Source organism: Salmo trutta, chromosome 15 (assembly GCF_901001165.1).
Source record: "Salmo trutta chromosome 15, fSalTru1.1, whole genome shotgun sequence".
Lineage (NCBI taxonomy): Eukaryota > Metazoa > Chordata > Actinopteri > Salmoniformes > Salmonidae > Salmo > Salmo trutta.
Genome location: NC_042971.1, coordinates 53806799 through 53878077, shown reverse-complemented (window position 1 = coordinate 53878077; position 71279 = coordinate 53806799). Strand labels below are relative to the sequence as shown.

General features: G+C 42.7%; 3 protein-coding genes and 4 long non-coding RNA genes across 8 annotated transcripts; 5 read left to right on the top strand and 2 right to left on the bottom strand.

Moving 5' to 3' along the window:
- Positions 1 to 5411: 5411 nt before the first annotated feature.
- LOC115149355 (cathepsin L1) lies at positions 5412 to 9630 on the top strand. The gene is made up of 8 exons (XM_029692153.1): positions 5412 to 5555; positions 6501 to 6639; positions 6852 to 6974; positions 7424 to 7576; positions 7819 to 8043; positions 8406 to 8574; positions 8841 to 8958; positions 9194 to 9630. Exons 2-8 carry the CDS (start codon positions 6511 to 6513, stop codon positions 9291 to 9293), a joined length of 1017 nt encoding a protein of 338 aa, XP_029548013.1. The 5' UTR covers positions 5412 to 5555; positions 6501 to 6510; the 3' UTR covers positions 9294 to 9630.
- A 933-nt stretch (positions 9631 to 10563) lies between these two features.
- Positions 10564 to 12088, top strand: LOC115148261 (uncharacterized). 2 transcript variants are annotated; one of them, XR_003866619.1, is made up of 3 exons: positions 10564 to 11334; positions 11734 to 11829; positions 11929 to 12088. It is a non-coding gene; the product is annotated as an uncharacterized LOC115148261 (long non-coding RNA). The 2 variants fall into 2 exon arrangements; XR_003866618.1 differs by having other exon boundaries at positions 10564 to 11829.
- A 4737-nt stretch (positions 12089 to 16825) lies between these two features.
- LOC115149354 (uncharacterized) lies at positions 16826 to 21503 on the top strand. Its single transcript, XR_003866853.1, has 2 exons — positions 16826 to 16866; positions 21222 to 21503. It is a non-coding gene; the product is annotated as an uncharacterized LOC115149354 (long non-coding RNA).
- Positions 21504 to 21780: 277 nt separating this feature from the next.
- Positions 21781 to 39415, bottom strand: LOC115149348 (fructose-1,6-bisphosphatase 1). Its single transcript, XM_029692145.1, has 7 exons — positions 39147 to 39415; positions 37339 to 37501; positions 37158 to 37250; positions 23664 to 23804; positions 23107 to 23244; positions 22810 to 22929; positions 21781 to 22572 (listed from the first exon to the last, which is right to left on the bottom strand). The coding sequence occupies exons 1-7, from the start codon at positions 39314 to 39316 to the stop codon at positions 22384 to 22386; spliced, it is 1014 nt and encodes a 337-aa protein (XP_029548005.1). The 5' UTR covers positions 39317 to 39415; the 3' UTR covers positions 21781 to 22383.
- A 92-nt stretch (positions 39416 to 39507) lies between these two features.
- On the top strand, positions 39508 to 42726 carry LOC115149352 (uncharacterized). The gene is made up of 3 exons (XR_003866851.1): positions 39508 to 39620; positions 40636 to 40684; positions 42644 to 42726. It is a non-coding gene; the product is annotated as an uncharacterized LOC115149352 (long non-coding RNA).
- LOC115149345 (thrombospondin-4-B-like) lies at positions 41340 to 57966 on the bottom strand. The gene is made up of 22 exons (XM_029692141.1): positions 57639 to 57966; positions 51790 to 51987; positions 51117 to 51364; positions 50229 to 50328; positions 49852 to 49934; positions 49697 to 49748; positions 49307 to 49458; positions 49057 to 49194; positions 48572 to 48649; positions 48037 to 48189; positions 47768 to 47872; positions 47499 to 47606; positions 46817 to 46976; positions 45540 to 45658; positions 45331 to 45383; positions 44786 to 44979; positions 43893 to 44071; positions 43742 to 43790; positions 43444 to 43640; positions 42653 to 42825; positions 42399 to 42538; positions 41340 to 42188 (listed from the first exon to the last, which is right to left on the bottom strand). The coding sequence occupies exons 1-22, from the start codon at positions 57715 to 57717 to the stop codon at positions 42127 to 42129; spliced, it is 2820 nt and encodes a 939-aa protein (XP_029548001.1). The 5' UTR covers positions 57718 to 57966; the 3' UTR covers positions 41340 to 42126.
- On the top strand, positions 42786 to 51229 carry LOC115149353 (uncharacterized). Its single transcript, XR_003866852.1, has 3 exons — positions 42786 to 42890; positions 49079 to 49225; positions 51144 to 51229. It is a non-coding gene; the product is annotated as an uncharacterized LOC115149353 (long non-coding RNA).
- Positions 57967 to 71279: the final 13313 nt, after the last annotated feature.

Sequence of the window (71279 nt, the reverse complement as noted above, 5' to 3'; positions counted from 1 at the left end):
AAGTTGCATGGATGAGGTAATGGTCAGTACTCCATTGTTATCAAATAATTTCTTTTGATAAGATTAATCAATTTTAATCATTTTCAATCAACCCCACTTTCTCGACTGCCTCATTATACTGCAAAGGATAATTGTGATAATGAATGCTTCACTGATTGTATTAAGAGAGAGAAACTCCTCAGGAATGGGAATGTGATTTCCCTCTGTTTCTGTACACACCATTACCAATCAAGTAGTCCTATTAACCTCCACATATCTGCCGTGTGTGTGTGTGTGTGTGTGTCCATCCTCTCAGAAACCACATATCTACAGGTAGATTCAGCAGCTGCCAAAAAATAAAAACAATCCGTCCTGTTCTTCCTGTGTGGTAGTGTCTTCCCAGTTGGCTCAGAGACCAGTGTGTCCTATACAAAGTCAGAGACAAACAATCCTTCAGTTAATTCAGATAAAATGTGCTTCCGCTTCGACTGTAACTGTTGGAGGGTTTTGATAACAATTCTCTTTCACTCTGTTTCGATTTCATGAAGTAACTTTTCCAATGCGGTCATTTACTGTAATTATTCCTTTACGCTATATCTCAAATAAAATTTTATTTGTCACATACACATGGTTAGCAGATGTTAATGCGAGTGTAGTGAAATGCTTGTGCTTCTAGTTCTGACCATGCAGTAATATCTAACAAGTAATCTAACAATTTCACAACAAATACCTTATACACACACAAGTGTAAAGGAATGAATAAGAATATGTACATAAAAATATATATGGACGAGCGATGGCCGAACGTCATAAGCAAGATGCAGTAGATGGTATAGAGTACAGTATATACATATGAGATGAGTAGTGTAGGGTATGTAAACATTATATAAAGTGGCATAGTTTAAAGTGACTAGTAATGCATTTATTACATCCATTTTTTTTATTATTAAAGTGGCTAGAGATTGAGTCTGTATGTTGGCAGCAGCCACTCAATGTTAGTGATGGTGGTTTAACAGGCTGATGGCCTTGAGATAGAAGCTGTTTTTCAGTCTCTCGGTCCCAGCTTTGATGCACCTGTACTGACCTCGCCTTCTGGATGATAGCGGGGTGAACAGGCAGTGGCTCGGGTGGTTGTTGTCCTTGTCCTTTTTGGCCTTCCTGTGACATCGGGTGGTGAGGTGTCCTGGAGAGCAGGTAGTTTGCCCCCGGTGATGCATTGTGCAGACCTCACTACCCTCTGGAGAGCCTTACAGTTGTGGGCGGAGCAGTTGCCGTACCAGGTGGTGATACAGCCCGACAGGATGCTCTCGATTGTGCATCTGTAAAGGTTTGTGAGTGTTTTTGGTGACAAGCGGAATTTCTTCATCCTCCTGAGGTTGAAAAAGCGCTGTTGCGCCTTCTTCACGACGGTGTCTGTGTGGGTGGACCATTTCAGTTTGTCCGTGATGTGTACGCCGAGGAACTTAAAACTTTCCACCTTCTCCACTACTGTCCTGTCGATGTGGATAGGGGGGTGCTCCCTTTGCTGTTTCCTGAAGTCCACGATTATATCCTTTGTTTTGTTGACGTTGAGTGTGAATATGTCCGTAAACACACCAGCCAGCTGGTCTGCGCATGCTCTGAGGACGCGGCTAGGGATGCCAATTGTCAAACACCCATTTACACCCATACCCCCAAATCATGCTCACCTCCCCTGCTAACCTCTAACCATTAACAGGGGAGGTTAGCATGAGTTGGGGGTATGATCTTTTACCCCCTTTAACTTTCTCAATCATCATAATTCATGATTCATTCGGGATTATCACTAATCATGGTAGCATCCACATTAATGTAGAAGTGTTTAGAAACATATTATATTCTTATTTACAACAAAATGGACTCCAACATGACACAACACATGATTCCCCATTAATTTCTATTGGGCAAGAAATAATGTGAAACACAACCAAAACGAACTGCAAATGCATCCAACACGTTTGTAGAGTCACAAGCTTGATGTAGTCCATGCGTGCTAGGAATATGGGACCAAATATAAAACTTTTGACTACTTTATTTATAAAAAGCTTTAGGGGTGTCAATTTTTACCCCTTGCCTTTTTGAGAAAATAAAGTATTACTTGTTTAACAACATCTCTTTCTCTGAACAATTGTATTAGTATAAACTAATATAATCTCCCACTTTGTTGGTGCAAACAATATAGCTCAGTATTTGAATTCTTTATTTTATACAGTCATTATTGCTCATGTTTATCAAGGGTGTCAATAATTTTCAACCCCACTGTTGGTCAGTTGTCAGAGTAAATATAATTTTACTTCTAGGTAACTGAGATTAAGGAAACAGTGATTGGGGTTTCTTGGTGGATGAGAGAAACTTGACTTCAATGTCGGTAGGCTGATTTTTTTTTGTGGATGGTTTGTCCTCGGGGTTTCGCCTGCCATATCAGTTCTGTTATACTCACAGACATTATTTTAACAGTTTTAGAAACTTTAGAGTGTTTTCTATCCAAATCTACCAATTATATGCATATCCTAGCTTCTGGGCCTGAGAAACAGTCAGTTTACTTTGGGCATGCTTTTCATCCAGATGTCAAAATACTGCCCCCTAGCCCAAAGAGGTTATCAAACTATAGTTTTGGCAAGTCGGTTAGGACATCTACTTTGTGCATGACACAAGTAATTTTTCCAACAATTGTTTACAGACAGATTATTTCACTGTATCACAATTCCAGTGGGTCGGAAGTTTACATACACTAAGTTGATTGTGCGTTTAAACAGCTTGGAAAATTCCAGAAAATTATGTCATGGCTTTAGAAGCTTCTGATAGGCTAATTGACATCATTTAAGTCAATTGGAGGTGTACTTGCAGATGTATTTCAAGGCCTACCTTCAAACTCAGTGCCTCTTTGCTTGACATCATGGGAAAATCAAAACAAATCAGCCAAGACCTCAGAAAAAAATTGCAGACCTCCACAAGTCTGGTTCATCCTTAGGAGCAATTTCCAAATGCCTGAAGGTACCACGTTCATCTGTACAAACAATAGTACACAAGTATAAACACCATAGGACCACTCAGCTATCATACCGCTTAGGAAGGAGATGTGTTCTGTCTCCTAGAGATGAGCGTACTTTGGTGCGAAAAGTGCAAATCAATCCCAGAACAACAGCAAAGGACGTTGTGAAGATGCTGGAGGAAACGGGTACAAAAGTATCTATATCCACAGTAAAACGAGTCCTATATCGACATTACCTGAAAGGCTGTTCATCAAGGAAGAAGCCACTGCTCCAAAACCGCCATTAAAAAAGCCAGACTACGGTTTGCAACTGCACATGGGGAAAAAGACTTTTTGGAGAAATGTCCTCTGGTCTGAAGAAACAAAAATATAACTATTTGGCCATAATGACCATTGTTATGTTTGGAGGAAAAAGGGGGAGGCTTGCAAGCCGAAGAACACCATCCCAACCGTGAAGCACGGGGGTGGCAGCATCATGTTGTGGGGGTGTTTTGCTGCAGGAGGGACTGGTGCACTTCACAAAATAGATGGCATCATGAGGCAGGAAAATTGTGTGGATATATTGAAGCAACATCTCAAGACATCCGTCAGGAAGTTAAAGCTTGGTCGCAAATGGATCTTCCAAATGGACAATGATCCCAAGCATACTTCCAAAGTTGTGAAAAAATGGCTTAAGGACAACAAAGTCAAGGTATTGGAGTGGCCATCACAAAGCCCTGACCTCAATCCTATAGAAAATTTGTGGGCAGAACTGAAAACGCATGTGCGAGCAAGGAGGCCTACAAACCTGACTCAGTTGCAGAAGCTCTGTCAGGAGGAAGGGGCCAAATTTCACCCAACTTATTGTGGGAAGCTTGTGGAAGGCTACCCAAAATGTTTGACCCAAGTTAAACAATTTAAACGCAATTCTACCAAATACTAATTGAGTGTATGTAAACTTCTGACCCACTGGGAATGTGATGAAAGAAATAAAATCTGAAATATATCATTCTCTCTACTATTATTCTGACATTTCACATTCTTAAAATAAAGTGGTGATCCTAACTGACCTAAGACTGGGAATTTTTACTTGGATTAAATGTCAGGAATTGTGAAAAACTGAGTTTAAATGTATTTGGCTAAGGTGTATGTAAACTTCTGACTTCAACTGTATATTTTTTTAAATCATATCAGCCCACGGTTGATCAAACACTGAATGTACTTCACAGAGAAGAAAGATATCATTTTCACCATGTGTGAGCTTTGTCTGAAAAAAAGTATTAGACTGGCTTTGACGTCCAATCAGCGGTGTGGTGTTTGTTGCTGCCCACTCAGTTTTAGGTAGTAGGCCTAGTCTAGGCCAATTGCGCGTTGGCAGAAGTGTCTGGTGAACGAGTTTGCGGAACAAATATTTTCAGGCCTACCTGTTTTTTGCACTGGTGTAACATACTTAAGTAAAAAAAATACTTTAACGTACTACTTAAGTCGTTTTTTGGGGTTATCGGTACTTTACTATTCATATTTTTGACAACTTTTACTTCACTACATTCGTAAAGAAAATAATATACTTTTTACTCCATACCTTTTCCATGACACCCAAAAGTACTCCTCACATTTTGACAGGAAAATGGTCCAATTCACATAATTATCAAGAGAACATCCCTGGTCATTTTTTGTGTGTTACAAAACATTTGTCTAGGGCCCAAGACTAACATTAAGGTGTGTCTCACGTGAGTGCGGTGTTATTGATCATATGACTACCATTTCTTCCTTAATGCATGTCATCCTTGTGTTCTGAACATGTCAATACTTTTTTTTCTGACAATTTCTTTGTATTTTCTGAATCCATTTACATTTAACATTTAAGTCATTTAGCAGACGCTCTTATCCAGAGCGACTTACAAATTGGTGCATTCACCTTAAGATATCCAGTGGAACAACCACTTTACAATAGTGCATCTAAATCTTTCGGGGGGGGGGGGGGTAGAAGGATTACTTAATCCTATCCCAGGTATTCCTTAAAGAGGTGGGGTTTCAGGTGTCTCCGGAAGGTGGTGATTGACTCCGCTGTCCTGGCGTCGTGAGGGAGCTTGTTCCACCATTGGGGTGCCAGAGCAGCGAACAGTTTTGACTGGGCTGAGCGGGAACTGTGCTTCCTCAGAGGTAGGGAGGCGAGCAGGCCAGAGGTGGATGAACGCAGTGCCCTTGTTTGGGTGTAGGGCCTGAATCCATGGGAGAACTGTTACAAAGTAGACTATCTGAAAAGTAAAGACTGTTGAGGGAAAATGACGTACTGTTACTTTGTAACATGCCAGCAGTTCCGCTGCGGGATAAGACGGTCACGTGGGCAGGAATCACATGCTGGGATCTTTACTCGGGGCGGGACCTGCGTGTTATAAAGTCCCATTTCAGCCAATCCTAGCCCCTCCTGTGTGACATATGTTCCCCATTCAACCAATCACAGGCCCTCCTACTGTACAACAAAATCTGTCTGTATAAAGTGGTGTGTCTACACAATATTTATCCATTGATCGACACGCAACAGCAGGGACCTCCACACTTCTACTGCAAATTGACAATACATTAAGTAAGTATTTCTCTAGGGCTTGCGTTGTTTGTACAGTATTAGGCCTGTCTATTTACGCCTGCTACGTTAGGTAAGTCTACTTGGGTTATGGACTTTACCCCGGACATTTGCTCTTGTTTCTTATGTTTTTGATACCTGCTGTTACCTAACATTCCCTCGACTAGTTTCGTTGATATCAACATTACAGTACTTGATATAATTTGAAAAGGTATAGCAGTAAAACGGTCCTTATAAAACGTTATCTTTCTTCCCCCCTCCATGAGTCGAGTGCTTTTGTGTAGCGCTTAGAGGGCTTTGTTTTGTTCTCACAAAGGGAACATTGTGTTCAAATGTATCAGTCGCGAATGTTGTCGTTTTATAGGTTGCTATATATTATAGCGAACCGTAACATTTTTGGAAATGGTGATGTGGGAGATTCGATTTCCTTTTCTATTTTCCTTGGGCTTTGTCCACGTTCAGAGAATGATTCAGCGGCTTTGGATCCGCCCGCGTCTTGTGATCAGGATCAAGCCAAACTAGAGAAAAACAGGAATGATGCAACCAACCAAGTCCCACTTTGCGCAGACTCCCTTTCAGTGTTTGCATACACAGCATTCTAACCAGAACGTCGGTTCAGACAGCTGCAGACTGCCATTTGCATAGACTTCAATTAAGGAAATTAGCCAGTTGGTTTATTATGAGTTGTTATATGACTTCTGATTCAGGCATTATGCTCAACTCTCATCCTCACAGAGCAGAATCCATAGCCCTTGTTTTTCCTGTTCTGTTGGTACTAGATAAATGCAACACACACTTAACATGTCAGTCAACCAAACTGCCTGTGGCAATAATCTGAAGGCAATAACAATCTATATATATATATATATATATATATATATATAAATGTAACTGCTTCACACTGTGAAATACAAGGCTGACTGATAGCTCTTCTTGCTCCCTTCACAGCTGTTTGGCCATGACAGCACTGTACTTGGCAGTGTTGGTGCTCTGTGTGAGTGCTGTGTGTGCGGCTCCTAGGTTTGACTCTCAGTTGGAGGACCATTGGCACCTGTGGAAAAACTGGCACAGCAAGACCTACCATGAGGTGGGTGTTATTGAAGTACAAGTAAGGCACCATAGCGCCTCAAGGTCTTAGTGAGTCTCAAATGTATTATTTGGTGCCTTGACAAACTGTACATTTCATGTAGGTCTGTATTATTGCAAAATGTAGTGACTTATTTTTCCCTGGATTTTGTTTGTAGTTCTGGGACTATGATTTGTATGTCCATTCTCTGACCAAGTACACTAATTTCTCAGAGTGAGGAGGGCTGGAGGAGGATGGTTTGGGAGAAAAACCTGAAGAAGATTGAGATGCACAACCTCGAACACACCATGGGAAAACACTCCTACCGTCTGGGCATGAACCACTTTGGTGACATGGTAAGAACAAGCTCCTTGCTGAGACATTTTACTGTGGGGCAGAAGATGCATGTCAGCAGCCTTGTCCCATAGTGTTTGCTGTAGCTGAATCCTTTTGTTGTCATGCCCTACGTGGTCTATGACACAGTACAGAATGAGGAAATATTTCACAGGCACTATGAAAACATAGCCACAGGTGTCAGTGTTGGCAATGAAAGCAGGAATGTATTCAGACTCACAGGTTGGGTTTCTCCCACTAGCACGTACTGAAGAAACAGGAACAGAATAGTGATCCTGAGAAGGGAACTGAAACTTACTCATCTTTATGCATAAGTAAAAAAAAAAGTTTTTAAAAGTCCTTAGACATTGGAAACCCCTCAATATTCTATTCAGATAGGAACTTTAAAAAGCACACCTGGCCAGGAATGACATACATTTCAACATGCCCTTACTGATTCCTTCCTCCCTAGACCAATGAAGAGTTCAGGCAGACGATGAACGGCTACAAGCAGACGACTGAGAGGAAGTTCAAGGGCTCTTTGTTCATGGAACCCAACTACCTGCAGGCACCTAAAGCTGTTGATTGGAGGGAGAAGGGCTACGTCACTCCCGTCAAGGACCAGGTGAGACCTCAGTCACTCATGAGCCATGACTCATTCTTAACCATACACAGCTGTGTCTCTCTGAATAAAACAAGACTTTGAGGTTTGCCGTTAACCCATTCCAAGTTGCCACAAGTTGTGTACACAGGATATTTATAGTTGCAGTAAATGCATTGCTTACACCCTTACTTTGCAATTGCTTAATTATTGTCACTTTCTTTGTTATACACATGCTAGCTATTCACAATCTCCGCCTCCCTCAGGGATCATGTGGGTCTTGCTGGGCGTTCAGCACCACCGGGGCCATGGAGGGCCAGCAGTTCAGGAAGACTGGCAAGCTGGTGTCTCTGAGTGAACAGAACCTGGTGGACTGCTCCAGACCGGAGGGCAATGAGGGCTGTAACGGTGGGCTCATGGACCAGGCCTTCCAGTACATCCAGGACAACGCCGGCCTGGACACAGAGGAGTCCTACCCCTACGTCGGCACTGTAAGACCCATTTCTGTTATTTTAGCCTGGTCTCCTTTTCAAGCTGAATAACCAACTCCTATGGTTGTAGTCATGTTTGGCATGACAATAGGATTTGGCAAGACTGGGCCATAAATGTTTAGAAATCAGGATTTATTGTTGCGTGAGGTGCTGACAGAAAATCCCATACGTTCGGTAAAAATAAAGGAAGGTTTCTGCTCTTAATTGCATTGAAATTTAGGCCATTTCAACCAGTATTGCTTGATTCATTGGATTATTATTATTATTATTATTATTATTATTATTATTTTTATTTTTTATTAAAAAAAATTCTTAACTAATAATATATATATATATTTACTATTGATCCTCTATTTCCCCAGGATGAGGACCCTTGTCACTACAAGCCAGAGTTCAGTGGTGCCAACGAGACTGGCTTTGTGGACATTCCCAGTGGCAAGGAGCATGCTATGATGAAGGCTGTGGCTGCAGTCGGTCCGGTCTCTGTTGCCATCGATGCCGGCCACGAGTCCTTTCAGTTCTATGAGTCTGGTTAGTAGCAAAAAGGCAACGCAACATATGTTACATCAACTTTATTTGGAGTCCATACATTCTATTTTTGAGTAGCAGTGAGCTTCACTGGTCCACTGTCCTGTTCACACTGTAGCTAATAATGGTTCTCTTTCAAAGCCATTAAGTAAAGTGTTACCAAAGTTTTGTCACTTTGCCCACTAGCAGCTTTAGCATTGATCAGATGGTTGTACGCTGAGGTAAACCCATTTTAGCCCAACTAATGTAACTATATGCCCTCGCTCTAGGGATCTATTATGAGAAGGAGTGCAGCAGTGAGGAGTTGGACCATGGTGTTCTAGTGGTGGGGTATGGTTTTGAAGGAGAGGATGTGGATGGCAAGAAATACTGGATTGTCAAGAACAGGTACAGAGGTTTTTCCTGGAATGTTTTTGTTTGTGACCAGTTTCCACCACAGGAATGGTTAATTTCTCCGTCAGGGAATATACCTCTACAATACCATTGCCTTTATTTGAATATGGTGTTGGTCTGGTACTATGGTTTAAGTCATGAATTTCTCTAAAGTGGCAATACATCAAGTTTTGTATAATTTCCCAACTAACTCCAAAAGAGAAGCTAACATTGTTTGTATTTTCCTCAGCTGGAGCGAGAAATGGGGAGACAAAGGCTATATCTACATGGCCAAAGACAGGAAGAACCACTGTGGTATCGCCACGGCATCCAGCTACCCACTGGTCTAGTGTTTTAGAACCTGGACACGTTCTAGAGTTTTATTTTTTTTATGTTTGAAAAACGTTCATAAAGGGCAATGATGACGACAGTGCTGCCTTATTAAGTCTGTGAAAGGCACTAGTGAATCCTGCTGCATGGGTTTTAAAGAAACACAGTTTTAGGGAATCTATGAAATTCTACCTAGTTTGTTTTTATACTTGATTTATTGTATGTCTATAAACATATAGTTGAGTCAAGTACATGTTACAGGTGTGACCTCTGTGTACATTCCTAGTTTACTGCTTTTACACCTGTTCTGTAAAAATGTTGTACATATGAGCAAAATAAACCTCTTTTTAAAATGGATTTGTTGTTTACATGGCAAACTACAAAATTGGTAATAGTCATCCTATCCAGACTGTGTAAACTTTGCCAATAGTGTTTTTGTGCCCTTTGGTCAATGTCACTGTTTGAGTTAGTCCTAGTCATTTAACTTAGCTTACTGCACACGGCTGTTCCGTATTGCCAGTATTAGAAGCCATATTGCCCCCACCACTTAGGTACACACACAAAACAGTCTGTATTCCAGATAGGTCAGGAAAAACCTTGACGGTATTAACATTTTATACCTACAATACAGCAAGAGTTTGTGTGTGTCTCAGAGCAGATAAGATGAACAGCCTCTCCCTTTAGAGGAGCAAGGTCCTCATGGCTCAGATAAGACCAGTTTTAGCCTGGTGGGATCCAAAACAACTAACTGGTTAACTCTAGCCATAGATCCAGTAACCTTTGTCATAGAAAAAGAACACTGTGTCCATGGTCATGTCAGATTGTGGCTTGACTGGTAGTTGTTTGTTAGTGACATTTGTGTGTACTGTATTGGGTATGTGTAGCAGCTCACAATTTAAAGGGAATGCAGTTATTTCCCAGATATAATGGTCTTAGTTACCAAAAATTGATTTTATCATCTGACTATCAGTGAGGCTGTATGCTTGGATTGGTGTAAGGAGCAATATTGTGTTTAGATTGGGCCATAAGCAAACAAGAACATGCTAATCCAAAAGCGTCAAGGCTGGTGATTTTAATGCAGGAAAACTGAAATCAGTTTTACCTAATTTCTATGAGCATGTCACCTGTGCAACTAGAGGTGAAAAAAAAAATCACTTTCACTCCTCACAAAGAAGCAAATCTGACCATAACTCTATTCTCCTGATTCCTGCTTACTAGCAAACACTCAAACAGGAAGTACCAGTGATGTAGTCCAATGAAGCAGATGCTAAACTACAGGACTGTTTCGCTAGCACAGACAGGAATATGTTCCGGGATTCATCCGATAGGATTGAGGTTACCACATCAGTCACCAGCATTAATAAGCGCATCGACAATGTCGTCCCCACAGTGACCGTATGTACATATTCCAACCAGAAGCCATGAATTACAGGCAACAGCCACACTGAACTAAAGGCTTGAGCTGACGCTTTCAAGGAGCGGGACACTAATCTGGACGCTTATAAGAAATCCTGCTACGCCCTCCAATGAACCATCAAATAGGCAAATTAACCACAAGAAGCCAAAACAGATCATTTCAAACCTTGCTTACATTTATATACGATCACGTGTTTCTATTATACGTGGGAATACTTGGGAACAGATTTCTTAAATTAAAATCACTTGGAGCTGATTTCCTGGTGTTTTTACAGTATTTTATGTCCAACAATGAAAATAAAAAGAATAAAAGTTGTTTTGTTTTATTGCTCAGAAAACTCTGCAGTGGTTGCTGGCACTGCCAAACTAGCCCACCGGCACTGCTGCAGAAAACCTTTGCTATATGGAACTCCCTAATGTGCGTTTATTATGCAATATTATACACTATTATTGATTTCATGTGAAATCGATGTCATTATTAACTGAGTGGCCTATTAAATGTATACTTTTTCCACAGGTTACCAGAAGGTGCAACAAGTTCCTCCGACGTCCCCAATTACTTGATTAATATTTGTTTAGAAATAATATGCCTCAAGTCATTTTCTCAAGACAAAGGTGATGGCTGGGTATGATTGTGCACATACAGTACGTAAATAAATATGTATATTATTTTTGTTGTCATTAACCGAACAAACAGAGCTATTTTTGGATCTATTGTTTTCCATGATGCAGTATAACATTCAGAAATGTGTATTGCTGGGGTCTTGAGACGTGCAATTGAGTCGTCTCAAGACACTCAACACTGTCTTGAGACATTTTATGTGTGTCTTCAAGACATGTCTCAAGACACTAATGCCATGTCTTAAAGACATGCAAAATAATGTGACATTAAGGCTGTCAGACATGCTGTTTAATTATTTATTTAATTTACTGCAATAATTGAAAGTAAATATGCAGTAAAGTGTGTTTAATGTAATGTCTGTGATTCTACATGTAATCACAGAAAGGTCACTTTCTCTAATCAGCTGTCTTTGAATCACACAGGCTCGTTCTATTTTCAGACTGGACATACAATAAAGCTGGGGTCCTACCTGGTGTCAAACGTTTAGCCCTCACGAACGATAGGGCTTTCTGCTTCAGGTGAGCTATTCATAAGTACAAGAAAATAGCATGGTAAATGTGATATTGTTATTGCTGTATTTATGATAGGATACCTAATGGCATTTTATTTCCGAAAAGATTGAGGAGCAGCTCTGAGATCCCCAAACAAGCGATTACTATCTGGCTGTAAAGACTCAAAGATGGCCGTTGTTTGGAGCTCTATACCGCCTTTACCACAAGTTATTTTGTTGCATCATTCTAAAATTGTTATTTGGTCAATAAATCTTGATTACTTTGATTTGGTGTGCAGTACAATTTCTGCTATGAATGTGCATGAGAGTTCTAGAGTGAATAAGTAGTATTAATAACTAATAAAACAACAATAAATTATAAAATGTCTTAAGACGGATGTCTCAAGACATTGGTGTGTCTAAGACATGTCTTAAGAGGTCTCAAGACATGGTGATGGCTGGGTTATGACATATATACAAATATACAGTTGATTTGTATATGGTGTCTGTTTAGCCAACATTCCACTCCTTGAACTCTGTGTCATTGCAAAACATAATTGAAACATGACACAGAGTACAAGTAGTGGAATGTTAGCTTAACAGACTGGTAGCCAGGCTAGGAGTATGAATGTTTTGGGGGGAAACGTATCTCCCCGTGCCCCCTTGGCTGTTGCTGATACTTTAGCATTGGCTCAGTTGTTCTCTTCTGGTGTTACTAGCAGAGATGGAAAAGGAAGTGACACATACAAATGTTTTCTGTTTCAATGGAGGTCAAATGAGCTAAGTAGACCAGACCCAGCTGCTATCGCATTGGTGTCTATGGGAGAGACACCACCTTGAGTAGACCAGAACTGACCACTGACATACTGGCAGCTTATGTAGCAGGAGAAGGCTGCACAGTCAGTTGACCAGAGTTTGTTGACCAGAGTGTATACCAGAGGCTGAGGAGAGGTAGCCACCAACACAAAGACGCTCAGCATCACTTGTGTGCATCAAACACGCTCAGCATTTGTGTGCATCACTTCTCAATTAATAATCTTGGTCATAAACAGATGTTTAAAGATGGATCAATTAGTCAGTGCATTGGAAACTTACATACGCCATCTCTTCCGGTGACTATGGTGCAAGAACCTATAGAGCCCAGAGTCTTCACTTTCACCCTAGATTGCTGAAGGAGGACACAAATCCAGCGATGGCTTCCTCCTTGTCAGGTCTCTCGTATTGGGCACACAAGGGTTCTGGGATGGCGAACTCACACACCTCCTCCACATACAGATCGGGGGTGACTGCATTGAAGATGAGATCCAGCAGTCTATCTAGCCTGTAATGTTTGTGAAAAGGAAGATTGTAGATTAAGTGGTAGTGAATTGTATTTGCTTTACTGTTCTGAGTTACGATGTTAAAGTATTCTATTGTGTCTTTTCTGGAGATGTTGTGTAGTCTACAGGAAATAGGCATATAAAAAAAAGCTCTGTTTATTTTTGGAATGTTTGTGTATCTGAATGATGATCAAACACTTTAAAATATGACAATTACAGTACTTCCTTGCATCATGCTGCTTCCACCATATTACCTAACATTTATAAACGATTTTCCATCCAAATTATGAAAATACCACAACACATCTCTAGTATCATATAGCTAACATTACCATTTATATGACTCAAAGGAGAAGACGTTTTACAGTCTGATTTAGATTGTTTATGCACCGAAAGAAATGCATAGAAATCCAATTGTAAAACGTCTTCTCTTTTGAGTCATAGATTTGACTAAAAGCTAGCTAGCTAAGTTGGCTAACTAGCTCAGTGAAAGCAAGGGTATGGAGGTTCATGTCGGAAATATAACGTTAGTTTATTGACAAATGTATTAGCTAGCTAGCTAATCATCTCTACTATTCTATGTTAGCTACACATTGTGATTCACGCTTGTTGTTGGGACTATCAGTGGCCACTCAAGTATTGGGAATGCATCGGGCTTCAGTATGAGAAGCTTGACATACCCAATATTTTTTTGCAGCAGGTTCTCAAAGCACTCTCCTGCAAAATATGCTCTGCAAATGGCACTCCTTGTCACGGCTGTTCAAAGAATCAGACCAAAATGCAGCGTGTTTGTAGTTCCACATATTTATTTATTCCGTGAAACTAAATGCAATACACTCAATACTTGAAACACAAAAAACAACAAACCGTGACGCAGAGAGGAAAACACGCTACTCAAAAGATAATCACCCACAAACACAGGTGGGACAAACAACATAAATATGACCTCCAATTAGAGGTAAAGAGGATCAGCTGCCTCCAATTGGAGATCAATCCAAACAACACCAACATAGAAATACAAAATTAGAAACTGAACATAGAAATACAAAAACAGACAAACACCCTCTGTCACGCCCTGACCTACTCTACCATAGAAAATAACAACTTACTATGGTCAGGACGTGACAGTACCCCCCCCCCCCCCCCCCCAGAGGTGCGGACTCTGACAGCACCAAAAAAAACAACAACAACAAAACCCCCCACACAACAACCCCCCCCCCAACAACAAAACACAAAGGGAGGGTAGGGTGGGCGACTAATGTCTATGGCGGCTCATATGCAGTACCCAGAACCTTCTTCTCTAGCGCCTCCCCCCATGGAGGCGGCTTGGGTTCGGGGCGTAACCCCCACTCCACCCACTGATCCCTCTGCTTCTTTACCACCTGACCGTGGATCGTCGTCGAAAAAAACGGACTGTAGATCATTGCTAGAGGTTCTGGGCTGTAGGCCGCCGCTGAAGGCTCTGGGCTGCAGACCGCCGTTGAAGACTCTGGGCTGTAGACCGCCGCTGGAGGCTCCGGACTGGGGAGCATCGCTGGAGACTCCAGACTGGGGAGCGTCGCTGGAGGCTCTGGACTAGGGAGCGTTGCTGGAGGCTCCGGAATGAAGAGTGTCGCTAGAGGCTCCGGACTGAAGAGCGTCGCTGGAGGCTCTGAACTGAGGAGTGTCGCTGGAGGCTCCGGATGGAAAAGCGTCGCCGGAGGCTCCGGACTGGGAGGCGTCATCATAGGTTCCGGACTAGTGACCGTTGCTGCTGGCTCCATGCCATGGATCATCTCTACAGGTTCCGTGCCAAGAATCATCATTGGAGGCTTCTTATCATGGATTATCTCTACAGGTGCCGGGCCATGGATTATTCCTACAGGCTTCGTGCCATGTTTTATCCCGACAGGCTCCGGACCATTTATAATCCCTCCTGGCTTTTTGCCAAGGATTATTTCTTCAGGTTCCGGGCAATGGATAATCTCTTCAGGCTTCGTGCCATGGAATATCCCTACAGGCTCCGGGCCATGGATCATCACTAGAGTCTTAGTGCCATGGATCATCTCTACAGGCGTCGGACCATCGATTATCACTGGAGGCTTTGTACGTGGAGCAGGAACCGGTCTCACCGGACTGGGGAGACGCACTGAGGACCGAGTGCTCAAAGCAGGCACCGGCCGTACTGGGTTATGGATGCGCACTGGAGGGAGAGTGCGAAGAACAGGCACAGGACGTACTGGATTCTGGAGGCGCACTGGAGGGAGAGCGCGAGGAGCAGGCACAGGACGTACTGGATTCTGGAGGTGCACTGGAGGGAGAGCGCGAGGAGCAGGCACAGGACGTACAGTGCTATGGAGGCGCACTGGAGAGAGAGTGCGAGAGGCAGGCACATGCTCACCACAAAAACACGGGGAGTTGACTCAAGCCTCACCCCTGGCCCAGCCAAACTACCCGTGTGCCCCCCCAAAAATATTTTTGGGGCTGCCTCTCGTTCTTCCCAGGTAGGCTCCTGTATCTCTCGATTACCGGGCCCCAGGTCCAATTTCTCCTCTCCGTCCACTCACTATGTGACCAGGTGTCCATTTCAGCCCAGGCACGCCACTTGATCCAATCATGGTGGGTAGTTCTGTAACGAGGATCAGCTGCCTCCAATTGGAGATCAACCCAAACAACACCAACATAGAAATACAAAACTAGAAACTGAACATAGAAATACAAAAACAGACAAACACCCCCTGTCACACCCTGACCTACTCTACCATAGAAAATAACAACTTATTATGGTCAGGACGTGACACTCCTTGTGATCAACTTGGGTGCATCCTGAGTTTGGGAAACGTATGTAACCCACAATACTTATTTTTTGGGGAAGATAAATAACTGTAAATTGCTTTTACAGACTAAGACACAGTAAAGATGAGCCATTCTCTTGCTTACCAGTATGTAGAGTCTTGCATCAGGTCAGATACCCACGGTTCACTACAGGTGAGCCACAAAAGAACCAGCTGGCGGGTGGAATGAAAACATTCTTTCAACCCTTGGGTCGACTTGTGGTTCAGAACAATTACATTGCGGCTCAGAAACCTTTTTAATAAAGATATACTTTAAAAAGCCCAGTGGCTTGTTGTGTTGCATTGTGTTGTGTATTCCATTCTGTGAGCGGTGAGGCAGACATAAGGCTACCAGCCACGCACGCATTGAGTCCATTATTTGTGTGGTGCTAAAACGTTCTATTTGTCTATGCGCAGAGTTTATGTTCCCTCTCCCCACATAAAAATACGACACATTGCCAAGTTTATTTTCCCTGCCACGTGAGAATACGACACACTTTCCCTGGATAGCCAAGCTCAAAAGAAAATTGCTAACGTAGGCCTAACCGGAGAAATAGATGACGTTGTACCCATAGTAACTATACGGATGTATCCCAACCAAAAACCATAGATTACAGGCAATATCCGTGCTGGGCTAAAGGCTAGAGCTTCCACTTACAGAAAACAGGACACAGACACAAACAAGAAAGCCCACTACGACCTCCAATGAGACATCAAACATGCAGACGATTACAAAGGGAAACCCGGCTGTGAGATGCGTAGCGACGCATAACTCAAAAACAAGCTAAATGCCTTTTCAACACAAACACATCATAAAGTTTGCTGATGACACGACGTTGGTAGGCCTGATCACCAATGGCGATGAGACAGCCTACAGGGAGGAGGTCAGAGACTTGGGAGTGTTGTGGGACAACAACCTCTCCCTCAACATCGGTAAGACGAAGGAACTGATTTTGGATAAAGAAGGGAGAGCATGCCCACATCTACATTGACAGGGCTGTAGTGGAGCTATACTGTACACTACACTGACACTCACACAAAAAACCCACACACATAAGACACATGCATACACACACACACACACACTTACACACTCATCATGTGCTGTTGCAACTCTGTTCTTTATTTTTACTCATATTATTATCTATCTTGTTGCCTAGCCACTTTACTCTGCCTTTATGTACATATCTACCTCAAATATCTCATATCCCTGCACATTCATCTGGTGCTGATACTCCCTGTATATACTTTAATGCTTGTGTATCTTATTCCTTGTGTTATTACTTGTATTTTATATTATGTTTTAACTATCCATCGTTGGGAAGAGCTCATGAGCAAGCATTTTACGGTAAAGTTTACACCTATTGTATTTGGCGAAATAATGTATAAATGTTATGATAAGGGCATAGGTTACAGTACCATCGTGGAAACATGCTGTGCGAGTGAAATCCCCAGTTTGTAACAACAACCATGCTGTAGATGGTTACACAGCCTGTGTAACAGTGTAGGTTCCGTCCCTCTCTTCGCCCCAACCCGGGCTCGAACCAGGGACCCTTGCACACATCAACAACTGACACCCCACGAAGCAACGTTACCCATCGCGCCACAAAAGCCGCGGGGGGAAACCCTACTTCAAGTCTCAGAGAGAGTGACGTCACCGATTGAAACGCTATTAGCGCGCACCACCGCTAACTAACTAGCCATTTCACATCGGTTACACCTGCACAAAGTGGAAGCAGATAGGCCTATTTATTTTAGATAATTCTTATCGGTAAATTATTACCTTAAATCAGGAATTCGTTCATTAGACCATACGCAGGCCATATAAAGTGTAAACTGGTGCGGCTTGTAAAAGTTTGAGTAGCCTACTAAATAAATGTGGCCTATTTTTGCAGCCAATATTATATTCTGGGAATGGTTAATTTAAGTTTTAATTAGGCCTAAACTATTTGATTATCTAAATAATATTGAATGTAAAGGTATTGTTTTGTTATGTACACTATTGTAACGAGGGTCGTACAAAGGGGACCAAGGCGCGGCGTGTAAAGTGCTCATATTTTACTTGAATGAAAACACTAAATCAAAACAACAAAAACGACCGTCAACAGTTCCGTCAGGTTACAAGGAACAAAACAGAAAACAACTACCCACAAAAAACAAAGGAAAAACAGGCTGCCTACGTATGGCTTCCAATCAGAGACAACGATAGACACCTGCCTCTGATTGGAAACCATACCCGGCCAAAACATAGAACACAAAACATAGAATGCCCACCCACCTATCACACCCTGGCCTAGCTAAACAGATAAAACACAGCTCTCCTAGGTCAGAGCATGACACCTATACAGGCTTTCATTAGGTAAGATGGCTAATTAGAAGGCTCTGTTTCTCAAAGTGATTTGAGTGACAGATAGCCGTCCCCTCTGACTTCAAAATGGCCCGAGTTGCTCCCCTCCTCAAGAAACCAACACTCGACTCATCTGACGTCAAAAACTACAGACCTGTGTATCCCTTCTTTCTTTTTATTTCCCAAAACACTTAAGCACGCTGTCTCTGATCAACTTTCTTGTTATCTCTCTCAGAACGATCTTCTTGACCCTAACCAGTCAGGCTTCAAGACGGGTCACTCAACCAAGACTGCTCTTTTCTGTGTCACAGAGGCTCTCCGCACTGCCAAAGCTGATTCTCTCTCCTCTGTTCTAATCCTCCTAGATCTATCTGTTGCCTTTAACACAGTGAACCATCAGATCCTCCTCTCCACCCTCTCAGGGCTGGGCGTCTAAGGCTATGCACACTCTTGGATTGCATCCTACCTGGCAGGCCGCTCCTACCAGGTGACATGGAGAGGATCTGTGTCTGCACCATGTACTCTCACTACCGGTGTCCCCCAGGGCTCGGTTCTAGGCCCTATCCTCTTCTCTCTAAACACAAAGTCACTTGGCTCTGTCATATCCTCACGTCTCTCCTATCATTGCAATGCGGATGACACTCAACTACTTTTCTCCTTCCCCCCTTCTGACACCCAGGTGGCGACATGCATTTCTGTGTGCCTTGCAGATATCTCAGCTTGGATGTCAGCCCACCACCTCAAGCTCAACCTCGACAAGACGGAACTACTCTTCCTCCCGGGAAAGGCCTGCCACCTCAAAGCCCTCTCCATCCCGGTTGACAACTCCACAGTGTCACCCTCCCAAAGTGCAAAGAACCTTGGCGTGACCCTGGACAACACCTTGTCGTTCTCTGCAAACATCAAAGCAGTGACCCGCTACTGCAGGTTCATGCTCTACAACATCCATAGAGTACGACCCTACCTCACACAGGAAGTGGCGCAGGTCCTAATCCATTAAAAAAACATTTAAAAGGACAAATCTGAGGGGGTACGTGCCCCTGTGCCCCCTATGGGCATGAAGCCTCTCTTACTCACTACATGAGCTTGTGCGACTTTGCTAACACAATCAACAGTATGTTAATTAAGAGACCATCCTTGTCCATCAGCGTTCAGTTTATTTGAAGCTTTACTTAATGAGGTCAAGATCAACAAGACTACATTCTCTGTCACATAAGAAGTCAGTTTGTGCTTACGGTTTGTTTATTTGTTTACAACACTGTTATAGACACATGATACCCATGAGGTAGTCTATTTTTAAATGGAGCCTTATGTGTGAAGCTGAGACCAACAGCCACTGAGAGTGATAAGACATTGAGGAAGACTAGAACTCGAAAACATGAGGTAAAGAAAAAGGGTTTCCTCTGTACTATTCTTTATCTGCAGCTAGTGTTTGTTGAGTAAAGGTGCTGTACGGTCATGCTGGGACAAGAGCCTTCCAATCTAGAGACTTATGCCTCATGGTTGTGGGAGGATTTGTAGGACATTCTGTTTTACGACACATTCTCGCTCTCTTGTTTAACTAATCTTGTGGGGACACAATTAATTCCCATTCCAAATCCTAATTTCCCTAACCCCTAACTCTAAATCTAACCCTAACCCCAAACCTAACCTTTAACCCTAATTCTTACCTTAACAACAAACCCCCTAGAAATAGCCTTTTTCCCTGTGGGGACTAACAAAATATCCCCAGTTGGTCAAATTTGTGTTTGTTTACTATTCTTGTGGGAACCTTTGGTCCCCACAAGTATAGTTAAACACGTCCATACACACACACAGACACACACACACATTTATAATGTTGAGAAAGTCACAAATGTGTAGAAAGGATAATTGAACACTTCATTTTATTTGTTTTTTAATTTGGCTCCAGTACATTATGGATCTAGGGCATTACAGCTAAGAGCCAGAGCAACAGCCTTTGATTAATAACCTGTTTTCTATGCAGGACACTGATACTTATGCGGCCTCTTGTCATACTCACAAAGTAAGCAGCAACCACTCCCCCACGGTCAACTTTGTTACTCAAACAGCTCACCATTCAAGAAGCACCCACAATGTTTCCCATTCAATGTATTCTGGAGCTCCATGGGGACAACACTCCATTCATATGAATGAGAGATTATGCTCTACTATATTTGAACTGAATACATTTAAGAACAAAATAAAGAGTGAAAGAAACTTAAGACTGTAATTCAATCTGTACGGTTTGTTTGGATGTATTTGTAATAGCAAAACAGAACTGGTATTTTGTGGTTTTCGTGATGTTGTGCGATTGACTGACAACGTCTTGTCTAGGGGAAATGAGTAAGGGCAAAAGGCTATGCTACTCTAGGTGTTTTTCTCTTCTTACCTAGTACCAACACTCTCACTCCTTCACCCTCACCATTTACAGACCTTCTTATGCTAGTCTTGCTTGCCAGAGAATGGCACTTGATAAATACTAGCCTTACCTTTGCAACACAAAGAACAACCATGTATTGTAATGTTGTACATGAAAGCACCTGAGAGTAGATAGGATTAGATCTTATCGTCAAGTAGGGTACTAAGTAACTCAGAAACCTAAATTGTATAGCAAGATCAACAACACCTTGGTAACAGGACCCCTATTTGAATACTTTTCCCCTGTCATCACACTTTCATAGGCTGATAATAGGCTTCGATGACTACGATAGGCATTGTCCAGACAGGCCTACTTTCTGCCGGTCTGGCTTTTCAGCAGCGTTGTGATGATTGCTTGTCACAGGGTATTGTTTCTGCTTGTTCAGCTACATGACTAATCACACTAAAAAGAACACGAGAGAGCACATGCTGCCTTACTGAAAGCTGTCTTCCCGCTCTTCTACCGTGTCATAGTTCCTCTTACTTGATTAGAAAAGGTTTTCCTCTTTTACCTTCCCAGATGCAGGGCTGTATGACCACAACCCCCATCACCTAGGCCCCAGGATGACGCGGCTTGGCTTTGATCAGCTGATGGAGCGTGTCGCATAGTAGAGTGATGTGTGTGTTATATTGGGTAATACAGAATCACGTGCTAAGCCTTGTCAAGACAAGAAACATCCACTTTTAGTCATCAGTTTCACTTCTTTAAAAATATATATTTTTGGTTTGTTTAACTTTCCTGAACAAATTGCTGTAAATGTACAAAATAAAACAATTAAACAAATGTACATGATTGACAACATACACAGCTGTGGTATAATTGTTATTACCTGAGTAGGCCTACTTTACATTTTTGGTTCTTTGTAACCTACTGTTTCCTTTTGCAACCACCACAAATTAGTATAGTCTGAGAATGTTTTTGGATTGACAACTGAGCAAAGAATTACCACTACACCACCTGGTGTTGATAATATTAGAAACAGGATTCTCATGGTTTGACACACTAATATGCTGTATGCCTATGAAGGAGTACTACGTCCCCCTGCTAATGGGTCAGCAACACAACATTGACAAGTGGAGAGATTTTAACATTGGGTTTTATTCAAAAACATATTTTAGGTCCACCAGTGCAAATGACACATGGCACAACAACTCTACAATACACTACATAATAAGGCTGAGGTAGGCCTAATATTTGTCCATGAGGGGTCTCAGTTCAGGGATCCAAACAGTAAGACGCTGAAGGGTTGCATCATCAATCATCTAAATTGGATTCCTCTCCTCTCTCCCCTATCCTGTCTTGCTTGATCAGCACAATTCTAGAAGGAGAAACGAATAGGGAAAGAAACTAAACTATTAAGATGTAGGCCCAGGTCATTGAAAGACTCCTCCCTACTCTCTCCCCCTGAAGTATCTCTGGTCCCAGATCTGGTTGGTCAGATGGAGGTAAAATACTACTCGGCTTGTTCAAAAGGATCAGCCGGAGAAAAGCACTGCCCCAATTATCTGATCAACAAATCACCTCAACTTCTAAACAACTGGGCATGATATATATATTCCATGATATATACTGTATATCCACAGCTCCATTCATATGATACAAAGATTACTAGCTCAGGTCAAAGGTCAACCCTTGTGGAGAAGCAGGTCATGGTGGGTCCAGAGAAGACTCCAGCGCAGCCTCACATGCGTGTCTTCTTGTAGATGGCGACATACTCCTGGACGTCTTCAGGGGAGCCCAGGACCACAGGAACTCGCTGGTGGATGTTCTCTGGCTTGATGTCCAGGACATCCATCTCCCCCGTGGTGGCCATGCCTCCAGCCTGCTCGATGATGAAAGACATGGGGTTGCACTCGTACAGTAGCCTCAGCTACACAGGACGGAGTGGAAGAGAGACGATGGTTAGTCACTTCAATATATATATATATATATATATATATATATATATATCGAGAAATGGTCTAGTTCATTCTACCTTTTATCATTGATTGTTTGAGCACAGCCAGCACTCTACTTCTGGTTATTTGTATGTAACCTATAGTTTTTTTTGTTTTTTTTGAAAGTAGATATAACATTTATATGACCTGAAGAGCTCTGTCTCACTCACCTTGCCCTTGGGGCTCTTGACATTGGCAGGGTATAAGAAGATTCCTCCGTACACCAAAGTCCTGTGCACATCAGCCACCATGGAGCCAACATAACGCCCACCATAGGGGGCACTCCCATCCTGGAAACAAAAAGCAATGTATCCAGTGCGACTTACAATAGGTGCATTTAAAAGTAAGTAAGACAACCACAAGGCATATTTCATTAACTGCATTGGTCACTTCATAGTACCTAAAGAGTTAGTTAGTGGTGCAGAATTACAGTTTAAGCCCTTTCAGGTGTATAGTTAGTAAATTACCTCTGGATATTTCTTCTTCTTCAGGTATTCTGTGATGTCTGGGTAGAAGTGCTGAGCATAGCCTTCGTTCAGACTGTAGATCTTCCCCCTCTTCTTGATCTTCACGTCCTTATCTGTCAGGATAAACTCCCCGATAGACTAAAAACATACAGAACAGGGACGTGACTCAGCAACTTCATTGACTTCTTTCCCTACTACATGTGACTGTGCAAACAAACTTCCAGAAGTAATCAAGACAAAGGCTTCGTTTACCATCCAGCATCAACTTATTTTTTGTTCTATAGTAATTCATCACATGACCAAAGAGCACCTCATGGATTAAATATAAATCAATGAAGGGCACCTCTCCTGTGTCTCTTCATTGACTATTGGATTTAGACGTGTTTATATGTTCTTTTACTGCCGTTTCTTATTTGTTTATCGATTCCATTTTATAGTTTTACTGTAGTGTGTTGCTATTTTAAAATGCACTTTTGCATTTTTAAAGTTTGATTTGGATTTTACAGGGTTGAGCATGAAGCAGTTCACCCCTAGGTTTGATTTGATTTAAAACTTACAGGGTCGAGCATGAAGCAGTTGACACCTTGACCTGTGGAGAGCACCATCATGGTGGCGCTGCCGTAGAGGGCATAACCGGCAGCAACGATGTGGCGTCCAGACTGCAGTGCGTCTTTCTCATTGGGCTCATCATCTGTTGTCTGGGAGACAAACACGTGGATAGGTGTTACCAAAAATAACAGAAGAACAGTGAAACAGTAACTAACTACAGTAGAAACTGGCACACTAATCTGACATACTGAAACAAAGTGTCTAAGAACGAAGAATGTGTGGAACTGTTACGGAACGTCAGAATATAGAATGCCTTCAGAAAGTATTCAAACCCCTTTACTTTTTCCACATTTTGTAACGTCACAGCCTTATTCTAAATGGATTAAATTAATAAATCCTCCGCAATCTACAAAGAATAGCCCAATGACAAAGTGAAAACAGGTTTTTAGACATTTTTGCAAACTTGGAGTCCATCTGTGGAAAATTCAATTGTTTATACATGATTTGGAAAGGTACACACGTCTTTATAAAGGTCCCACAGTTGACAGTGCATGTCAGAGCAAAAACCAAGCCATGAGGTCGAAGGAATTGTCCATAAAGCTCGGAGACAGGATTGTGTGGAGGTACAGATTGGGCGAAGGGTACCGAAAACATTCTGCAGCATTGAAGGTCCCCAAGAACACAGTGACCTCCATCAATCTTTAATGGAAGAAGTTTGGAACCACCAAGACTCTTCCTAGAGCTGGCCACCCGGCCAAATTGAGCAATCGGTGGAGAAGGGCCTTGGTCAGGGAGGTCACCAAGAACCCGATGGTCATTCTGACAGGGCTCTAGAGTTCCTCTGTGGAGATGGGATAAACTCTAGAAGGACAACCATCTCTGCAGCACTCCACCAATCATGCCTTTATGGTAGGAGTGGCAATACAGAAGCCTCTCCTCAGTAAAAATACACATGACAGCCCGCTTGGAGTTTGCCAAAAGGCACCTAAAGACTCTCAGACCATGAGAAACAAGATTATCTCGTCCGATGAAACCAAGATTGAACTGTTTGGCCTGAATGCCAAGCGTCACATCTGGAAGAAACCATGCACCATCCCTACGGTGAAGCATGGTGGTGACAGTATCATGCTGTGGGGATGTTTTTCAGTGGCAGGGACTGGGAGACTAGTCAGGATCGAGGCAAAGATGAATGGAGCAAAGTACAGAGAGATCCTTGATGAAATCTTGCTCCAGAGCGCTCAGGACCTCAGACTGGGGCGAAGGTTCACCTTCCAATAGGACAACGTCCCTAAGCACACAGCCAAGACAACGCAGGAGTGGCTTCAGGACAAGTTTCTGAATGTCCTTGAGTGGCCCAGCCAGAGCCCGATCGAACATCTCTGGAGAGACCTGAAAATAGCTGTGCAGCAAAGCTCCCCATCCAACCTGACAGAGCTTGAGAGGATCTGCAGAGAAGAAATGGGAGAAACTCCCCAAATACAGATGTGCCAAGCTTGTAGCATCATACCTAAGACTCAAAGCTGTAATCACTGCCAATATGCTTCAACAAAGTACTGAGTAAAGGGTCTGAATACTTATGTAAATGTAATATTTCAGTATTATACAAAAAAAAAAAAAAATACATTTGCAAACATTTCTAAAAACCTGTCTTTACTTTGTCATTATGGGGTATTGTGTGTAGATTGATGAGGGAAAATAAACAATTTCATCAATTTTAGAATAAGGCTGTAACGTAACAAAATTTGGAAATAGTCAAGGGGTCTGAATACTTTCCGAAGGCACTGCATGTTATGGGCACGGAGGACTACGGAAGCCCTGAAGCCCAAGGCAATTTCTTTTTTAAATAATGTGACTCTTGGAATTCTTGTTTGAACGACTTAGTAAAAAAAAATTGTTCAAACAAGATACTAAGTCGTTCAAACAAGATAAGTCATTCAAACGAGAGTAATTGTTATTGTCTAATTAGGCCTTATTTGTTATACAGATTGTCAGACCGTGTAACGGTTGTTGCAGCCATTCATTCACTGATTCCATCCATTGATAGAACTGTCAATGAACAATCCTTTGATAGCCTAAAATAGGGCTGTGAGTGCCAGAGCATGTACGTGGAGCTTTATACAAAATACATTATCGAAACATTCATACAAATGTTGTTGTCAGTATTGCAAACATAAGCACAACACAGACAGGCAGTCTATCGATTTCATGTTCTTCTTAGCTGTTGAGTTATATGCAGCTATTTCCTCTCGCCACAATATCAGCATATATGGTATCAGGCAATGTAAAATTAACTTGCCCATTTTCAGACTCCTTTTACTGGTCTGGATACATGAACGTTCGGCTGCCCAGAGGTGGAATGCAGCAAGACACAGACACGCAGTCTAATTAGTGATTGAATGTTATGTTTTCATCTTAATTACAAACATTGGCTAAGCTGCACAGGAGACAGACAGGCAGTCAAGTTGTGTTATTTTATCAGGAACTAAGATATGGCAGCAACTATAAAGATTAGCCTACATCACACAAAATGTTCCCAAAGTGTAGTGACTGCATCCTGCTTGTGCAAATGCAATAGACGTTACAGAGAAGGTTGTAGCCTTCATAAGATATAGTGCCCTCAGAAGGTTTTCATATGCTTTGACTTATTCCACATACTGTTGTGTTACAGCCTGAATGAAAAATTGATTAAATTGACAAAATGTACGCAATGAACCCCCTCCCCCCGACAAATCTTCTTCAGGATCTGTGTCCCATCCGCAGGACGGTTCAGCTAATGTGATTAGCATGAGGTTGTAAGAAACAAAACAAAATCCCAGGACATAGACAAATCTGATATGGGCAGAAAGATTAAATTCTTGTTAATCTAACTGCACTGTCCATTTTACAGTAGCTATTACAGTGAAATGCCATGTTATTGTTTGAGGAGAGTGCACAATTATGAACAAACCAATTAGGCACATGTGGTTAGTCTTGATACGTTTTAAATAGATATGTAAGAGTTCACTGGATCACTAACTTTCCACATACAGTGCTTCCATCTAGTGACCAAAGTATAAATTGCGCCTGGGCAAGAATAATTCATTATGCCCTTTCTCTTGCATTTCAAAGACGATGGTACAAAAAAAATACAATATTTTTTTTCTTTGTATTATCTTTTACCAGATCTAATGTGTTAGATTTTCCTACATTCCTTTCACATTTCCACAAACTTCAAAGTGTTTCCTTTCAAATGGTATCAAGAATATGAATATCCTTGCTTCAGGGCCTGAGCTACAGGCAGTTAGATTTGGGTGTGTCATTTTAGGCAGAAATTGAAAAAAAAGGGGTGGATCCTTAAGAGGCAAAAGTGAAAACCTGTTTTTAGAAATGTGCTCAAATGTATTGAAATTTAAATACAGAAAAATACATTTACATAAGTATTCACACTCCTGAGGCAATACATGTTGTACAATATTTTCACATTCTTTTAAATTCTTCATGCTCTGTCAAGTTGGTTGTTGATCATTGCTACACAGCCATTTTCAAGTCTTGCCATAGATTTTCAAGCCAATTTAAGTCTAATGTAACTAGGCCACTCAGGAACATTCAATGTCATCTTGGGGCCTTGTGTTTTAGGTTATTGTGCTGCTGAAAGGTGAGAGTTTGTCTCCAAGTGTCTGTTAGAAAGCAGACTGAACCAGGTTTTCCTCTAGGATTTTGCATGTGCTTAGCTCTATTCCGTTTCATATATATATATCCTTACCGATGACAAGCATACCTGTAACATGATGCAGCCACCACCATGCTTGAAAATATGAAGAGTAGTACTCAGTGATGTGTCGTGTTTGCCTCAAACCTAATGTGTTGTATTCAGGATATAAATAATTTCTTAGCCACATTTTTGGAGTTTCACTTTCTGACTGGGTGTATTGATACACCATCCAAAGTGTAATTCATAACTTCACCACACTCAAAGGGATATTTAATGTTTGCTTTTTCTCCATATTTTTTTTCTTCCCGTCATCTACCAATAGGTGCCCTTGTTTGGGAGGCATTGGAAAACCTCTCTGGTCTTTGTTGTTGAATCTGTGTTTGAAATTCACTTTGACTGAGGGACCTTATAGGTAATTGTATGTGTGGGGTACAGTGATGAGGTAGCATTCAAAAATAATGTTAACACTATTATTGCACACAGAGTCCATGCAACATAGTATGTTACTTGCTAAGCACATTTTTACTCCTGAACTTATTTAGGCTTGCCATAACAAAATAATTTAATACTACTTGACTCAAGACATGTCAGTGTTTCAATTTTAATTAATTTGTACATTTTTACAATCATAATTCCACTTTGACATAATGGGGTATTGTGTGTAGGTCCGTGACACAAAATCTCAATGTAATACATTTTAAATTCAGACTAACAACATGTGGAAAAAGGCAAGGGGTGTGAATACTTTCTGAATGTTCGTTCAAATCGAGGCAGGGTTTTATTTCAGCTGTTCAGAAATACGAGGCAGAGACATACGCTGCCTCACAGTTCAGAATGGGGTGAGTAAAGAGCAAAACATGAAGGGAGCGGGAATGTGAGCAGCAATAACATTAGAAAAACAAATGTATGCATAAAATAACCCATGCGTAGAACGTGATCCGGATCCTTAGCTTTAAGAAAAAGGTTAATGGAGGGGTGGGCTGGGGTGTATTAATTAGCACTATTTGGTTGTAATTATTTAGCCTACCCCACCCAGAGTAGCCTTTATCTACACGGGAAAAAAAAACATGTAAAGTGTTGGTCCCATGAGCTGAAATAATAGATCCCAGAAATGTTCCATATGCACAAAAAGCTTATTTCTATAAAATGTTGTGCGCAAATTTGGTTTACATCCCTGTTAGTGAGCATTTCTCCTTTGCCAAGATAATCCATCCACCTGACAGGTGTGGAATATCAAGAAGCTGATTAAACAGCATGATCATTACATTGGTGCACCTTGTGCTGGGGACAATAAAAGGCCACTAAAAATGTGCAGTTGTATCACACAACACAATGCCACAGATGTCTCAAGTTGAGGGAGCGTGCAATTGGCATGCTGACTGCAGGAATGTCCACCAGAGCTGTTGCCAGAGAATTTAACATTAATTTCTCTACCATAAGCCACCTCCAGTGTCGTTTAAGAAAATTTGGCAGTATGTCCAACCGGCCTCACAACCGCAGAATGGCATTGTGTGGGAGAGCGGTTTGCTGATGTCAACGTTGTGAACAGAGTGCCCCATGGTGGGTTTATAGTATGGGCAGGCATAAGCAACAGACAACGAACACAATTGCATCTTATCAATGGCAATTTGAATGCACAGAGATACCGTGACGCGATCCTGAGGTCCATTTTCATGCCATTCATCTGCCGCCATCACCATGTTTCAGCACGATAATGCACTGCCCCATGTCACAAGGATCTGTACACAATTCCTGGAAGCTGAAACATGACCCAGTTCTTCCATGGCCTGCATACGAATCAAGCCATGGCTGTCACCCATTGAGCACGCTTGGGATGCTCTGCATCAACAGTGTGTTCCAGTTCTCGCCAATATCCAGCAGCGTCGCACAGACATTGAAGAGTGGGACAGCATGACACAATCAACAACCTGATTAACTCTATGCAAAGGAGATATGTTGCGCTGCATGAGGCAAATGGTGGTCACACCAGAGACTGACTGGTTTTCAGATCTGTGACCAACAGATGCATATCTGTATTCCCAGTCATGTAAAATCAATAGATTAGGGCCTAATGAATTTATTTCAATTGACTGATTTCCTTATAGGAATTGTAACTTAGTAAAATCTTTGAAATTGTTGCATGTTGTGTTTATATTCTACTTTCTAACATCAGGATATGCCGTTTATTTTGAAGGACTTAAAATGTATTAACGGATGTTTTAGGTAAGCAATACATAGGCTACTGTAAAATGTATTTTAATAGAAACATAAATCAATTTAACAAAACTATAATAAATACATCTTAAATAATAAAGGCCAGTATCAGCTTCTTTTCATAAATAAAAGGGAATAAATCATCTCAAACTGCAGCGGTCAAATGATTTGTGCACAGAAACAGGCACCAACAAGTTTCACATGTGTATTGAGCGTGGGAAATGCACTGCACAAATTAAATATACTGTTTACAGAAAATATAGAAATACATATATAGGAGCAAATCAGACTGACTCAAGTCACCAAAAGTACAGACATGTTGTATGCACGGAAAGGGTACACCCTCTGGTGGTCGTCGTAATGTAATCCATTTATTATCCATCCACATTTAATGACATTACCTTGAATGCATCCATCAATCTAACTTGCACTCGTTTCCAATGGGCACAATATTTGTGTTTACCGCGCCTGTATGCTTGTTATTTCCGCAATTTTCGCACAGTGAAGTACGACCCAAACCAGACAGACGTATCTGGTTTCAAGTGGCCAAGTCACGTCATGTGATTTAGTGGACGAACTCGAAATCAGACAAGATCATATTACATCCGTGAAAAGGTTACGACTTCAGCTTTTTCCTCATATGTACGTCTATTATTCCTGTAAGACAAAAAAATGTAGTCATGGAACATTGCACAAGCCCTGCGCTTTTAAAATGGCTGTGTTACTATGGGAATTTAACCATGCTTAGAGCGCCACCATTACGTAAAAGATATGCCACCCCCAAAATTCCCTACAACAAAAAATATGATTATTTTTAGAATGGCAATTGGTGACATATGCAGAGTTATTCCAAGAAGGAAAGAAAGGAAGGCTCCCAATCACTTGTGTATCTTACATAGTTATTTTCTCATTTTGCTCTTTTGTAGCTTTGGCAACTATGTGTGTTTTCTATCCCTGCTCGCTCCTCTCCCTGTAGGCTTTACAGACACTCCCCACCCCTTGGCTGCAACCCCTTCTAAATTAGTGTAGCATGTATGCACAACCCATGTGGAATTCTTGTTCTTCAGCAGCGTTTGGAACTGCTGATCTGTGGTCAAGAACCCAGAGTTCATCTCAGCCTATGCTGCCCTTCAGTCCCTTAACTTCTGGCTCTGACATGGATCACCCCAGAGAACACTGCTCCTCCAGCTGCTCTTCACCTGACTATGTTCTCTCATAGTCTGAGAGCATCTGTTCTTTGCCGTGGTGGCACAGTGCTGCCGATTTCTCCTAAATGGAGATTCTCTTCACTCCCTCACCTGTCCTTCTCCTTATTTGAATTCCATGCGGTCACTGTCACTTGTCCACTCAAGCTTAACATTGTTGTCATCTATCACCCACCAGGTTCCCTTGGAGAGTTCATCAATAAGCTTCACACCTTGAAAAGCTGACGTTGGCTCACCGCTCTTCATACTGCCGACGTCTGCCTTCGATTAATTTCTTTCCATTTCTTTCCCTCCTTGCCTCTTTTGACTTCACCCTTTCCACTCACAAGGCAGGCAATACGCATGACCTCATCTTTACTTGAGGCTGTTCGCCTACTAATCTCATGCGCAGTCGCAATCTTCTCTCCTATCATCTCTCCCTTTTGCTAAATCCCTCCCTTCTGGTTCTGCCTCTTCGAGCCTACCATCCTCCCTTTCCACAGCCTATAACTTGCACTGCCCCCTTTCCTTCCAGCCGGCCCTCCCCTCCGTGACTCATTGCAACCTTAAAGAACAGGGCTGCAGTCAGCTGAGGAAAACTAAACTTCGGAAGACCTATCATCCTTCACTCCCTCTCTACCTTTACTTCCTCTGATTGTATCTGCTGCTGAAGCCACTTTCTAAATTTCAAGCTTCTGCCTCTAACCCTAGGAAATTCTTCACCACCTTCTCCTCCATCCTTCCTTAATCATACACCCCCTCCCGCTCTGCGGACAATGACATCCGCTCTTTATTCACTCAGCCTACTGAATCAACTGGTCCCACTCACACATAACTACCCTACGCCTTGACCTCTTTCCTCCCCTCTCACGCCAGATTACATTTTACGACTAGTGAGGTCCGGCTGCCCGACAACCTGCACGCTCGACCAACCCCTCCTTCAGACCATCTCTGGAGACCTTCCATTCCGCACGTCCCTCATCAACTCATCCCTGACTACTGGCTGCATCCCCTCTGAGTCACTCCCCTCCTCAAGAAACAAACACTCAACCCCTCTGATGTCAAACCCCCACACAAAAAATAATTTTGTGAACTAACACTCGCGCTTGACTCTTTTCCCTCTTTCTAGCTCTGACTTCGCTGATAGTTACTTCATTGAGATGAATGCACTATTTATTGAGATGAATGCACTAAGTCACTCTGGATAAGAGCGTCTGATAAATGACTCCAATGTAAATGCATTTGATATTTTAGCTTAATTATTTATTTATATTATGGTGATTCTATTCCAAGGAAAACTCAAATACATTTGACAGTAGCCCATGTAGTGCCTACCAAAAACATCTGTTTATATATTTGAAGTCCTTCAAAATAGAAACTACATATCCTAATGTTAGAAAGTAGAGTATACCGTGCCTTGAGCCCTTGACTTTTTCCAAATTTAAAATTACATTACAGCCTTATTGTAAAATAATAAAATGTATTAAAACTCTGCAATCTACACACACTACCCCATAATGACAAAGCGACATTTTTTTATAAAAACTGAAATACCTTTATTTACATAAGTATTCAGACCCTTTGCTATGAGACAAAAAAAAGAAGCTCGGGTGCATCCTGTTTCCATTGATCATCCTTGAGATGTTTCTACAACTTGGGAGTCCACCTGTGGTAAATTCAATTGATTGGACATGATTTGAAAAGGCACACACACACACACACACCTGTCTATATAAAAAGGTCCCACAGTTGACAGTGCATGTAAGAGCAAAAACCAAGCCATGATGTCAAAGGAATTGTCCGTCATTCTTAAATGGATGAGGTTTGGAACCACCAAGACCCTTCCTAGAGCTGGCCGCCCGGCCAAACTGAGCAATCGGGGGAGAAGGGACTTGGTCAGGGAGGTGACCAAGAACCCACTGGTCACTGACAGGGCTCTAGAGTTCCTCTGTGGAGATGGGAGAACCTTCCAAAAGGACAACCATCTGAGGCACTCCACCAATCAGGCCTTTATGGTAGAGTGGCCAGACGGAAGCCACTCCTCAGTAAAAAAGGTACATGACAGCCCGCTTGGAGTTGCCAAAAGGCAGCTAAAGACTATCAGACAATTAGAAACAAGATTCTCTCGTCCGATGAAACCAAGCTTGAACTCTTTTGACTGAATGCCAAGCATCACATCTGGAGGAAACCTGGCACCATCCCTACGGTGAAGCATGGTGGTGGCAGAATCATGCTGTGGGGATGTTTTTCAGCGGCAGGGACTGGGTGACTAGTCAGGATCGAGGCAAAGATGAACGGAGCAAAATACAGAGAGATCCTTGATGAAAACTTGCTCCAGAGTGCTCAGGACCTCAGACTGGGCCGAAGGTTCACCTTCCAACAGGACAACGACCCTAAGCACAGCCAAGACAACAAGCTTAAGAGGATCTGCAGAGAAGAATGGGAGAAGCTCCCCAAATACAGGTGTGTCAAGCTTGCAGCGTCATACCCAAGACACATTGCTGTAATTGCTGCCAAAGGTGCTTCAAAGTACTGAGTAAAGGGTCTGAATACTTATGTAGCTTCAGTTTTTTGTATTTTTAATAAATTAGCAAACATTTCTAAAAACCTGTTTTGCTTTGTCATTGTGTAGATTGCGGAAAATATTCTAAAATGTCTTAATTTAAGGCCGTAAAGTAACAAAATGTGGAAAAGGTCAAGGGGTCCGATTTACCTTCCGAAGGCACTGTAAACCAGTGGTGGAAAAAGTACCCAATTGTCATACTTGAGTAAATGTAACGATACCTTAATAGAAAATGACTCAAGTAAAAGTCACCCAGCAAAATCTTACTTGAGTAAAAGTCTAAGTATTTGATTTTAAATATACTTAAGTATCGAAAGTAAAAGTATACATCTCAAATTCCTTATATTAAGCAAACCAGACGGCATCATTTTCTTGTATTTTTTTACATTTATTTACGGATAGCCAGGGGCATGCTCCAACACACAATTTACAAACGAAGCATGTCTTTAGTGAGTCCGCCAGATCAGATGCAGTAGGAATGACCAGGGATGTTCTCTTGATAAGTGTGAGAATTAGACAATTTTCCTGTCCTGCTAAGCATTCAAAATGTAACGAGTAAATATATCAAAATATAAATAGGAAAGTAAAGTACAGATACCCCCAAAAACTACTTTAGTACTTTCTACTTAAGTACTTTACACCACTGCTGTAAACTAGATATAGGCTACTGTGGATAGGGTCCCAGTAAGAAGTGAAAAAGGAAACAAAAAACACTAGGCAGAACATGCCCAGACCTTGTGGCTGAGCAGTACCAGAGCAAAATTGGAGCAGGATAGGGATCTGCTCGAATTAGGCTCTGCTCCTCACTCCACACTTAAAAAAGTTATGGCATTCAGAAGCAGCCCTGCTTTAGGTTATCAAAGAACAGTCAATGAATAATCATGGAATCAGTGATGTGTTGTGAAATCTGTTGTGAATGTATTATGTTTTTAAAGTTGTAGAACTGCTAATGGGGCATCCATAATAAATACAAATGAATGGCAGCAGCAACCATTACACGGTCTGACAAGCTGCATAACAAGTTATGCTTAGAGAAAAGACCAATTAAATCAAAGTTTATTTGTCACGTGCGCCGAATACAACAGGTACAGTGAAATGCTTACTTACAGGCTCTAACCAACAGTGCAAAAAAAGGTATTATGTGAACAATAGGTAAGTAAAGAAATAAAAAAGTTAAAGACAGTGAAAAATAACAGTAGCGAGACTATATACAGTAGCGAGGCTATAACAGTAGCGAGGCTGCATACAGGCACCGGTTAGTCGGGCTGATTGAGGTAGCATGTACATATGGTTAAAGTGACTATGCATATATGATGAACAGAGTAGCAGTAGCGTAAAAGAGGGGTTGGCCGGGCCAATTGAGGTAGTATGTACATGAATGTATAGTTAAAGGGACTATGCATATATGATACAGAGAGTAGCAGCAGCGTAAAAGAGGGGTTGGGGGGGGGGGGGCACACAATGCAAATAGTCCGGGTAGCCATTTGATTACCTGTTCAGGAGTTTTATGGCTTGGGGGTAAAAACTGTTGAGAAGCCTTTTTGTCCTAGGCTTAGCACTCCGATACAGCTTGCCATGCGATAGTAGAGAGAACAGTCTATGACTGGGGTGGCTGGGGTCTTTGACAATTTTTAGGGCCTTCTTCTGACACCGCTTGGTGTAGAGGTCCTGGATGGCAGGCAGCTTAGCCCCAGTGATGTACTGGGCCGTACGCACTACCCTCTGTAGTGCCTTGCGGTCGGAGGCCAAGCAATTGCCGTACCAGGCAGTGATGCAACCAGTCAGGATGCTCTCGATGTTGCAGCTGTAGAACCTTTTGAAGATCTGAGGACCCATTCCAAATCTTTTTAGTTCCCTGAGGGGAAATAGGCTTTGTCGTGCCCTCTTCATGACTGTCTTGGTGTGTTTGGACCATTCTAATTTGTTGGTGATGTGGACACCAAGGAACTTGAAGCTCTCAACCTGCTCCACTATAGCCCCGTCGACGAGAATGGGGCGTGCTCGGTCCTCCTTTTTCTGTAGTCCACAATCATCTCCTTAGTCTTGGTTACGTTGAGGGATAGGTTGTTATTCTGGCACCACCTGGCCAGGTCTCTGACCTCTTCCATATAGGCTGTCTCGTCGTTGTCGGTGATCAGGCCTACCACTGTTGTGTCATCTGAAAACTTGGTGTTGGAGTCGTGCCTAGCCATGCAGTTGTGGGTGAACAGGAGAGGACTGAGCACACACCCCTGGGGGGCTCCAGTGTTGAGGATCAGCATGGCAGATGTGTTGCTACCTACCCTCACCACCTGGGAGCGGCCCGTCAGGAAATCCAGGATCCAGTTGCAGAGGGATGTGTTTAGTCCCAGGACCCTTAGCTTAGTGATGAGCTTTGAGGGTACTATGGTGTTGAACGCTGAGCTGTAGTCAATGAATAGCATTCTCACATAGGTGTTCCTTCTGTCCAGGTGGGAAAGGGCAGTGTGGAGTGCAATAGAGATTGCATCATCTGTAGATCTGGTTGGGCGGTATGCAAATTGGAGTGTGTCTAGGGTTTCTGGGATAATGATGTTGATGTGAGCCATTACCAGCCTTTCAAAGCACTTCATGGCTACGGATGTGAGTGCTACGGGCCTGTAGTCATTTAGGCAGGTTGCCTTTGTGTTCTTGGGCACAGGGACTACGGTGGTCTGCTTGAAAACATGTTGGTATTACAGACTCAATCAGGGACATGTTGAAAATGTCAGTGAAGACACCTGCCAGTTGGTCAGCACATGCTCGGAGCACACATCTTGGTAATCCATCTGGCCCTGCAGCCTTGTGAATGTTGACCTGTTTAAAGGACTTACTCACGTTGGCTACGGAGAGCGTGATCACTGTCGTCCGGAACAGCTGATGCTCTCATGCATGCCTCAGTGTTGCTTGCCTCGAAGCAAGCATAGAAGTGATTTAGCTCGTCTGGTAGGCTCGTGTCACTGGGCAGCTCGCGGCTGTGCTTCCCTTTGTAGTCTGTAATAGTTTGCAAGCCCTGCCACACAAGACGAGCGTCGGAGCCAGTGTAGTACGATTCAATCTTAGCCCTGTATTGACGCTTTGCCTGTTTGATGGTTCGTCACAGGGCATAGCAGGATTTCTTATAAGCTTCTGGGTTAGAGTCCCGCACCTTGAAAGCGGCGGCTCTACCCTTTAGCGCAGTGCGAATGTTGCCTGTAATCAATGGCTTCTGTTTGGGGTATGTACGTACAGTCACTGTGGGTACGACGTCCTCAATGCACTTATTGATAAAGCCAGTGACTGATGTGGTGTACTCCTCAATGCCATTGGAAGAATCTAGAAACGTGTTCCAGTCTGATAGCAAAGCAGTCCTGTAGTTTAGCATCTGCTTCATCTGACCACTTTTTTTATAGACCAAGTCACAGGTGCTTCCTGCTTTAATTTTTGCTTGTAAGCAGGAATCAGGAGGATAGAGTTGTGGTTGGATTTACCAAATGGAGGGAGAGCTTTGTACGCGTCTCTGTGTGTGGAATACAGGTGATCTAGAATTTTTTCCCCCTCTGGTTGCACATGAAACATGTTGATGGAAATTAGGTAGAACTGATTTAAATTTCCCTGCATTAAAGTCTCTGGCCACTAGGAGCACCGCCTCTGGGTGAGTGGTTTCCTGTTTGCTTATTTCCTTATACAGCTGAGTTGTTCAAACAAGATCACCTGTTCAAACGACTTAGTAACTTGTTCGAACAACAATATCTCATTTGAACAACTTAGTATTTTTTTATTTTTTTAAGTATTTAATTTTTTTTTGCCTAGGGCCACAGGGCTTCTGTAGAGGAATAATAAAACACCAGCAACAAAAAAAAGAGTCACCAACCTTTCTGTAGATGGCAAAAATGGTTCCAATTGATACAAGACAGTCAATGTTTGACGAGCCATCCAGTGGGTCGAAGCACACAATATATTTTCCCTGTGAAAAAAAAGGACATTGTCGCATTGATGTTACAAGACATACCTCAACTTCAATCTGGACCACACACACACACACACACACCTACCTGTTTCTCTGGCTCCACAATGAGGGCCCTCTCGTTCTCTTCTGACACCAGGACACAGGAGGTGAAAGAGGACTTGATCATGTTGATGACCAAGTCATTGGACAGAACATCCAGCTTCTTCACCTGGTCACCGGTCACATTGGTGCTCCCAGCAATGCCATAGCTGGAGGGGAGGGAGAGAGAAAGAAGGAAGGGAGAGAGAGATGGGCAGGGGGCAGACATGTGAGTAGTAAAATCACCACAGTAGGCCTGAAGGAGGGAGGGACAAGGGTAAAGAGTTTCTATGATGGCTCTGTGACAGTGGGCGTGTAGTCTGGTTCAACTCACAGAGCACAGAGAGTGATACCATCTTTTGGCCTTCATTGACTGTCAGTCATCAAGGAAATTCCTGACAATGGAGGACTATAAAGAAATTCCTGATAAATAGGTAATAGGCCTATACTTCCTCCTAATGAAGACAATGGACATGTCTCAAGAGGAAATAAATGAATGATTTGTGAGTAGCCTATTGCATTACAATAGCTCTGGCTTGCATTTATGAAAACAACATCGAGTCCTAAGAAAGAAACTTATGGACATTGACCCAAGTCGAAGTTGACAACAGTATTACCTCATTAGCTGGACTGTCAGACTCATGTATAATATCCGACTAGGTAAATATTTGATTTAGTCTCCCTACCCGGCATATGGTTGGACGGTCCCTGCTATTGATATAATCATTCACTTATTGCCAGTGCTTTGTGATTATCATATAGCACAGAGGGGATAAGAATCCACAACTCACATTTTCTGCAGCATCACTTTGTTGATCAGACGATCAGTATCGTTTTACTGCGCTCAGTTGATAAATGTGACACATGGTGCGAGAAAAATGATCAATGACTGACCATATCACTAGCTAATTTTCCATCCAATTTGTGACAGATTTTTATGCGAATATTCAAAAAGCGGAGATGTTATTTCCATTAAACCAGACTGTTTAAAATGCTGTGCGTGATGACGTAATGCACATACAAATAACTTTACCTTTAAATTCCCATGTACTTAAAGAAAAATACAAGTTAAACGGATGTCCATCACATTTTAAATTCTACTGATGGTTGTCACAAAAACTGTTGCATTATATAGAAAACGTACCCACTCTGGTCTTGGCCCATGTGCTTTAACCAACAGCTCGCTGATACAGTGCAGGTAGGCTACCTATATTATGAGATTATTATAGATAAGAGCAATATTAATTTTATTTGTCAAACGGCAGCCAAGCACTGACCATCATGCCACCAGAATAAGACCCTGTATTTATTGGAAAGGAGCATGAAGCTCATCCCCTTGTACATTCACCACCCTGTGAAGTTGAATAAACTGCATGCTGTCCCGAGTTGTAGTGGGAGGACCACAACATATCATGTGACTGCAAATGTATTTAGATAGGATGGTTATTATATCAATATTTGCACATTAAGGAGTTTACCACTGTTTTTGCGTAGCCTACATGGCAATTCAATCGCAATATGTATTTTATGTGCACTACGTTATCACGCACAGTCTTTTATCCGCAACAAGTCAATTTGATTGAAACACATTTCTGGTGGAAAAATAAAAATTGTTTTCATGTGGCATTTTAAATATTGTCATGTAAATCTGTCGACATTTTACATTGTCATTTAACGTACATAGATGTTCCTACTTTACCCTGTGGGGACCGAACCAACAACCCTGGGGTTCCACGCGCCATGATCTACCAACTGAGCCACACGGGACCAATTGGATGGACACCAAGACTTTCACATGCATGCACAGAAACTTACAGGTTGGCAATCCCAGCTTTTCTGACAGCGGTGGAGATAGCTTTAACGGCTGTGCAGATAGAGTTGAGGAGGGTGGTCAGTTCTCCCGTTCCCTTCGCCTTCCTTCCCTCCGCCTGCACGAATCTCGTAAGGGTAACGACATTAGTATCGAACGCGCCTCGTTCAGACATGGTGACGACCTGTACTGGTTCTTTGAGCTTGTTTGCCCCGCGACGTATTCCTGCTGATTGGGGGACCGGGACAGGTGAGTTCCTCAAAGCCTCACCCTAAAGTTAAAACAGAACTAAAGAGTCGAGAGGGTGTGCAGGTGTTTGAACCAATCACAGTTGGCCTTTCACCGGGAGGGGCGTGGTTGAGCACTGACTAAGAGGTATAAACAGGTTAGCAAAAATTTTGACCTGGTTCCAAACTGTCCGTTTACTCCACCTCTCCTCTCTCTAACCTGTTTGGGGCATTTCACATCTGAAAGGACTGGTAAGCAATATGTTGATGGCTGCACCTGGCCAATGGCCATTCAATGTTGTTGCTTTCACCTATCCACATTTGTCATTTGACATTTGGCTTTCAGATTAGTAAACAATTAAGTAGTAAAGGGATGATGCTAGCTGAAATGGAACGAGACTTGTCAGCATGATATATAGGCCATAAATAGATAAAATGGAGAATGCAGATAGTGTGCAGTTAGATTCATTTTGAATGAGAGAACTAGTTTTAGTGCAAGCCATGAATTATATTTACGTGGGATTATGTACTGTAGGCCTAGCCTACAATGCAATGGGAGGCTATGAATCCAATACTTGTACGAGTGTTATGAGAGAAACCATTCTGTAGCTGGTTTCAGATATTCAGTGTCTCTGGTGTCTGGTGGGTTCTTAGATGTAATTTAGTGTTGGGAAACCAGTCTGACAAGTGATGAAAGGTACCAGAGACACTCCACAGAAACCGGGTGCAAAATCTGTCATGATGAAATTACGTACAGGTCAGCACATTGGTATAATAGCCTAGATGATCATAAATCATTCATTATTGAAAATATAAATCAATCATTTTCCATACAACTATTTTATGAGCTGCTGGCTATCAGCCCTGTAAGGTAAGCATGCATTCTGTGCATGCTCCTGAGAAAAGCTGAGTCTAAAGTACAGGTCATAGGTCAATCCAATGTGTTCTTTTTGTCGCTGCTCCACTTTTTAAAGATGTTTATCCTTGTGTGTGTGAAATGGTACCCTAATCCCTACATAGTGCTCTACTTTTGAACCATATGGGCCATGATCAAAAGTAGTGCACTATATAGTGAATAGGTTGCCATTTCATTCAGACACAAACCCTGTGTGTGAAAAGCAATAATGAAAGCTAATGACTAACACAGTCAGGTAAGATCAGTTCATTCGGGTAGGGTTACATGGTTTTATTACGCAAGTTTGGACAAAATGTCTGAGAGGGGCTTTCGCAACAAGAGTTTGATTTGAACTTTGTGATGGAGCCGCAGGTGACAGCTGAGAGCCAATAGCGTGCAAGGATCAAAGACCAGATTCTAGGTGAGTATCTTAACTGTTTTGAAACCTCCTTTGTGTTGCTTTTTCTGTTGTTGACAGAGCCTTCAGAAGAAATATATTCTCGTGTAGTTTTGAGTCTCATGAAAAGGGTTGTACAGCCAGAGCAAGAATGTAAGAGCTGCAATGCTGGGGTGAAACGTTTTTTCAATGATAGAAAGTGAATCTATTAAATAAACCTTAAAAATACAATCTTAAATCCATTTTAAACTCTTTCCTGAATAGTCTTTTTAGGATCTTAAGTGACACATTTGGTGAAGGCCTGTCAAAATACGTTCCCACATTAGGCCACATAATGTCACTCAGGACTTTGTCACTGAAGTTCTAGAGCCTAATAACTTGCCATACGTCCCAAACCACCACCTCGTCCCTACCAACTCGCTCGGAGGCATGACCAAAATATGAGGGTGACTATGGAATGAGATTAGATTTGTTTTTTAAAATATATTAGCATACCTTATGGATGCCCGTACCACACGGTCACCGGCAATAATAATAATACTAGGTTAACAGGTCAATATTCTTGTTTCCTCACTGCTCTTTATTCTTTCGGCCACATGAACTGAGAGACTGGCCGATGAAAATCTGGAGAAACACATTCAATAAGGTTGATAAATAAGACCAAAAAAACACAATGCAATACCTCTTATCACATTTTTTATTTGAAATTCTCTTGTCGATAGCATTACACTTATAAAAGAATCAACATGAATTTCAAACTTACAAACACCTAAGTCTAAGACTTAAACCAGGCAGAAGAGTGGAGTTTATTTGGGAATCATTTTCAAATCGCTCTCCATTGGCCTCTAGAGAGTTGTGTTAAGGAGCCGTGATATTCACTGATAACAAAACTCTTGGTCAAGACTAGGCCTCCGGGGAGGCTTGAGGTCACAGGGCCAAGACAGTTGGCCTGGCCCCAGATTTGTTTGTGTTGTCTTTCCAACAGGACAAGACAGCACAAACAGATCTGGTACCAGGGTATAAGACAATGGAATATGCACAGGCATGACCAAGTCCCATTGGTCTGATTCCTCTCCTGTGTTTGCTCTCATGTCCATATTGTGTGGTGACATTGTGTGGGGTGGTATCACACTGGGAATCAAAGCTCTGAGAGAGAGAGAGAAGGGAGCTTATATCAATGGCTGATTCTGTTTGTGGATGTTATTGCAAAATGAGTTCAAATAATGAAATCTTAAGTTTGAAATGTGAATTTTATTTGACTCTAGTAGTCCTAATTTAGACCACTGAGGACACTGATTATAACACTCATGAAGACAAGTTGATTAGATTTTTGGTGGGGAAGTGGGTAGACATGGAAACGGACCACATACATACAGTATTTCCACTGTGTACAAACGCACACACCACATACAGTACATTCCAAACACATCTGGAGAAACTGTCTCTTTCAGTTTTTCTCTGTATGCTTAGAGACCGTCGACGACGCCGTGCTGCATGCTGAACTCCTGGAAGTCCCCAGGGATGGTATCTGTGTAGGTTAGAGGTCAGAGGTTAAGGGTCAAAGTCAAGTACTACCCAGAGTCAGTTAAATTAAGGATGCCACTTTGGTTGATGAATTTGACTAATTTGAGTTCAAAACAATTGTTACATTTTTTTTAAAAATCCAGCACTGAGATGCAGTGCCTAATTCCGGTGCGACACTCATCAGCAAATAGCTCGAATAAAGCATGCTGCTTACCATTGCAGCGGTACTTTAGGTTGGACCAGATTATGTTTTCCTGAGAGAAACAGAACACGCCCAGTCGGCCTCCTCTCATGGTGGTGTCGATGGTCACACCAGAGTCAGCCACCAGCTCTGTCCCCTCATAGAAACGGGCCCTGTCCAAACACCCAACAGACATTAGCCATTGTTGTACACCATTGTGTATTAGATATAGCGATGACATCACACACACTCTCTCTCTATATATATTTTTCTCTCAGCTGTCTCACCTGATGTATCCGACCTGGGGTCGGTGCTGCAGGTACCAACGGTAGGAAACCTTGTCCTTCCAGCCCACGTTCCTGGGGTCCTTCCACAGCAGACGCACCTGGTCGTTGGTGTCCCCTGTGTGCCACAGGGAGTTCCTCAGGTGCTCCCCTGGACCTGACTTAGACTTCACAGCCTGGGGACGGGGAGGGAGAGAGAGATGGAGAGAGGAGATAGCGAGGGAGAGAAGGTAATTAAGAAGTAAGTACAAAGAGACAAAGACAGATTTGCCTTAGGGTGGCTCTCCATCAGTGGAGGCTGCTGAGGGGAGGACGGCTCATAATAATGGCAGGAATGGAGCAAATTGAATGGCATGAAACACATGGATGTCATGATACCATTCCACCCATTCCGCTCCAGCCATTACCACAAGCCCGTCCTCCCCAATTAAGGTGCCACCAACCTCCTGTGCTCTCCATAGCACACGTGTGTGTTGAATTGTACAGAGCCACCCTAAATACAATCTCTTTATTTTTTCGTACTTACTTCAAAAACACATACTCACACACAATCATACACACACACCTTGAGCTGGACGCCAGGCTCGGCCACTGCTCTGAAGGGTGTGGCCTGCCAGTAGTCTGCTCAAGACAGATTGTGTTTTGGGTGGCTCTCCATAGTACACGTGTGTGTGTGAATTGTACAATCAAGAGACACCCTAAACCAAATCTATCTTTGTCTTTTTGTACTTACTTCACACACACACACACACACACACACACACACACACACACACACACACACACACACACACCTTGAGCTGGATGCCAGGCTCAGCCACTGCTCTAAAGGGTGTGGCCTGCCAGTAGGTCTGCTCAGTCTGTTTCCACATGACCACGTAGAAGGAGGAGGAGTCCTGGTAGCCAAAGATGAAGCCTGCGTAGTCATCGTCAGTCACCGTGTTAACATGGAATGTCCCCTCAAAGTCCACCCCACTGAACGCAGTGTAACCTAGGGAGCAATACACAACAAAAATGTTGCGATAAAATAGGATACGACTTGATACAATAACATGGTTCGATACCTGATAACGATTTGGAAGTCTTTCTTACCGACAGCAAGTCCAGGGTCACTGTTCATGGTCTGAACAATCTCCATTCCCTGTTTGAGAGGTTAAATGTCAGTCATGTTGACAAAGTCAAAGCATTTCTGCCATGTTGAACTTATTGTGTTGTAAGTCCATCCAGTAAATGACCATCTGACCTGATTAAGTACCACCCAGTTGGGGTCAATCTGGGCATCGCCCTCCGGGTCCAGCACCACCGTCTGATAGGCTCTGAAGTCTGTCAGAGTGACCTCAGCGTTCTCTGGACAGTTGTCTATCCTGTCTATCACCTTGTCCTGGTCAAAGTCTGACTCACACACATCTCCAACACCATCATCTGGGAGGAGAGAACACAAAGACTTAGAAATGATCCCCAGTAAGGTTCTAAGCATAGACAATACACTGGTAGAGTGGAGAGTTACACTCTTATCCAGAGACAACATACAGGAGCTATTAGGGTTAAGTACCTTGCTCAAGGGCACATCGTCAGATTATTCACCTAGCTGGCTCAGAGATTTGAACCAGCAACCTTTCGATTACTGGCCCAACACTCGTAACCACTAGGCTACCTGCCACAAATTGGTTGAATATCAATGGTCAATGGTGATGAATGATACAGTAGTAGACCAATTAAGCTACAGTTCTTTTTTTTGCAGATGTCATTGTGAAGTAAGCATTTCACTGTTAGTCTACACCTGTTGTTTTACGAAGCATGTGACCAATAAAATGTCATTTGATAGAGAACCTTGTTAGTGCATAGGTGCTCACTTTCTTGTGTTTTACTTTCACTTAAAATGTAGTCTGATCCCATACTGTTGGTGTAGTCAACTCTTCTACAGTTGTCACACCATTTACTGTCTGTTTGGCAGGACACAAACTAACACAGAGAGGTGTTGGCCAAAGCACAAACAGACTGGATCACCAGGCAATAGGTTTTAGGTGATGACTCAAGAATTCACATTCAGATTCAGAAAAATGTTATTGTCCCGTTGCTAGGCAATTTGTTTGAAGCAGTAAAGTAAATTATTTGAAAGAAATATTAAAGACTGACTGTTCTCATCCAGCTGGTCGGGGTTGGGCACCAGTCTGCAGTTGTCGGGTCCCGGTGGCAGGAAGTCAGGGATGTTGTCGTTGTCATCGTCATCATCACACTCATCCCCCAGGCCGTCTTTGTCTGTGTCCAGCTGGGAGCTGTTGATCACGTTGGGACAGTTGTCCTTGGTGTCCTGGTGACCGTCGCCATCACTACAGACCAGGGGGTGACACACAGTTAGGAGGGACAGAAAAGATGGGGTCAGGTCATCACATGAATGGATTTAGCCTGAGTGTTGCCGACAGCAATGGAGTTGACATCATAAACAGATCTGGGACTCAGGCTAGTAGGGAACGGCTGGCAGTTAAGTAACATTGGACTGGCAACCTACTTTATGCGCTGGATACTAAAATATACAGTAAAATAGGAATATTTGTCAAAATAAAGGGATATATTGACTACTGCAATTATGAATTGACTAAATCAATTCAATCATGAAGTGGATATTTTAAGAGCATACTTTTTCTCAAGTCAGATACTTTTAAAATATGTTTTTCTTGTACCTGTCTTGATTTGTGTCACAAGAATCCCCAACCAGGTCATGGTCAATGTCGGACTAAAATTAGAGCACAGATTTGTTAAAACACTTTTTGACCACTCAGTATAATATTTATCACAGGGTAGGACAGTTCAGTTGCTCCATATCCCATTTTATATCTGTAAACTGAACAGGTCTCAGAGCCCTAAAGGAGGCCTGTGGAAGCAGTCTGACCTGGTTAGGATTAGGGATATCAGGGCAGCTGTCACAGGCATCTCCCACTCCGTCTCCATCCCGGTCCAACTGGTCCCGGTTCACCACCCGCTGGCAGTTATCAAGGAAGTTCTTCAAGCCTGGAGACCAATTCAATTACAAAGTTTGAGTTTGTAAAGTTATCTGACCAATAGTATCCCACTAGTCCGCAGAAGTGTTTCTGAAATACACGAGTGCTTCAGCTTCAAGTGGACTCCTTTAGGAGCACTGCTTTGTGACGTATGAACACCAGCGATGGCTGTTCTAGCCATTTCACATTTAGAACATGTGTGAATCTCTGTTGGATACATGCAAAAAGTGAACTTTAAGTGTGGCCCATGAGAAAATCATAAAACATGATTTGTATGATTTGAAGGCTTAACCACTGACGTTGAATCAATGCATTGGGATTTAAAAGCAAACTGCATGTGGTTGATTCTATTTCCATTGATATGCTGTTTCTAATAGTTCACTAGTTGTGCCACAAGGAGGCACTGTTGCATTTGGCATCTGAGTGAACTGTTGAAATATGGTAAGCCATGTGTGTCATTTCTCATTTATCTCCGGAAAGCAACAGTACTGTGGTTGTAGCATAAAGGTCAAGCCGTCTGTAGACAGGGTCTATAAAAAGAAACCCAGACAGTCATCTACATTATTAAAGAGTGAGGATGATAAAGGCATACTGTATGTTTCTGTTAATGGGATGGGATCAGGGCTATTATGTATATAAACCCTGGATTGCTGATGCTATTCTATGTACTGGCCAGTGAGAGGCTTTGAAGCCACAGATCGGGCATATTGACACCCCGCAGAAGAAGCAGTCCTCCATAGGAATGAATGGAACTCTACAGTATTTCAATTAAATGTGTCAAGGACAAAATTAATCTTTTAGTGGGGACAATAACATTAGAATTGTTGCATTTTTTTTCATAGATATTTTTCATGTTTAGCTCACATTCTATAATTTAAAAGTATGCATTAAGGTGTCTGTAATATAATTAACGTAGAAATTAATGAATTCATTTCTATAGCTTCCAAAATAGCTTCCTTTTTTTACGCTAGTGGGGGAATGCCAAGATGGAGGTGTGGTGGCTTCAAAACAGCGCCCCCTGTCAATCATCTAGTATATAAATCATTGGGTCAGGGTAGGGTTGGTGCTTGGTGGTACTGTATGTTCAAGGATTCTAGACAAGCAGCTGTTGGAACATACTACTGTGACGGACTGTAGCTACGTGGTAGTGATATGTCGCTGTACGTACCGTCGCCATCCATGTCATCATCGCAGGCGTCTCCTTTCCCATCACTGTCAGTGTCCCTCTGATCAGGGTTCTCCACTGTGCGACAGTTGTCACAGGCGTCACCATGGCTGTCCTTGTCACTGTTCCTCTGGTCTACGTTAGGCTTCAGCCAGCAGTTATCCTGCACGGGAGAGGGGCGCAGAGGGAATAGGGTCAGTCTGTCCTATCTGGTGAAATCTCCTGTCTTAACCGGTGTCCTGTGTGAACAACTTAAGTATGCTTTTTAAAATTCTTCTCTCTCTCTCTCTCTCTCTCTCTCTCTCTCTCTCTCTCTCTCTCTCTCGCCTGTTGCACCCTCTACAACCACTGTGATGATTATTTTACCCTGCTGGTCATCTATGAATGTTTGAACATCTTGAAGAACGATCTGGCCTTAATGGCCATGTACTCTTATAATCTCCACCCAGCACAGTCAGAAGAGGACTGGCCACCCCTCAGAGCCTGCTTCCTCTCTAGGTTTCTTCCTAGGTTCCTGCCTTTCTAGGGAGTTTTTCCTAGCCACCGTGGTTCTACATCTGCATTGTGTGCTGTTTGGAGTTTTAGGCTGGGGTTCTAAATAAGCAGTTTGTGACATCTGCTGATGTAAAAAGGTCTTTATAAATACATTTGATTTAGTGTGTGTGTGTAAAGGTATACAGTCTACCTGTTCATTCAGAATACCGTCACCATCAGCGTCGGTGTCACAAGCGTCTCCTTGTCCGTCCTTGTCAGCATCCTCTTGGCCAGAGTTGGGAACGCGCATGCAGTTATCCTGAAAACAGACAGATTTATTTATTGACCGATTTATGGTTATCACTTTAACAGACACACCATAAAAAGAAGATGGAGGGAGGGGCAAAGGAACAGTTGAGAGAGCGATTACATGTGCTGTTTATCCCAGGATAGTTGTATTTGTTGTGTTGTCATGGTTACCTTTTTACAGAGCATATCCTTGCACTTGAGTTTCTCATCAGGGTATCCATCAATGTCTGTATCCTTTCCACATAGGTAGCCATTACCAGCCCAGCCAATCCCACACTGACAGGAGAAAGAAGAGAGAACACTTAAGAGGCAGTGCATGCGTGTGTATTTTTGCGTGTGTGTGCGTGTTTGCGTGCGTGTGTGTGTATGTGTGCGTGTGTTTGTGTGTGTGAGAGAGAGTTCTGTCAATAGAGGCCAGTTTGTGATCCATAGGACCCCACCTGACAGGTGATGGAGCCGTCTCTTTCTTGGAAACACTGGGCGTTGACGTCACAGGGGTTGGTCAAACTGTTACCACAGCTCCTCTCTGGCTTACAGCCCTTCACCTGGTCCCCTGTGTAGCCTGTCTTACAGCCCCCACAGACGTATGAACCCTACAGGGATAATGTAGGGTAATAGGCAATGAGAGACATAGGAATACATGTAGTACTTGTACCAGTAACATTGTTCCCTCCTTGCATTATTGTCTAAATTGAGCGATATTCCGTTTTTTATTCCAGGCTATCAGACACTAGCCTGGTGCCAGATCTGTTTGTACTTCAAGCAATTTCTGTTGTATGAAAATGAAGGTCAGGAGTTGGCTGAAGCGACAAACCGATCTAGTCGACCACCAGGCTATAAAACAGACAGACACTCAGGCCTTACCGCAGAGTTGTGACAGAGTAACACACTCAGGCCTTACCGCAGAGTTGTGACAGAGTAACACACTCAGGCCTTACCGCAGAGTTGTGACAGAGTAACACACTCAGGCCTTACCGCAGAGTTGTGACAGAGAGAGTTGGCGGTGCACTGTCCATTGTTGGGTTCTTTGCACTCGTCGATGTCATCACAGACCTAAGAGACCGTATAAAGTAGAAAACTGGAGATGATTATTATGATACATATCTTGAAAAGGTGTTCCATGATTAGTTATCCTAATAACAATGTCACCGGATGGGTAGGAGTACATTTCATTTAAATCAATCTTCTGGAATTGTCCATTGACTGAATTGAAACGTTCCTGTCGAAACGTTGGTGAATAAATTATTACAGCATACCTACTAGAGTGTGCAGCTTTTTCTTTTACCCAATTAAAATAGAGACCTTGACTGTATTTGGTGATGCTGAATGACCTGGTGACCTTGACTGTATTTGGTGATGTTGGTGATGCTGACTGACCTGGAGACCTTGACTGTATTTGATGTTGTTGACTGACCTGGAGACCTTGACTGTATTTGGTGATGTTGGTTATGTTGACTGACCTGTTTGTTTGTCTGTGCGTAGACCACTCCCACCCCCTCCACAGCCAGACCAGAGTAGCCCAGAGGACAGGCGTCACAGCGAAACCCTGGAGCCGTGTTCACACATTTCACCCCGGGGAAGCATGGGTTAAATTGACACTGGAGAGAGAGAGACGGAAGAAGACGCTTGGTTAGTGTTTCAGAATTATTACAACCATAGAAATACATACTGTAAACACACATGCACCTGAGCATAACATACACACCCTACCTCATCCACATCATCACAGCTGAAGCCGTCCCCTGTGTATCCATCAGGGCAGGGTCCACACTCAACCCCGTCCTCTGTCTCAATACACATGTCGCCGCGGAAACAAACGCCAGGGGCACACTTCTGCTTCATGACTTCGCTTCCACCCAGTCCTTCAAAGACACCCAGAGGAAATATATTTTTATGACACTCGTTTCCACAATACCAGTGGTTTCTCATGTATTAGTAATGAGTGTGTTATAAGCGAACATACTTCAAACTAGTTTTATTACTAGGGCCCAGTGATTTTCCTCATGGTCAGGAAAAAGCTATTGGCCCAATCTATAAACAACATATAACAGAACTTTAATACATAATTTGTAATATAATGGTGATGGTGGATGTTCTTACCACAAGCCTGGCACTCAGAGATGGTGTTTCTGAGAAAAGATGTCTCTTTGACCTTTAGAAAGCAACATATACATGTTTTGAGTTTTTATGGACTCAGTGGGTCAGGAGGTACAGTTTATTAATAGCTCCCAGATGAGCTTGAGCACTTTAGTTACCTGCTGAATGAGGACATCCTTCAGCTCATTTATCACCTTGGTGAGATCAAGCATTTGATTGGACAGCTGCTTTGTGTTGACCCCTGCACGGGAGAGCAGCATTGGAAAAGAACATTGGTCATACCAACAGACTTGAGGGGGTTCTTGTTTAACCTCAATCTACAGTAACTGTTGTTTTTGTGTGAATTGGAAAGTAGAGACAGAATATATATATATATTATATCACCATTTATTTGCTTCTTGAAAAACAGTTGGGCGATGTTCAAGAAAAAGCCTTTCCTCAATGTTTTTGTCTGTGTAAACTAGACAGTACTAGGGAACACACAGGAATAGGAGTTGGTTTATTTTGGGGTTTATTTTTTGTCATAAACTCTTACCCAGAGTCTGCACTGAGTCGCCTTGTTGATGGCAGTTTTGAAGAGAAGCTACGTTCTCAAACGTGTCTCCCACCACTAGTTTCAGCTCCTCCAGCTCTTCCTGTTTATGTAGAAGTCCAACAACAGGGACGCATTAGTTGGAATCAGTGCTGAATGCCGATGGATGGGTTTGATTAGATTAGGACAAGGTGGTTACCAAATTTCTTTCCTGGTTTACAGATTTTTACCTGCTGTAGCCAACTCTAATTTTGGATGGACAAGGATTTGGCCAAAGCAGAAACAGACTATCTGGCACCCAGGCTAGGAGGTTAGGGTCATTTGAATTTGGAAGGAGGCTTTAGGAGTAAATAAGTGACATCACTCATAGTTTCCCTGAGTACAAAGTCAACAAAAGCAATGGTTTGGGGAGTGTCTGGGTAGCTCTGGTCAATGGTTTGGGGAGTGTCTGGGTAGCTCTGGTCAATGGTTTGGGTAGTGTCTGGGTAGCTCTGGTCAATGGTTTGGGGAGTGTCTGGGTAGCTCTGGACAATGGTTTGGGGAGTGTCTGGGTAGCTCTGGACAATGGTTTGGGGAGTGTCTGGGTAGCTCTGGACAATGGTTTGGGGAGTGTCTGGGTAGCTCTGGTCAATGGTTTGGGGAGTGTCTGGGTAGCTCTGGACAATGGTTTGGGGAGTGTCTGGGTAGCTCTGGTCAAATGGCTTAAACGGAAACAGACTGACAACCAATCCTCGGTTGAAGGTTCTGTGATTTTGTCTGGATCTATGAGTAAATAATAACTCTATTCCATATGATGCACTACATTTGAACTGCACCCAATTTGACAATGGTCTAAATAAGTGCCCTATAAAAGCAATAGGTTGCCATTTGAAACAAATCTAATAACATCACCTCTGCTTTGCCCTGCATGCTCTTCAGCTCCACCACACCGTAGCCTGCAGGCAGACCCTGAAACACGGAGGGGAGGTCCCGGACCGTCTCCACCAGCCTGCAGTCCAGGTGTAGCTCCACCCCTCCGGGTCCCTGCTGCATGCCCTTCAGGTGGAAAAGGAGGCGGTGGCGCTGACCGTCTGCCAGCTGGATGTTGTTGAAGGTCACGGAGCTCATCCTCCGATCACTCCTCAAGTAACGCAGCACGGCTGGGAGGGAGGGAGGGAGGGAGAGAGGGAGAGAATGCGTCAATGAAATGAATACATGAATAATGTAGAAGCAGAGAGTGAAAATAATGATTTTTAAACACAAATTAAATTAAAAGAGAGAGAGAGAACTAAGACTCTTTTCACTGTTAGTCTACACCTGTTGTTTACGAAGCGTGACAATTAAAATGTTATTTAATTTGACATAGTACAGAAAAGTGCATTCAGCAAGACCAATGTATTATGCATCCCTCTCCCCTGAGGTGTTGTGCACCTCATTTCTTTGAGGGGCAATGGTGGCCAGAAATCGATATCTTTGAATTAATAATGAGTAAAAGAAACAATATCTTCTATATTTTCAGTGTACAAGTGGATAAACCATCGGTTTCAATGGGCATGACGCCCTGCCTCACATTCCTACCCCTTACCTCTGTTGAGTTTCCCCAGCACGGTGAACTCAAAGTACTTGCTGTTGTCCCGGGGGTTGTACAGGCCGAACACTGTGGTGCCAGTCTTGGGCTGCAGCTTGAAGGTGCTGAGGATGAAAGCCTCATTCACGCCCTGCTCCACTAAGCCGCCCTGCAGCAGGTCTGGCAGACAGTCCGGGGAATTGAGGAGATCATACACTACAGAGGAAAAAATTAAGTAAAATAACTGTAAAGGGAAATGTAAAGTAAAATAATTGTAAAGGGAACCGTAAAGTAAAATAACTGTAAAGGGAAACCTAAAGTAAAAATAAATGTAAAGGGAAACATAAAGTATAGTAAAATTACTATAAAAGGAAACATAAAGTAAAGTGAAATAGCTGTGAAGGGAAACATAAAATAGAGTAAAATAACTGTAAAGGGAAACATAAACAAAGTAAAATAAAGTAATCTTTGAGGGGAAATAAAGTAAAGTAACAAAGTAAAGTTCTGCTGCTCAGTACAGCGAGAATAAAGACACCTGAGTAGATGAATAGGATGGTCATTGAGCAAGGTGTTTTGGATGTATTGGGGGGAAAGTGTACATCAATACTTTATAGACTAAACTGGGCTGGAACATCACAGTGAGTTTGGCTAGCTGGGGAGAAATGTTACATTGCCTGCCCTGCAGTATCCACTTGACCACATTGACCTGAATGGTGAGGATTGCTGAGCTAGAGGTTTTAAAGTGCTGAGAAGATGCTGGTCGTCACGAGAAAGTAGGCTAGTTGTTGATGAGGCAGATGAGGCAGAATATTAGTTTGGGGTAAAACATTTTCCCTTTATCAGAATGTATGGTATTTTGATCATTCTTGAGCTAGTAGTTTTGATGTCCCGAAACAATACTTTACGTCAGTAGATTAGGATGGGCTGGAAGATCAAGATCAGAATGAGTTTGTCTCGGTGCAAATAACGTAGTGGGTCTTTTGCTTGACCACTTTTACCACACAAATATGGATAGACTGTACTGAGTGCTCAGGGAGTGGAATGTAGAAGCCACTGAAGAGTTTTGGTATTTGGTATTTTGTTTGGATCCCCATTAGCTGTTGCAAAAGCCGCAGCTACTCTTCCTGGGGTCCACACAAAACATGAAACATGACATAATACAAAACATTAATAGGCAAGAACACCTCAAGGACAGAACTACATCAATAAAAATAAAAAAGGCACAGGTTGCCTATATATCAATACCAATACACACACACAAACTATCTAGGTCAAATAGTGGCGCAGCGGTCTAAGGCACTGCATCTCAGTGCAAGAGCCGTCACTACAGTCCCTCGTTAGAATCCAGGCTGTTTCACATCTGGCCGTGAATGGGAGTCCCACAGGGCGGCGCACAATTGGCCCAGCATCGTCCGGGTTTGGCCGGTGTAGACCGTCATTGTAAATAAGAATTTGTTCTTAACTGACTTGTCTAGTTAAATAAAGGTTAAATAAAAATAAATAAAAAAATAGGGGAGTGGCGTTGTGCCGTGAGGTGTTGCTTTATCTGTTTTTTGAAACCAGGTTTGCTGTTCATTTGAGCAAAATGAAATGGAATGGAGTTCCATGCAATAATGGCTCTATATAATACTGTACGCTTTTTTTGAATTTGTTCTGGATTTGGGGACTGTGAAAAGACCCCTGGTGGCATGTCTGGTAGGTGTGTGTGTCAGAGCTGTGTGTAAGTTGACTATGCAAAGAAATTGGGATTTTCAACACATTGTTTCTTATGAAAAGAAGTGATGCAGTCAGTCTCTCCTCAACTCTTCGCCAAGAGAGACTGCCATGCATAGTATTGGTATCAGCCCTCTGATTACAATGAAGAGTAAGACATGCCACTCTGTTCTGGGCCAGCTGCAGCTTAACTTGGTCTTTCCTTGCAGCACTCGACCACACGACTGGACAATAATCAAGATAAGACAAAACTATAGCCTGCAGGACTTGCTTTTTGGAATGTGATGTCACAAAAGCAGAGCATCTCTTTATTATGGACAGACCTCTCCTCATCTTTAAAACCATTGAATCTATATGTTTAGACCATGACAGTTTACAATCTAAGGTAACGCCAAGTAATTTAGTCTCCTCAACTTGTTCAACAACCACACCATTTATTACCAGAACTTAGGGAATGATTTGTACCAAATACAATGCTCTTAGTTTTAGAGATGTTCAGGACCAGTTTATTACTGGCCACCCATTACAAAACAGACTGCAACTCTTTGTTAAGGGTTTCAGTGACTTCATTAGCTGTGGTTGCTGACGCGTATGTGGCTGAATAATCAGCATACACGGACACACATGTTTTGTTTAATGCCAGTGGACGGTCATTGGTAAAAAAAAGAGTAGAGAGCCTAGATAGCGGCCCTGCGGTACACCACACTTTACATGTTTGACATTAGAGAAGCTTTGTGTCAGTGCAGTACATGTTGAGTGTCCTTTTCTATAAGCATGCTATTTCCAGAGAAATAGCGTTGTATTTGGTTAAACACAATTCTTTCCAACAGTTTGCTAAGAGCTGGCAGCAAGCTTATAGGTCTGCTGTTAGAACCAGTAAAGGCAGCTTTGCCACTCTTGGGTAGCGGAATTGCTTTGGCTTCCCTCCACGCCTGATGACAAATACATTCCTCTAGGCTCAGATTAAATATATGACAGATAGGATTGGCTGGAGTGTCGGCTACCATCCTCAGTAGCTTTCCATCTAAATTGTCAATGCCAGGAGGTTTGTCATTATTGATTGTTAACAATGATTTTTCTACCTCTCCCACACTAACTTTACAAAATTCAAACTTGCAATGCTTTTCTTTCAATATTATTTTTTTTATGCATGAATACGATGGCTCATTGTTCGTTGTTGGCATTTCCTTCCTAAGTTTGCCCCACTTTGCCAATGAAGTAATCATTAAAATAATTTTCAACATCAAATGGTTTTGTGATGAATAAGCCACCTGATTTGATAAAATATGGAGTTTAATTTGTCTTTCTGCCCATAATTTAATTTAATGTACTCCAAAGTTTTTTTCCATCATTCTTTATATCATTGATCTTGGCTTCATAATACAGTTTCTTATTTTTTGTTGTTGAGTTTAGTTTCATAATTTCTCAATTTGCAGTAAGTCAGCCAGTCAGATGTGCAGCCAGACTTAATAGCCACTCCTTTCGCCTCATCTCTTTCAACCATTCAGTTTTTCATTTCCTCATCAATCCATGGAGCCTTAACAGTTTCTTAACAGGTGCATGTTTGTCAATAATTGGAAGAAGCAATTTCATAAATTCATCAAGTGCAGCATCTGGATGCTCCTTATTAATCACATCAGACCAACAAATATTTTTTAACATCATCCACATAAGAGTCACAGCAAAATATTTTGTATGATCTCTTATACACTATTTTTGGCCCAGCTTTTGGAACTTTGGCCTTCCTGGGCATGGCCACAATATTGTGATCACTGCATCCAATGGGTTCAGATACAACTTTAGAACAAAGTTCTACACTATTAGTTAAAATGTGATCGATACATGTGCGTAATCTTGTCCCTGTAGTGTTTGTAAACAACCTGGTAGGTTGATTAATAACCTGAACCAGATTACAGTCACTGGTTACAGTGAGAAGCTTTCTCTTGAATGGACAGTTAAGCTCAAGGTTACAATTCTATTCCAATAAAGTCCCTCCGGGACACAGCAGGCCTCAGGAGGATGTGCCTTGAATCCCTGCCCGCCAGTCTGAGACCGTACATGAATACACAAGTGCCCTAGCAGCTGTCTACAAGGCACACTGTCATGAGGGCACGCACCAAATTGCTCCCAAATGCTTCCAGAAAATTGCTTTCATCTTCTCTCATGTGTGTGTGTGTGTGTGTGTGTGTGTTTCCATCTGTGTCTGTCAGCTTCAGACATCTTTCTTATTTTCTCCTGCCTCTAGTCTTTCCTCCCGTTCCCCCTGCCTGGCCTCAATCTGTTCCAGCTCACCAGGGAGCAGCACGGGTACTTTTAAAGGTGTGCGGTTAAACGTGACTGGAGCCTCCTTTTCATGCTGTTTCCTGCATTCAATCTCACCTTTACAAACACACTGAGGCCTGGTTTGTGAAAGGCTTCAGCATCACTATTGTCCCCGTCACCTGAGGAGGGAGGTTAGGCAAACACTAACAGATAGATCTCTGTATGGTTAAACGTGACTTGTTCTGCAAACTGGGACTGGGGGTGCACCAATAAAACAGTCTAAACAAACCAACTCTTTTTCTATTCTCATCTGTCTGTTAATAAGACACACTATACACACTCTCTCTCTTCCATCTGTGTTTCAGACTCAGGGCCATGTGTGTGTCCGGATCTCCTCCCAAAGTGCCATGAGAAAGGGTTCGATTTCACCCCCAGAGCCACCGTTTGTCCTTTCATGATCTGTTAAACTACACAAAACCAAATCCACCTCAAATTCACCTCAACAGCTCACATACAGTATGACACACATGACATGATCTACCACATAAAGTCACATGAAGTCATAAAGTGACAATAAAATCACCTAGATGCAGTAGATAATAAACAACTGCATTATTGTTGTCTGATATGTATATTGTGCCTTAATGGGTAAATAATCCATTTAATTCCTGTATGGCTCAGTTGGTAGAGTGTGGTGCCAGGGTTGTGGGTTCGATCCCATACATGACTGTAAGTTGCTTTGGATAAAAGTGTCTGCAAAATGGTATATATTGTATTATTATAAGTCATAAAGTTTTACTGTAAACACAAGGCATATGATTGACAATTTACTCAATAAATCCAAACTTTTGTTTGTTTATAGTGAAACCTCATGCAATAATTGCCAATCATTTATATTTGTATGAACTGCTAGTGAGTCAAATGTTTACTATTTATCAACGGCGACATCTGTGTGCAGTACAGCTGTGAATATATTTTGTAAAATAATATCTCTCACACTCAGTGACAGTTATGGCCTGTACCTCAGTGTAGATGTCATTTTAAAGGCCTGTGTGTTGTGGTGCGTTGTGTGTGTGTGTGTGTGTGTTTTCAGACTCCAATATTGCATGCAGACCATTAGTGATTATTCCCATGTGTGTGCTATAGCTGGTACTTTAAATCAGATCCAGACCCCCCCCCCCCCTGAGTCACAGAGATACCAGTGAACCAAGTCAGTACAGCGGTCACATCTCAGTCATCACCTCTTATTCTTCCTCAGTCTAAAGTCAGTACACAACATTCTTATGAAGCATGTCTTTTCAATCTTCTCAAAACACAGGACACAGAGGACTATTTATCAGAACATTTATTCTTACCCAACAGAGTATCAAATGTCATGTCTAGCCCTCTGTGTATATTGGCTTGAGTGTGAATGAATATGATATTCTCGTTTTACAAAGTAAAAAAACAACTGTACAATGGTGATTGCAATCTAAATAAGAGCAATATAGATTTTTGTGTTGACTGATTTTGTTAGCTTAAACTTTTTGGGAAAAATGTATGTGATATTCTCAAACACAGTGTCTGTTAGATCAATCATTACCTCAGAGCTTCATGGTTCTCGATTGGAATCCTCTGAGGTAGAGTGCTGAGAGCTTTAGTAGACTGATAAAAGGCATCTGAAGATGACATCACAGTCGGTCGGTATGTCAACTTAAACTGTATGTCTTTGGCTAAGATCAAATTGTTGAATTTTTACTTTTAGCGGTTGTGTCCTGTGATTACAAAGTAATACCTTAAAAGTACTTTGTGGTGCAATTGCATGGTTTCAATAGACTTCAATGACCACATCAAGATCATATTGGCATCACATTCAGTAATAATTTAAGAAAGTCATTGTCAGCTACACTCACCTGATCCCTGGGCTCCCACTTCAGAACACAGGTTCAAGATCAGCTGCGAAGCCACAATAAGCGTCGTCCACAGCTCCATTCTGTCCTCTCACTGTTCCCAGACCTGTTTCTCTGGAGTGACTGATCCTTATCAGGCAGAGTGGTGCTCTTGGTCCTCCTGTACTGTTTGTTGCCTGGGATGTGTGTGGTGTGTGTGTGTGTGTGTAGTGTGTGTGGCTCACAGTAGAGACAGAGGTGAGGCTGTCCTAGTGAGGCACGGAACAGCTGCTGTCTGTGTGTGTGTGTGTGGCTGACTGGGAGAGGACAGGAGGCTGACTGAGGGAGGAGTAGGGCCGGAGATGGTTTAAGCTTTCTTCAGACAGCCACATGCAGAGGAGTGACCAAAACATTCTCCACCGTATTGGCTCCCATTTGTGTGTGTGTGTGTGTGTGTGTGTGTGTGTGTGCATGCAGGGGTTCTTCCATGGTTCACGACCTCGTTATGGGCAGTGAACATTCCATACTTACAGTAAGCCAGACTAAACAATGTGTAACTTTTTGATCTGTGCCACTCTTCAGAGAAAAAAACGTGTTAATAGTACAGCAGTAAAGTCAGACTCCTGGCAGTCAGGAGGCATTTTATTGGCACACACCTCCTCCTACCAAACACTGTTAGGGATTCTTTCAGGTTTTCAGGGGTTCAGATGTAACACCTTTCCCCTGCATCCCGGCTTCCTTTTAATCTACAGGCTTTTGACAGGAAATGAGCGATCTGAAACCCAAATCTGAAATCCGAAATTCATTTTTTCAGGAAAAAGGCAGCCCCGCCACTTGGTTTTGCTATAAAGCTCAGGAATGGGACTGTAGAAATGTAATGAGCTGCAGTACCAGTGAAAAGTTTGGACACACCTACTCATTCAAGGGTTTTTCTTCATTTTTACTATTTTCTACATTGTAGAATAAAAGTGAAGACATCCAAACTATGATATTACACACATGGAATCATGTAGTAACCAAAAAAGTGTTAAACTAATCAAAATATATGTTATATTTAAGATTCTTAAAAGTAGACACCCTTTGCCTTGATGACAGCTTTGCACACTCTTGGCAGTGATTTCAAGTCTATGTAAATAGGCAGCAGTCTCTGTGTGCTAGTGATGGATATTTAATAGTCTGATGGCCTTGAGATAGAAGCTGTTTTTCAGTCTCTCGGTCCCAGCTTTGATGCACCTGTACTGACCTCGCCTTCTGGATGATAGTGGGATGAACAGGCAGTAGCTCGGGTGGTTGTTGTCCTTGATTATCTTTTTGGCCTTCCTGTGACATCGGGTGTTGTAGGTGTCCTGGTGGGCAGGTAGTTTGCCCCTGGTGATGCGTTGGGCAGACCGCACCATCCTCTGGAGAGCCTTGCAGTTGTGAGCGGTGCAGTTGCCGTACCAAGAGGTGATACAGCCTGACAGGATGCTCTCAATTGTGCATCTGTAAAGGTTTGTGAGGGTTTTAGGTGGCAAGCCAATGTTCTTCAGCCTCCTGAGGTTGAAGAGGCGCTGTTGAGCCTTCTTCACCACACTGTCTGTGGACCATTTCAGTTTGTCAGTGATGTGTACGCTGAGGAACTTGAAGCTTTCAACCTTCTCCACTACGGTCCCACTGTTTCCTGAAGTCCACAATCATGTCCTTTGTTTTGTTGACGTTGAGTGAGAGGTTATTTTCCTGGCACCACACTCTCAGAGCCCTCACCTCCTCCCTGTAGGCTGTCTCGTCATTGTTGGTAATCAAGCCTACTACTGTTGTGTCGTCTGCAAACTTGATGATTGAATTGGAGGCGTGCTTGGCCACGCAGTCATGGGTGAACAGGGAGTACAGGAGGGGGCTGAGCACGCAGCCTTGTGGGGCCCCAGTGTTGAGGATCAGCGAAGTGGAGTTGTTGTTTCCAACCTTCACCACCTGGAGGCAGCCCGTCAGGACGTCCAGGATCCAGTTGCTTAGGGAGAGTTTCAGACCCAGGGCCTCCAGGTAGATGATGAGCTTGGACGGTACTATGGTGTTGAATGCTGAGCTATAGTCAATGAACATCATTCTTACATAGGTATTCCTCTCGTCCAGATGGGATAGGGCAGTGTGATGGTGATTGCATCGTCTGTGGATCTATTGGGGAGGTAAGCAAATTGAAGTGGGTCTAGGGTGACAGGTAAGATATGATCATTGACTAGTCTCAAAGCACTTCACGATGACAGAAGTGAGTGCTACAGGGCGATAGTCATTTAGTTCAGTTACCTTTGCTTTCTTGGGTACAGGAACATGGTGGCCATCTTGAAGCATGTGGGGACAGCTGACTGGGATAGGGACTGATTGAATATGTCTGTAAACATACCAGCCAGCTGGTCTGTGCATGCTCTGAGGATGCGTCTAGGGATGCCGTCTGGGCCGGCAGCCTTGCAATGTTTAATACCCTTAAATGTCTTACTCAAGTTGGCCACGGAGAAGGAGAGCCCACAGTCCTCAGAGCGGGCAAAGAAGGTATTTAGCTTGTCCGGAAGCAAGACGTCGGTGTCCACGACCTGACTGGTATTCCTTTTGTAGTTCATGATTGTCTGTAGACCCTGCCACATATGTCTTGTGTATGAGCCGTTGAGTTGCGTCTCCACTTTGTCTCTATACTGACATTTTGCCTGTTTGATTGCCTTGCGGAGGGAATAACTACACTGTTTGTATTCTGCCACATTCTCAGTCACCTTGCCATGGATAAATGCGGTGGTTCGCGCTTTCAGTTTTGCGCGAATAGTGTCATCTATCCACGGTTCCTGGTTAGGGTATGTTTTAATAGTCATAGTGGGTACATAATCTCCTATACAGTTTCTGATAAACTCATTCACCGTATCAGTGTATTCGTCGATATTATTCTCTGAAGCTACCCGGAACGTATCCCAGTCCACGTGATCAAAACAAACTTGAAGCGTGGATTCCGATTGGTCAGACCAACATTGAATAGTCCTTATCACGGGTACTTCCTGTTTGAGTTTCTGCCTATAGAAAGGTAGGAGCAAAATGGAGTCGTGGTCAGATAGAAAGATGTGTCGGCATCGAGTAATTGTCTCTGGCCCCCTCCCAGTTAGGGGGAGTGATGAGCTCTACAGCAGAGTCTCACAACTCAATCGCTGGTTGAAAACTGTTTTCTGCCCCTATCAAAAGATAGAATTTGTAGATAATTGGCCCTCTTTCTGGGACTCACCCACAAACAGGACTAAGCCTGGCCTGTTGAGGAGTGACGGACTCCATCCTAGCTAGAGGGGTGCTCTCATCTTATCTACGAACATAGACAGGGCTCTAACTCCCCTAGCTCCACAATGAAATAGGGTGCAGGCCAGGCAGCAAGCTGTTAGCCAGCCTGCCAGCTTAGTGGAGTCTGCCACTACCACAGTCAGTGTAGTAAGCTCAGCTATCCCCATTGAGACCATGTCTGTGCCGCGACCTAGGTTGGGCAAAACTAAACATGGTGGTGTTCGCCTTAGCAATCTCACTGGAATAAAGACCTCCTCCATTCCTGCCATTATTGAAAGAGATTGTGATACCTCACATCTCAAAATAGGGCTACTTAATGTTAGATCCCTCACTTCTAAGGCAGTTATAGTCAATTAACTAATCACTGATCATAATCTTGATGTGATTGGCCTGACTGAAACATGGCTTAAGCCTGATGAATTTACTGTGTTAAATGAGGCCTCACTTCCTGGTTACACTAGTGACCATATCCCCCGCGCATCCTGCAAAGGCGGAGGTGTTGCTAACATTTACGATAGCAAATTTCAATTTACAAAAAGAAAACGACTGTGTTTTCGTCTTTTGAGCTTCTAGTCATGAAATATATGCAGCCTACTCAATCACTTTTTATAGCTACTGTTTACAGGCCTCCTGGGCCACATACAGTGTTCCTCACTGAGTTCCCTGAATTCCTATCGGACCTTGTAGTCATAGCAGATAATATTACAATTTTTGGTGTCTTTAATATTCACATGGAAATGTCCACAGACCCACTCCAAAAGGCTTTCGGAGCCATCATCGACTCAGTGGGTTTTGTCCAACATGTCTCCGGACCTACTCACTGCCACAGTCATACTCTGGACCTAGTTTTGTCCCATGGAATAAATGTTGTAGATCTTAATGTTTTTCCTCATAATCCTGGACTATCGGACCACCATTTTATTACGTTTGCAATCACAACAAATAATCTGCTCAGACCTCAACCAAGGATCATCAAAAGTCGTGTTATAAATTCTCAGACAACCCAAAGATTCCTTGATGCTCTTCCAGACTCCCTCTGCCTACCCAAGGACATCAGAGGACAAAAATCAGTTAACCACCTGAGGAACTCAATTTAACCTTGCACAATACCCTAGATGCAGTCGCACCCCTAAAAACAAAAAACATTTGTCATAAGAAACTAGCTCCCTAGTATACAGAAAATACCCGAGCTCTGAAGCAAGCTTCCAGAAAATTGGAACAGAAATGGCGCCACACCAAACTGGAAGTCTTCCGACTAGCTTGGAAAGACAGTACCGTGCAGTATCAAAGAGCCCTCACTGCTGCTCGATCATCCTATTTTTCCAACTTAATTGAGGAAAATAAGAACAAACCTACATTTATTTTTGATTCTGTCGCAAAGCTAACTAAAAAGCAGCATTCCCCAAGAGAGGATGGCTTTCACTTCAGCAGTAATAAATTCATGAACTTCTTTGAGGAAAAGATGATGATCATTAGAAAGCAAATTACGGACTCCTCTTTAAATCTGCCTTTCCTCCAAAGCTCAGTTGTCCTGAGTCTGCACAACTCTGCCAGAACCTAGGATCAAGGGAGACACTCAAGTGTTTTAGTACTATATGTCTTGACACAATGATGAAAGTAATCATGGCCTCTAAACCTTCAAGCTGCATACTGGACCCTATTCCAACTAAACTACTGAAAGAGCTGCTTCCTGTGCTTGGCCCTCCTATGTTGAACATAATAAACGGCTCTCTATCCACCGGATGTGTACCAAACTCACTAAAAGTGGCAGTAATAAAGCCTCTCTTGAAAAAGCCAAACCTTGACCCAGTAAATATAAAAAACTATAGGCCTATATCGAATCTCCCATTCCTCTCAATTTTTTTTTAAAAAGCTCTTGCGCAGCAACTCACTGCTTTCCTGAAGACAAACAATGTGTACGAAATGCTTCAGTCTGGTTTTAGACCCCATCATAGCACTGAGACTGCAGTTGTGAAGGTGGTAAATGACCTTTTAATGGCGTCAGACCGAGGCTCTGCATCTGTCCTCGTGCTCCTAGCCCTTAGTGCTGCTTTTGATACCATCGATCACCACATTCATTTGGAGAGATTGGAAACCCAAATTGGTCTACACGGACAAGTTCTGGCCAGGTTTAGATCTTATCTGTCGGAAAGATATCAGTTTGTCTCTGTGGATGGTTTGTCCTCTGACAAATCAACTGGAAATGTTGGTGTTCCTCAAGGTTCCGTTTTAGGACCACTATTGTTTTCACCATATATTTTACCTCTTGGGGATGTCATTCGAAAACATAATGTTAACTTTCACTGCTATGCGGATGACACACAGCTGTACATTTCGATGAAACATGGTGAAGCCCCAAAATTGCCCTCGCTGGAAGCCTGTGTTTCAGACATAAGAAAATGGATGACTGCAAACGTTCTACTTTTAAACTCGGACAAAACAGAGATGCTTGTTCTAGGTCCCAAGAAACAAAGAGATCTTCTGTTGAATCTGACAATTAATCTTGATGGTTGTACTGTCAGGGATTTCGTCGTCGTCAGACGATATGGCGAAATCATCGTCGGAAAAGGAGGACCAATATGCAGCAGAATTATGAATGTTCATCTTGAAGTTTTATTAACTCAAAAGTGAAACCAAAATAATATACAACGTACTCACGATCTACTAGACAGTCCTGTTAGGCTCACACACACTAAACAAGAAACAATCTCCCACAAATGACAAACACAAACACACTCTAATATATGGGACTCTCAATCAAAGGCAAAGAGAAAACACCTGCCTTCAATTGAGAGTCCCAACCCCAATTAATCAACCATAGAAACACACTCACTAGACTACACATAGAAATACATAAACATAGACCATAAACCAAAAACCCGGAAATACTAAATCAAACGCCCTTTTACCAAAACACCACCCCGAACCACATAAAACAAATACCCTCTGCCACGTCCTGACCAAACTACAATGACAATTAACCCTTATACTGGCCAGGACGTGACATGTACAGTTGTCTCAAATAAAACTGTGAAGGACCTCGGCGTTACTCTGGACCCTGATCTCTCTTTTGACGAACATATCAAGACTGTTTCAAGGACAGCTTTTTTCCATCTACGTAACATTGCAAAAATCAGACGTTTTCTATCCAAAAATGATGCAGAAAAATGTATCCATGCTTTTGTCACTTCTAGGTTAGACTACTGCAATGCTCTACTTTCCGGCTACCCGGAAAAAGCACTAAATAAACTTCAGTTAGTGCTAAATACGGCTGCTAGAATCCTGACTAGAACCCCAAAGAAATATCATATTACTCCAGTGCTAGCCTCCCTACACTGGCTTCCTGTTAAGGCAAGCGCTGATTCCAAGGTTTTACTGCTATCTTTCCAATTTGGTCCTGCCGTACATACCTACAAGTACGCTACGGTCACAAGACGCAGGCCTCCTAATTGTCCCTAGAATTTGTAAGCAAACAGCTGGAGGCAGGGCTTTCTCCTATAGAGCTTCATTTTTATGGAATGGTCTGCCTACCCATGTGAGAGATGCAGACTCGGTCTCAACCTTTAAGTCTTTACTGAAGACTCATCTCTTCAGTAGGTCCTATGATTAAGTGTAGTCTGGCCCAGGGGTGTGAAGGTGAAAGGAAAGGCTGGAGCAACGAACCACCCTTGCTGTCTCTGCCTGGCCGGTTCCCCTCTCTCCACTGGGATTCTCTGCCTCTAACCCTATTACAGGGGCTGAGTCACTGGCTTACTGGTGCTCTTCCATGCCGTCCCTAGGAGGGGTGCATCACTTGAGTGGGTTGAGTCACTGACGTGGTCTTCCTGTCTGGGTTGGCGCCCCTCCTTGGGTTGTGCCGTGGCAGAGATCTTCTTGGGCTATACTTGGCCTTGTCTCAGGATGATAAGTTGGTGGTTGAAGATATCCCTCTAGTGGTGTGGGGGCTGTGCTTTGGCAAAGTGGGTGGGGTTATATCCTGCCTGTTTGGCCCTGTCCGGGGGTATCATCGGATGGGACCACAGTGTCTCCTGACCCCTCCTGTCTCAGCCTCCAGTATTTATGCTGCAGTAGTTTATGTGTCAGGGAGCTAGGGTCAGTCTGTTATATCTGGAGTATTTGTCCTGTCTTATCCGGTGTCCTGTGTGAATTTAAGTTCTCGTTCTCGCTCTCTCTCTCTCTCTCTCTCTCTCTCTCTCTCTCTCTCTGAGCCCTAGGACCATGCCTCAGGACTGCCTGACATGATGACTCCTTGCTGTCCCCAGTCCACCTGGCCGTGCTGCTGATCCAGTTTCAACTGTTCTGCCTGCGGCTATGGAACCCTGACCTGTTCACCGGACGTGCTACCTGTCCCAGACCTGCTGTTTTCAACTCTCTCGAGACAGCAGAAGCGGTAGAGATACCCCCAATGATCGGCTATGGAAAGCCAACTGACATTTACTCCTGAGGTGCTGACCTGTTGCACCCTCGACAACCACTGTGATTATTATTATTTGACCATGCTGGTCATTTATGAACATTTGAACATCTTGGCCATGTTCTGTTATAATCTCCACCCGGCACAGCCAGAAGAGGACTGGCCACCCCTCATAGCCTGGTTCCTCTCTAGGTTTCTTCCTAGGTTTTGGCTTTTTCTTGGGAGTTTTTCCTAGCCACCGTGCTTCTACACCCGCATTGCTTGCTGTTTGGGGTTTTAGGTTGGGTTTCTGTACAGCACTTTGAGATATCAGCTGATGTAAGAAGGGCTATATAAATACATTTGATTTGATTTAAAATTCCCAGCTACAAAAAATGCAGCCTCAGGATATGTGGTTTCCAGTTTGCATAAAGTCCAGTGAAGTTCTTTGAAGGTCGTCGTGGTATCGGCTTGAGGGGGGATATACCCGGCCATGACTATAACCGAAGAAAATTATCTTGGGAGATAATACGATCGGCATTTGATTGTGAGGTATTCTAGGTCAGGTAAACAAAAGGACATGAGTTCCTGTATGTTGTCACAATTACACCATGAGTCGTTAATCATGAAACATACACCCCCGCCCTACTTTTCCCGGAGAGATATTTATTCCTGTCTGCATGATGAACTGAGAACCCAACCGGCTGTACCGACTCAGACAGTATATCCCGAGAGAGCCATGTTTCCGTGAAACAGAGTATGTTACAATCTCTGATGTCTTTCTGGAAAGAAACCCTTGACCTGAGCTCGTCAACTTTATTATCCAGAGAGTAAACATTAACAAATAATATACTCGGATGTGTTTGGTGGTGTGCACGCCACAAGTCGGACTAGAAGACCACTCCGAGTACCTCTCCGCCGCCGGTGTTGTTTTTGGTTGGCTTCTGGAATCAGTTCAATTGCCCTGGGGGTGCGAACAAAGGATCCGCTTCGGGAAAGTTGTATTTCTGGTTGTAATGCTGGTAGTGCTGGTGAGTTATCGCCGCTCTGATATCCAATAGTCCTTTCTGGCTGTATGTAATAACACAAAAGAAATTCTGGGCTGACAATGTAAGAAATAATACATAAAAAACTAAACACTGCATAGTTTACCAAGAGCTAGAAGCAAGGCAGCCCTCTCTGGCAGGATAAGACAGTTTTACTGAGCTCATGAAGCATTTATAAGTTCTTCTTCAATTATCAATGTTTATATATCATTCATTGAAATGACCATTGAATAGATTCCCAGATCTCAGACTGTGGCTTTAACAAGCCCACACCGTCACCGGGGCCAACACTGTCACTAGGGCCAACACTGTCACTAGGGCCAACACTGTCACTAGGGCCAACACTGTCACTGGGGCCAACACAATCACCGGGCCCAACACAGTCACTGGTGCCAACACACCCACCGCAAGACAGTCCGGAACATACGGCCGGAGGTCGTCACACTATCTGGCACCAAACTACTTGTCACATTTGGCAGAGATGAACAAACCGGAGGCTTAATAATGTTTCTTTTTCTCATTTTTATGTTTCTTGTGCCTTTTAAGAGCTTGGAGGCTTGTTACATTTTGAGATTTCAAGGCATTTGTGGTTTCCAAGTACTCCGCTAGTCCAGACTCCCGCAGTGAACACCTAGCTAGCCGCTGAAGAAACTCATGACTAAGAGTTGTAGCACAGATGGAGATAGGAAACCAGGAAATGTATCTATAAGAAGTTGTAGGTTGCACTGCTGCTGTGTTGCATAACAAGAAGCTAGATGTGTGGTCAGGAGTGCATTCTTCATTGATTCAGTCTTAAACTGAAACTGCAGCAGTGCAAAGCTGCTCCTTAAATGGACAAACAGAAGGAGCTAGATAGAAGCTTCATCAGCAGACAGCATTGAGAAAGTGAGACATAGTTTATGTACCAAGATACCACATGTGTTTTGTGTGGTCACTTGCCTGTCTCTTCAGTTTTCTGGTGTGGACTCCATCTAAGTAGTCGACAGAGATTCTGTAGGATACCCACAGACTAAACTCTCCTCTGATTGGTTGAGTTATTACAAAGGCCTACCACAGAAGTGAGGTTCTGGATCAACGAAAGGCACCAGTGTGATAGGCTAAGCATAGAATTAATTATTGGACAGCCCACATCCGTTTGCTGGAGACCCTGGACTGAGTTACGTCATAGTGTGGTTGGTGAGCTCAGACTGAACCCTGTAACTGGGTTTGTATCAACCCAAACCCCAGAGACAGACAGGCTGCTGCTATTCTTAGACTAGAGACAGATGTGAAATTGTGCAGCTCAGGTTTTCTCATCCTTAAACCCCTTTTCTTATCCCTACAGTATGTCCCTTTTTATCAAGCGTTAGTCTACACACATATACACACACATAGTGTACATATACACACACACACACATATACACACACATAGTACAGTACATCTTTCTGCTATTGTACTGTATAGTGTCATTACTCTGTGTTGTGCTGTGTTGTGATGGGTTGTGATATGCTGGGTTGTGCTGTGTTGTGTTGTGCTGCGTTGTGATGTGATGTGTTGTGCTGCGTTGTGATGTGTTGTGTTGTGATGTGTTGTTGTGTTGTGCTGCATTGTGATGTGTTGTTGTGTTGTGATGGGGATGTTCTCAAATGAATGAAGTTGCACAATTGTATTCAGTAGCAGTGAGGACAGTTTATTCATCTTCTAGGTCAAGACTAGTATTAGAGCTTAGGCTGGTCCAGTGGAGGGAAGGCAACTCCAAACCCCAAATTACAGCCTCCACATTGGGCTTTTCTCAATCATTAGACTCAGCTCTAAAGCCAAAGGCTTAATAATCCTCCCACATCCTATGGGATTGTGTGTATTTGTCTTTAAACATATGAGCCAATTTGTTTCTAGAATGATCTTCTAAGGCAGTCCAGGTAAGAATAGAAGTTGACTTACTTGAGTTAAGCCCCTAGGTGCTATGGTGAGGAGGATCTCATCCATCTTACTCTGTCTGTTTAGGTTCCAAGTTTTTTCAGGTCGTACCAGTCGAAAGTATGAATTATACAAAGCTTAATTTTTTTGAGGGTCAAAAGAAGACTGGAAAATATATTCTCAGCCAATGTATGTAAATTAGGATTTTAAAATGTAATGCATTCGGTATTACTGATGCAGATTTATTCCATCTTTAGCTGTAATTTTAGGAGGCTGTCTGAGAAAAAGGCTAGTGTAACCTGAGAATAAACCTACCTAACCTGAGGCAGGTCTGCTCTTAGCCAAGGATAGGACACATTCCAGACAGATCATTTATCCTTTATATGTAGGTGGCCTGACCAGGAAAAACTCTGGAAAAACTTATAGCCTAGAGTTTTTCCTGCACTGATTACATGGTCAGGAAACATGTCTGGTCCTACATGATTGCTTTATGTCCTGTAAGAGACAAATAGGACTCAGTTTAGATAATTAGTATGCTGTCATACCCACACCCTTTCCATTTGCTTGGCCATAAAGTCTATCTACCAATCAATGAAGTTGTCTGTGAAATCACTCAAAATGTTCTCCACTGTGGACAAGTGGAGGAATTATACTTTTCCTGTAAGCGTAATTATTACACAAGGTGTACCTACCAAGGTATTCTCAAAACAACTACAGTACATGTGAGGGGAAATGTATAATTTCTAAAACAACACAGCCTTTTAGTGCCCACTGAAATTCTCAGTAAGGATTGTCCAAGACTAGCTAATGGAGGCCCCCTCAGTGGTAAGAGGACCCAGGTAATGCTCTTACCAGATGGACCCATCCAGTCAGTCAGCCCACAGACTAGCCAGGAGCTGTTCCACTAACTGCACACAGGCACCATTCAGCACGTACGTCACCTTTCACCAACCTCAAGCCACTCACCCACTCTCTCTCTCTCTCTCTCTCTCTCTCACTCTCTCTTTCTGTCTTCCTACCATCTTGTTGTCTTTCTGTGTATTTCTCTCTCTTGGCCATCTCTCTCTCTCAATTTCAATTTAAGGGACTTTATTGGCATGGGAAACATATGTTTGCATTGCCAAAGGAAGTGAAACATATAATGAACAAAAGTGAAACAAACAATAAAAAATTATGAGTAAACATTACACTCACAAAAGTTCCAAAAGAATAAAGACATTTCAAATATAGTAATATGTCAATATACAGTGTGGTAACGATGTGCAAATAGTTAAAGTATAAAAGGGAAAAAAATAAACATAAATATGGGTTGTATTTACAATGGTGTTCACTGGTTGCCCTTTTCTTGTGGCAACAGGTCACAAATCTTGCTGCTGTGATGGCACACTGTGGTATTTCACCCAGTAGATACGGGAGTTTATCAAAATTGGATTTGTTTTCAAATTCTTTGTGGGTCTGTGTGATCTGAGGGAAATACGTTTCTCTAATATGGTCACATTTGGCAGGAGGATAGGAAGTGCAGCTCAGTTTCCACCTCATTTTGTGGGCGGTGTGCACATAGCCTGTCTTCTCTTGAGAGCCAGGTCTGCCTTTTCAATAGCAAGGCTATGCTCACTGAGTCTATACATAGTCAAAGCTTTCCTTAAGTTTGGGTCAATCACAGTGGTCAGGTTTTGTGTCACTGTGTACTCTCGGTTTAGCGCCAAATAGCATTCTAGTTTATTCAGTTTTTGTTAGTTCTTTCCAATGTGTCAAGTAATTTCCAATGTGTCAAGTAATTATCTTTTGGGGGGGCCTGTTTGTGTTTGTGAACAGAACCCCAGGACCAGCTTGCTTAGGGGACTCTTCTCCAGGTTCATCTCTCTGTAGGTGGTGGCTTTGTTATGGAAGGTTTGGGAATCGCTTCCTTTTAGGTGGTTGTAGAATTTAACGTCTCTTTTCTGGATTTTGATCATTAGCGGGTATTAGCCTAATTCTGCTCTGCATGCATTATTTGGTGTTTTATGTTGTACACGGAGGATATTTTTTGCAGAAATCTGCATGCAGAGCAGAATTAGGCTAATAGTTGATTCTAAGATTTGTATTTGATCATGTATATGTTTTTGCTGTTTGTTATTTGTTATAGGGACAAAACTGAGATGGCGCCGGAGTGGATGGCTGACGTTTTATGGGCTCCTAACCAACCGTGCTATTTAGTTGTTGTTTTTTCGCATTGTTTAACTTATTTTGTACATAATGTTGCTTCTACCGTCTCTCATGACCGAAAATAGCTTCTGGACATCAGAACAGTGATTACTCACCTTGAACTGGACAAATAATTGTTTTGTAATGAGTCGGACGAGAGGAATTTACTCCAGACACCCAACAAGGCCCTCATCCCCATCATTCGCAGGAGAAAGAGACAGAGATATTGCGGAAGGAGGTTGGGGTGTCTTGTAAGGATCCGGCGACAAGTGGCTAATCTGCCTTTACCATCGGAAATATTGGCCAACGTACAATCATTGGAGAATAAAGTGGACAAACTACAAGCACGTATATCCTAGCAACAGGACATTAAAAACTGTAATATTTTATGTTTCACCGAGTTGTGGCTGAACAACAACATGAATAACATGGGTTATACACTATATCGGCAGGATAGAACATCAGCCTCTGGTAAGACACGGGGATGCGGTCTATGTATATTTGTAAACAACATCTAGTGCACGATATCAAAGGAAGTCTCAAGGTTTTGCTCACCTGAGATAGTGTGGTCTACAGCTTATCATGAGAGTTTTCATCTATATTCTTCGTAGCTGTCTTTTTACCACCACCAACCGAAGCTGGCACTAAGACCACACTCAATGAGCTGAATACCGCCATAATGTCACTGAGCCCTTGGTTCTCTATGGTGTAGTAGGTTGGGGCATGACTAGGGGGTGTTCTAGTTCATTATTTCTATGTTGGTGTTTTGTATGGTTCCCAATTAGAGGCAGCTGGTAATCGTTGCCTCTAATTGGGGATCATATTTAGGTAGCCTTTTTCCCACTTGTGTTTTGTGGG

What these genes read in the sequence shown, in the direction of transcription:
- LOC115149355 (XM_029692153.1), top strand. Translation starts at nt 6,511, where the DNA reads ATGACAGCACTGTACTTGGCAGTGTTGGTGCTCTGTGTGAGTGCTGTG. An exon ending in CCTACCCCTACGTCGGCACT is followed by an intron (nt 8,044 to 8,405) that starts GTAAGACCCATT and finishes CTATTTCCCCAG; the next exon opens with GATGAGGACCCTTGTCACTA. An exon ending in TACTGGATTGTCAAGAACAG is followed by an intron (nt 8,959 to 9,193) that starts GTACAGAGGTTT and finishes TATTTTCCTCAG; the next exon opens with CTGGAGCGAGAAATGGGGAG.
- LOC115149348 (XM_029692145.1), bottom strand. Translation starts at nt 39,316, where the DNA reads ATGTCTGAACGAGGCGCGTTCGATACTAATGTCGTTACCCTTACGAGA. An exon ending in ACTGCTTCATGCTCGACCCT is followed by an intron (nt 23,245 to 23,663) that starts GTAAGTTTTAAA and finishes GTATGTTTTTAG; the next exon opens with TCTATCGGGGAGTTTATCCT. An exon ending in AGAAGAAGAAATATCCAGAG is followed by an intron (nt 22,930 to 23,106) that starts GTAATTTACTAA and finishes TTTTGTTTCCAG; the next exon opens with GATGGGAGTGCCCCCTATGG.
- LOC115149345 (XM_029692141.1), bottom strand. Translation starts at nt 57,717, where the DNA reads ATGGAGCTGTGGACGACGCTTATTGTGGCTTCGCAGCTGATCTTGAAC. An exon ending in AGGATATGCTCTGTAAAAAG is followed by an intron (nt 47,607 to 47,767) that starts GTAACCATGACA and finishes GTCTGTTTTCAG; the next exon opens with GATAACTGCATGCGCGTTCC. An exon ending in AGCCTGGCATCCAGCTCAAG is followed by an intron (nt 42,826 to 43,443) that starts GTGTGTGTGTGT and finishes CCCCGTCCCCAG; the next exon opens with GCTGTGAAGTCTAAGTCAGG.